Below are 60,948 nucleotides of genomic sequence, written 5' to 3'. Positions count from 1 at the left end.
AACTGCATATCTGCATTTTACATTAACCGGTACATTGACCAATCACATACTTCATCTTGACCAGTAACGCCACCTTTCGCGTCATATCCGGGGCCAAAAGAGTATTATACGGCTATGCCGAAAAAAACGTCTTTTGTACAATCTTTTCAGATCGCCAGATGTTAAGCTCTTGGTGGACTTACAGACGTAAATATGTCATTTTGATTTATTTTTGTTTAACATCCTCGATGTGAAGGGCTAGGGAGGAAGTCTCGGGACACTTTAGGTCTTTACCCACTCGGCCACCACGGCCCTTATATATGTCCTTTCAACATAACAAATATACACAACTTGAAAAGTAGATAAGGTGGTGTGTGACTTTCCTCATTTCACTAGGTTTCCACACTTTTTGCCCCTAACGTCACTGATGAGTCCTAGAGGGACACAACTACTGTATGCTGTCCCTATCATCACTGACGAGTTTTAGCCGGACAAAACAGCTGTATTATGCCCCTAGCATCCCTGACGAGTCGTAGAAGGACGAAACAGCGGTATGATGTCCCTAGAGCATCACTGATGAGAACAACTCTATGATGTCCCTACCATTACTGTTGAGTCCTTAAAGGACGAAACAGTGGTATTATGCCCCACGCATATGTAGCGGATCCTTAAAGATCACAAGTTTATCACTGACGAGTTTTAGCAGTGCACAACAGCTGTATGGTGTTACAAGCATCACTGATGAATCCTAAAAGAACAAAGCAGCTGCTTGTTGTATATGATGCCCTAGCATTCTTGACGAAAACTTGGAAAAAACAACTGTATGGTGTTCCTAGCACGTAACAGTTGTATGATGTCACTAGCACCACGGATTCCCGCAATGAAAAGCAACTACAGTATGGTGTCCCTAGCATCACTGAAAAGTCCTTAGAGTTGTATTATGTTCCAAACATCACTGGTGAGTCCTTAAAAGAACAAGTAGCTGTATAATGCCCCAAGTAACACAGATGCCACCTTAAAGGACAAAACAACTGAATGATGTCCCTAGCATTACCGACGAGAATTTGCAGAAGGACAAAACAACTTAATGATATCCCTTAGTATGAGTATCCTGATGAGTCCCTAAAGGACGAAGTAGCTGTAAGGTGTCCCTAGCAGGACGAAGCAGCTATATGCTGCCCCGAGTATCATTTAGTATCACAGTTCTTAAAAAAAAAAAACCAAAAAAAACTGTATGATGTCCTTGACATCCCGGATATGTCTTAGGAGGACAATACAGCAGTATGATGCCCCTCGCATCACTGATAAGTACATGCATAAGAACAAAACAGCTCTGTGGGGCCCCTAACATCACTAACGAGTCCTTAAAGACGAAGGAGCTGTAGGGCGCTCTTAGCATCACTGAGAAATTCTTAAAAGACAAAACAGCTGTATGCTACTGCTAGCATCCGTGATTAGCCTTAGGACACAAGCTGTATGATGCCCCTAGCAGCACTGACGAGAACGAACTTGTAGAAGGACAAACCAGCTGTATAGTGTAACTAGTATTACTGATGAAACCCGAAAGGACGAAGCTGTATGGCGTCCCTAGCATCACTGATGAGTCCTAGAAGGACAAAACAACAATTTGATCTCCCTAGCTTCATTGAAGAGTACACATAAAATGACTTAACATCGCTATGGTATCCCTAGCATCATTAAGAAGTCCTTAGATGATGACATCTTTATAATGCCCTTAGCATCATGGACGAGTCCTCAAAGGACAAAACAGCTGTATGAAGCCCATATCATCCCTGATTATCCATAGAAAGACAAAACAACTGTAAGATGTCCCTAGCATCACTGACAAGAACTTGTAGAAGGATAAAACAGTTGTATGATATGTCCCTTGCATCCCTGATGAGTCCTAGAAGGACAAAACAGCAGTATGATGTCCCTTGCATTATTGATGAGTACCTACAAAAGTACGAAACATCTATATGGTGCCCCTGGCATAAATAAGAAGTCCTTAGATGATGAAACAGCTTCATGATGCCCTTAGCACCACGGACGAGTTCTCTAAGGACAAAAACTGTATGGTACCTCTACTATCACGGACGAGTTCTCTAAGGACAAACAAGAGCTGTTGTAGATCACACAAATGTTTGTCAATAAATAATTAAAATATATGTAGCGTAAGATCTGTAAATTGATATTATTTTATACATGCTTGATGTTTGCGTCTGAGGAACAAATGCTTGTTTTCGATGTGAAAGGTTTACAATGTGTAAAAACTTGAAGTTGTTGTTCATATAAAAATTCGAAACTCCGGGATATGGTAGTCTACCCCCACAGGGAGATAAAGTCAGATATCAGTACCCTGGTACGATTATAAAGTGGTGTTAATGCCTTATAACATCATTGCATCAAAATGTAAATATACGGAAACCAACGCTAACGCCGACACCGACGTTCTTAAAGGACGAAGCAGCTGTATGGTGCAGTTTTATCTCTTACCGATGTCATATTTAAAGCTGTTTTTTCACTATTGTGTCTAATATACAATCCTCGACCTCCTACCCAGTAATATATGATCCCACAACAGCTCAAAAGCGTCAAAAGCATATCAAATGTCTTCCCAACCGACGTGATTTTTTTTAACTGGCACACTAATCGGAGTTATTTTAGTCGACATGGCTGTCGAAGTGAAATAATTCAACATGAAGCCATATTTCTGGAAATCAGATACAGAAGAATGGAATATCTAACTCTCATTGTGTATTGAAATGTCCCAATATCTAATGCGTCTTTGGTACTATCTATGGACGCTTAACGGAAAGAAATTGTATGATAATTTCAATATTCGTTATTCGGTATACTATACTGCATGCATCCATAACTAAACATGTTTAAAGGCGCTGTTTTATTTTCAACTGAACTGAACAATGCGACCACACCCGTTTTCAAAGACTTCCACTTATAAAGGAGTATGTGATACCAATTGTTCCACCAGTTAAAGTCGTTTTCAACCATCAGCATCATAGGAGAGTTCGTCTCCAAGCTCCAAGAGTGGGTGTAGGGCCGGTACTGTAAACAGTAATGAGCATTCTATAATGAATATCATTGAAAAGTATAAAGCTACCGATATTTGGCTTGTCCATTTTGGTCAACTTTGAGATTCAAGACACAAATATGGGAAGCAGACGAGATAACAGCGACTAAGCAACTTTCAGGGATAAAAATCTTCCTTATGAGAAAAGGCTAAAGGCACTGAATTTACCTACGCTCGAATTGATGATCAGCCTTTGTAGATTATAAATCGGTTAAAAGACGATGCATAATATGACCAACCGTAATACAAACCCATGTAGCCGGAGCTAATTCCAGGACATATTCCAATTAAGCATGATAAACAACCAATTATCTAAGAGAGTGAAACATCCATGGAACTTCTTACCGAAAGATTAAGACTGTTGTTGGCTAAAATGCCATTGTGTGCACAAGAAAAGATTGCTTCATGAAGACGATGTAGAGTAACTCTGGGCAAGAATGTCTCCAATTAAATGGAGGCAGTGTGACAATGACGGTCGGGATCACAACTAATGCTAGCACACTTCTGGTGATCAGTGATGGAAACTTCGACCGGTACATGCTAATGCGAGGATACCCTGCAAACCAACGTCATCCAGTTCGTGCAGCAAAATCACTTTACTTAACGCAAAAGTCGATTTCCATGCTTAACATAATTCAGAATTTGCTTAATGTCTTGAGCAACACTCCCATTCTCAATAACCTTGCTAAGTCCAATAGTCAATGTAATGAGCATGCTCGCTACGGACACCAACTGCTTCGAGAGGTATATATTGTGACTGGTGTACCCTTCCCTAAGATAGGATGCTATTTGGACAGGTTCAACGAACCGATCTTTAATTACTCCATTACGCCACCTGACTAATAGGAAGTATTTTGATAATATTGCGTGCTGGAAACACATTGTGTTGTTTTGCAACGGAGATTCAATCATTCTAACACACAAACAGGAGAATTGTACCTCACCTACAAATATTTAATAATTTTATGACAATATATACAACATGTATTATGACATTGTCAATTAAAATCGGTGTTTCCTAGATCGTATAGATCAACATTAATATACAACACAGTCCGTGTATAATTGCAACACAATTTATTCTATTGAGATATAACTATATATATTTATCATATTAGGTTCAATAAAAATGATAAAATCTCTCTCAAAACAATTTTCGTTACAGTAAAATGTTAGCCAAAATGAAGCTAAACGAAGGGTCAAATAAGTAAAGATCCCTTCTGTCATTGACGTACGGACGGACAAACAATCGATGTCTCTCCAGTATAATGGCAGTCATAATGAGGTCAGACTAACTGGCTAGTTAGATGCGATAGGATATCTACATTTATACAAACTTACTTTTCTCTTCGTTCACTTTACAACCACGCCTATATACATCTTAATATTTCAGACTCCGCATACATATTATTTAACCTGCAACACCCATTAAAATGACATACATGTACAATGTACTTAAGTTTTTACGTTTCGTCACGCGAAAAAAAAAAAAATTAACTTATGCCAAGTCAGACAAATAACGGCCAAGTACTGTAATGGCATATAGTTCGGAACTTCTATGTAACTTGATTCAATAATTTCGACGGACACAATCTTATTCAAAATCAAATATCAATATCGTTTCATGTTTAATTAAACACTTACAGTATGTTACTGGCTAAAATTGTATGCCGGATATGTTGATCATCTGTATGAAATACAAATAAAAAACACAGAAATCTAACAAAATGATTGCATACCAAAGGTTCATTTTTAATTTGCACAGCTTAAAAGGAGGAACATAAACGACAAAAAATGACAACATCCATACGACAAGAAATAACAACATTCATATCCTATGGCATTTTAATTAACAATCGTCAGTTTCAATATCTTGATTGCAGACGAAAATGTTTATCAATAGGTCACAAATAAAGAAAGCGAGAACGAGACAACACTGTCCTCCCTAGTGATGATGATAGCTATCAGCTTTTCTACTGCATCAGAAAGTATCTAAATTTCATGTATATAATGAACTAAAACGTATTTTAGTTACATGTATGTTTTAAAATGTCATTGAATGATAACATTGACTTGGACATATGTAATACCTTTACTTTTTGTTTTAATAAATGAGTTAGTTTTGAGGTTCATTGTTCATTTATTGGAATATACTGTTCCTCTTTCTGTCCATCGTGTGCATACATACACTGCATGTAATTAACACCAAAGGTTGTCAAGCGAACACGACAGAGGTGCTGGCTAGAATGGCTTATTCAAGACACTGACAAAAAGTAAGCCAGCACCATATCGATATGTCAGAACAAGTACATAATAATAAAAACAACATAAACAAAATACAGTATTGCGATAATGATATATCTTTACATACATTGCCGTAGTAACTTGTTTTTCGATGGACCAATATGTTATAGTGTTATTAAACGTTTAACAGACTTGTTATCTTAGAATGATTTTTATCAATAAGTTATCTATTTCGAGATTTGCGAACAAAAAACAACACAGAAAAAAAATCAATCTTTTTGACGTGTTTGCGTCTCCTTTTGTTGTACCGAACTTGAGAAGACATTGAAGTATAATAGATACACCAAATCTGATTACACCCAGTTATCATGTTTAACGTAAAAACTACAAAAACAAATAAAAGTAGGTTCGATACAGACATTCGTACTTACTTCTTACGACACTAAGATACCAAGAACTTTCTGTGATTTAAATACACATATAAATGGACATACCACGTGATCAATTAAAAAAATAATATAATATGACGTCACGTACCTAATGATTCCTTAGTAATCGGTATTGTCCTTGACAGAGGACTTCAAATTCAAAACTAGGCGAAGAACCATATAAAACGACAAACACTCAGTCTGTACTCGGGTTCAAATATTTGCCCAATTATCTTGACTTTCTTCCAGTCTACATACCAATAGCGTAAATTCACTCCGGTCCATACTACTGTGGGTCCAAAAGCTAGTTGGATCTAGAAATCAAGATCGACCGGTGTTGCTTCGGCAATACGTCGCTGTCTTATCTCTTCCAAATCTTTTTCTTGTTTCTTTAAGAGCTCTTTTAAAGAACTGATCCTCTCCTCTTTTGACAAAACCCTCGGAACCTTTGCTGGAACAGCAACTTCCTCAGCGGTGAGCTCTGGAATAGGGACTTCCCTTTTTAATTTCAATTCACACGATTTCCGTTTTGACTTATCAACATCCATTCGTTCTAGTTTGGGAGGTTCGTCGGAGTAGCCCCTGTCCATCCTTTCTTGTTTTACAACTACAGTGGGCTGAATACTTGCCTCGTCTCCGTAGCCATATGTCACGGGCTCTGGTTTGATATTGACCTTTGCAGATGTTGTAGTTGGCAGTTGTGCTGACGTGCTGATAATGGGAACTGCATTTGCACTGGTTGGCGCTGTGGTACATGCCTTCGACGTCACGTGAGAAAGAGCTATTTCATTTGGTCGTGTAGAGTCTTTGGGAGAACTTTTACTTACGACATGTGAAGCCAAATTTATTTTATTGTCATTTATGATAAACGCTTTTGGCTGACTGCCTCCATTCATGTATGGAACCAATACGGTTTTACCATCAACCCGTATCATATAAAATTGTTCTGTATTTGGAACCTTCTTAACTGGTATAGCAGAACATGCAGCTGTCTTTACTCCATCCGAAGTTTCGTATTTCAACCGCAAAACCGCATTGTTGGATGTTACCCGCTTTCCTTGGTTTTCGTCAATCCTTTGTAATAGTGTCACCTTTGGTACTAGCTGTAACATGTCCAGCTGTGTCTAATTTAGCTCGTAAAATGTCACGTGACTGTTTAATATTGACAGCGTTTGAACTGATACTGGCATCAGACAGCTTATTATCGCTAGTTACACACACATCTCCTTTTTGACCTTGTGGATTGTCTGCAGTCGAATCCTTTTGAGATTCTACTCGCTTGGAAACAGGTTTCTTTCTGTGTATAGCCAGACGAATATTGGATTTTTTGGACAGAAACTTTTGTCGACAGGTCCTAGAACATCGTGTATTAACGCCTTCCATTTTCCCCCCGTGCATGCGAAGTGTTTCCAAAACTACATAAGAAGGTGAAAATAGCTTTGATTCCGTTATCGCTTCATCTGGAAGAATAACTCCGTTAAAGTTAGACAAATGGTCGAATTCCCTGAATGTTTGACTCGAAGATTGTCCCGAATTTGTCGAACTTAGATGTTGATTCAAGCGGTTGGTATTGGACGCGTCACTATCGCGGTACAAATTTTCTGCTTCAAAGAAATCGATGTTTGGAGTTGCAGACTGTGTAGTTTGGTCTCCACTCGATAACGAGAATACCGAATCTATGAGGATTGGTAAATCGTCTGCACTTTTATCCTTAATGGCTTACATGATGCATTAAGCTGTTCAGTTAGCTTGGGGAAGGCGGTGATATTCGATTGTGTAGAGTCCGAGGGGAGTTTCGAGACCGGATGAAAGGTATTCCTCACATTTTTGTCATCGTTTATGGTCTTTACATTTACAACACGACTACCAGTATTAGAGGAAATGTTCCGTAAAGACCCAACTGGCGAAGTTGTCAGTCTCGCACACTTTGATGGGACGATGGACACGAGATTCCCCATGGTCTCATTTTCTTTTTTCAGTTTTGATGACAACATGGATACTATGATTTTGGGTTTTCGCCTTTCACTGGAGTCTGTTTCATGTATAACAGGTGTGACGATATAAGGCGATGACTCTGTGGGTCCGGAGCTTCTCACATACGTGAAGGTAGGTTTGGACGAAATCGGTGCATTTGAGTATGATGAAATACACGATGTTTTAGTTGGGCTTGACGTCTGTGTTACAATAACATGGACGGGTACGTTTTGGGAGTTTATTTTACTCGACGAAGTGGTGCTGGCCTCTACTGTAGCCTTTGATGTTGGTACAGGGAAAGACACATTGCCAGACGCGGATACACTTGATGACGTAACCGTTGACGAGGAAATAGTAGAACTTCCGGAACTTGTGGTTTCTAGTATTTGCTGATTCGACACAGGTACTTTAAAAACTGTAATTGTTTTCGGCTTCGTCATTGAATTTTGATGAATAAAAAACTGATACATGTTATCTTCCAGTTTTAAACTTGAAGGAAGGCTTTGGTGGAGACCTGATAGTGATCCTAACGGTTTATCAATGTTAGCCTGCGGAATGGTAATCTTGGGTAGTATTTTAGGAGTTGTGGTAATATGAGCTGTTTTACTGCCCTGTGGTCCAAGTGGATCTAATAGCCCCGTTGGCTTGAGATTGAGTGCTGCATTATGACTGAAAAGCACCATAGGTGTTGCGCTACATGAAGTTGTTTCGTCACTAAGCCGAGACACCTGAGCACTTATCGCGCTTGCAAAATCCCCAGAGCTTGTTGCTGTTTTGAACGTGGTTGTTGTATTTGTGCTACATGCCATTGTTTTGTCGCTGGGACATCCTTTGTTTTTGTTTGAAATTAAAACAGGAGTATCGTCAGCTGTCTTTGGAACAGGTACGGCCTGCAAATGATCTGAAGTGACTACACTTATGACCTTGGGTAACGACTTTGTAAAAGGTGCTGTAGTGGTCAGGTTCATACTTTGACTAGTAGTGGAAGGCACTGTACTTTTACGGGATATTGGAGTTACAGTGTTTTGTCGAGATTTCAAAACCTTGCTACTCAATGGGAAAGTCGGTTGCGGAATCATTTTCCTGTTCTTTAAGAAGAACGCTAATGTGTCTTGTAGCGTCTTGTTATTCGGCACAGGCGACTTGCCCAATAGAGCCGCCGCTTCTTGTGCGGTAACAAAGAGAGGGACTTTCTTTGGCTGGTGGCGAAACAAGAGCGACCTCGGGTGCTTGTTGAATATGTGTTCCGTTAGTAATGTTGGTTTTTTCTGAGCTGGTCGTCATAGGGACTGCCGATACGGTACTTTTAAGTTGGTGAGATGTACATGAAGAGGCAGTGGTCGTTCGTTTGAGTATGTTTGGAATTAATGTGGCTGGTTTTGGCACAACGGAGACATTTGTACATGGGGTTTGGAGAAAACTGGGAACAGACGTATTAGTTTGGTTTGTATTGATTAATACTGGAATTAATGGAATCTGTAGTGATGAGTTGGGAACTCCAGTCTTTTGTACTTGCTGAATGCTGGATGAAGTGACGAGAGTCGGTTGATTTGATGGCAACATGGCGGTTGATGATAAAGGATATGACAATGGATGTGATGACGTTGAACTAACCACCACGTAAGGCGTTTGAATATATGTTGTTATCGGCTGTGACAGAGATGTTCCGGCAGGCAATTGATGTAAAGGAGGAGCGTTCAAAGCTGTTGGCAAAGGCTCGTCACATGTTCTTGATGGTTTCGCTGGAACAGCAGCAGAGGTAAGAATCATCATCGGTTGAGAACTGGGCAAACTCGGTACACTTGGTAAGGGTGCAATGGGAATTGTACCTACGGACGGGACAGTTAAACTGTTGCCTGGGATACTGCTAGTACCCTGTATCACATAAGGTTTAGGTTCTATTACTGATAAATTTGTGCTGGACTTCACGTCATGTTCTTGGTTAACCTGAGATTCACAGTTAGCAGATGAATGATCTATTATGCTTGCGCCTGTCAGTACAAAAGAACTGACTGAAGCTGGAGATTCTACTTCGGTTGGCACATGATTTGATGATGGTATCGAATTACTTTTCAGTAGTTTTACGTCCTCACTTGCCTTGGACTCTGATGATATGTGATTCGCAATGTTCTTTAGGACTGTCGATAGGCACTGTGATCCCGGCGCCTCCCATTTAGGTTCCAAGGAATTGGGAAAAGTTGAATTTTCTGGAAGAGGTTTGGAAACTTTATTGGATGAGAGATCGTTGCTAGGAATGTCTTGTTTTCCTGTATTGTTCTCGGGCATCACAAGGAAGAATTTCCCTTTGTTAACTCCTTCCGACGGGACCATGTAAAGGTTTGATGAGCCATCAGGATTTGTCCGTGTTATCAGTTGGTGCGATTCATTTGGATTAGACGATGCAACCTTGTCATCACCTTGCACGAGGAGTTTTCCTTTTTTGTCGATCAATAATTTGCCTGACCCACTGAAAATATAAAACGTTTTACATTTTATATATGTTTTATGCATAAGAAAAATAAGCTTAATATAATTGATGGGACGTATCATAAGTGAACGTGCACATTTTTCAATTATTTAGAGTTTTCGAACCCAAATTTCACATTTACATACAGATGTTTCATATCCTCTAGAAACTATAATGTTCTTAATTAGAAGACACGGGTATGACTAAAAATAAACATACATGATCAAACGACAAACTTGATGCATGAGTAAGAGCAAGTTGTTGACTGTCTGAATACTATGACGTCATAATAAATGTCATCCGATTGTGAAAATCATTTTTGCACACGTGTTGATGTAGTTAATAATGAGTGTGTTGTATTGGACGGGCATTGCCATGTACTGGAAAGTTTCGTGGGTTATTATGCGTGTAACTGGTGATACACGATTTATTCTGACGTCAGGAAATAACATCATGACGTCACACGTTTTGATTACTACGGTATGAATGGATACAACAGAAATAAATCCAATATGATGTCTAGAGTTATAAAGTCTATTGATCGCATGTCTTCGTTTCATGCGAGATTTATTTTTATTTTATTTTTAGTTATCCGTAGACTACTAGAATGATAACTCGCTTCATAAACCTCTTACCTAAACGTAGATAGTCTACATACATGTGAGAAGGTGACAGAAGAAACTGTTGTGGTAATTGTGACGATTCTCTCATTAATGAATCTTTCGTATTAAAAATACAATTTATTTTTCTTAATCCGTTTATCATTCATATGCCAGTTGAAGCACGTTGTATTCTGTTACCTTTCGAATACATTTGGTACACAACGCTTTATATACATTATATATATGCCGTGGTATATATAAATCCTGTCGTTATATCTTTTTAAGATATGTTTGTTTCTCTTGTAAGTATAATGGTGCGTGAAAAACTATTTATATGTTATTTTATGCATACTAATAGTTAATTAACTGCCATACTGGTTTTTTTTGTCTGATATCGAGTACTTACATCGTTACCTTGTCCATATTAGATATCGGTCGGATCCATACGCTGGCCACTGTAAACTTGTCCTGAAAGGAATCAATTTACAAAATGTTAATTATTGTAATTATGCGACACATATATATTAATGGGATGTATAAAACTGGGGAGTACAAAAATATTACTGCTAGTCACGTAAAAACCCTCAAAACTACAAACATGTAGTTCCTATATATAGCTAGTAATTTTTATTACAAAACACTGATATATATTAATATTCAATTTACAATGTCTAAGTGCGTTTTCATTTTATCTATATATAGTTTCACAGGGACTAGGCACATATTTCACGGTTCATATAATACATGGACGCCACATATGATAGCTCTGGTGTTGAGAACTTGTGACGAGTCCCTGATTATATATCTGTCGAGAATCGACACCAAAACTATTTGGTATTGTATAAACTATGTCTAACAAGATGTGATCACCGATTTCGTATATGTATCTTGAATTGTTTTCTTTTTATTTTCGTCGGCCGAATAAATTTGGCCCGAATGCCGCCCATTTACATTTAATTCAAGAAGGTACACTATTCTCTAGCTTTGTGTTCTATCCAACTACCTAAAGCGGACAAGGACAATGAGTCTGGATATATAATCTAAAGTACAAATAACAACTCCTTCGCAATAAAAAAAACCCTCTGTTGCGACTGCTCTTTATTTTCAATTGGTTATATAAGGAGTATAGTTAAATATTAAAACAACAAGCATTAAATTATGGGTAGCATATAATATATCGGTATAAAATTATTAACTAAGTAATGGATTGTTAAATTGACGTTGAATCTGAAACTGAGTAAATCGCTAATTGATGTATATAATGTTCAGACTATAAGAAGTGCAGTGATGTCCAAATTCAAAACATAGTAGAACAAATAGGCGCCATGAAAAATTGTGACCGACGATATCTGTCCCGATGGTTACATGATTTTACTTACAGAGTCATGCATTCGCCATGATCATCAAAACAATTTCTTGAATTTCAGACACTTTCAAAACGAACCCATGAAAAGCGTTCCGTAAAAAAATATTTATAATATTAAACGTTTGCTAGGATTGTAATTAAACACTTGGTCAAATGACTTTTTGTTGGCACTCTGCCCTAAATCCAACTGCACAGGTCATGAAATAATGCTATTTCGAAATCGGTATTTTATATTTTTATAATTTATATAGAGCATAATATATAAGGACCGCAAATATCAATTGTACATGATTTTGTGAAGTGAACGAAGTCTGAACAAAGGTTCTGGATAACCATACAGTATATGGTTTCAAAATTGCATCAACGGAAATTATGTAATGTAGGTTTTTGCAATGCAGACTGATTATCTTATTTTTTTCAGTACCAGTTGAGTGTTTTTTTTAACTTTATTTCCTATTAAATATAAACAAAGCGTTTCAAAGAAACATAATGAATACATGGTTAGTATCTTACAATACAAGGTTTATTTTTAGCGAGGGTTAGGAAAGATGAGGTGGCGAGCCGTCTCGTCTTTCCCTTCCGAGCCAAAAATAAATCTTGTATTGTAAGATACTAACCATGTATTCTGTTTGTACTGCAACACTTTTCTACGAGTTGACGACATTAAAAACAAGCAAATTACCGTTTTGTTTATCTTTCTTGGGTACGACAAGTGACCCTAGTGACGTGAACAGCTACATCGCGCAGGAAAATATCCATTCATTGATACAACTTGTGTGTATTTACTACCACGAAACTATCAATGCGTCATTGAAAAATAGTTCCACGCTTTTTATGTAAATCAGAATTTAGTTTCAGTTAAACATGTATTGAAAAATCACACAAACGTACGATGGCCGACAGCGGCCGCCAAATAACAACTACAGAGTAATAGATTTGTGTACATGAACATTTTCTACACTTACAGTAAAACTACTCAATATTGCAAAATGCGTACATGTACATATTGCAACTTGTCATGTACAGTACAACTACTCAATATTGCAAAATGCGTACATGTACATTTTGCAACTTATCATGTACAGTACAACTACTCAATATCCATTAACATTCGAATCCAACATTCCACAATTTGATAGCATGAATTGAGGTTAGTTGGTGTAGGAGGCTACGTGTTATATTGGGTAGAGCACGTTGTGATACGCCTATATTCCGAATGCTCTTTATTCCGAAGGCCCAATAGTCCGAATCGAAGGACCGATAGTCGACGGCCCAATTGTCCGAAGGCCCGATAGTCCGAAATATGTAATATCGTTATGTGGATAAATATTTATATGAATGTATCAATGGTTTTTCCATTGAATCTGATATGTGTATATGAGTATGTGCATCACGAGTATGACAGAATATATATACGAATAAAGTCTAATTAAAGAAAAAAGACAAACAAACAAAAACGAACAAACTTTGAAAGGCCTGGTCAACGCAATTTCAGTGTTTTCTTATAAAAAAAATGTCTCAAGTGAGCATTGTATGAAAATATGAACATTGATATTCAGGCAAAATAACCACATTTCTATCATCTTTAAGATTTGAATCATTGAATGTTTACCCAAAGTTGTAGTTCCTTATATCCACATGTTGATGACGGTGGTCAGTTATACGGTCATTTGTTGTTGAGATGCGTTGAATTAAGGAGCGATTCTAATGTTGCGTTGTTTCTTCGTGGCGTTGTCGAGCTACATGATATTATTAAAATTGACATCCGATCCATTTTTGCTTCTGGTTCCCAGTTTTTGTGCTTACGCGCCAAGAACACTTTCTGCGCATGCCACGCATGTTTTTTTATTCTGTTTATTTCTGTTAATTTTTTTTTTTTTTTTTGATCCAAATGTTTATCTGTGAAAGTTTCTTTTGAGCCATTCGACATTGAATCCGTAATTACCTAATTTCTGAGTTTTAAATGTAAGGTTAAAAGAGATTCAGTAACAATTTCGAGTAATGCTAACAGAGAACTATATATTATAAACATTTACATATTTTCGGACTATCGAGCCTTCGGGCTATTTGGCATTCGGACTATTGAGCCTTCGGCCTATCATATATTCGGACTATTGGGCCTTCGGAGTTAGGTATTACCCCACTTGCAATATCAGTTAAAACAAGACTAATATCATATTGGTCACAGTTGACACATTCTAAAGATAGTAAATATAATATAACTTTATACAAACTCCTTTTTTACTGTCATCATATTGAAAATAGGCCTGTTACATATGTCAGTTTTGTTAAATCTATACTTAATGAATGTGAAATGAGCTATTTATGGAATAACCAGTTTACATCCGAATGTAATCCTGTATGGATTAGACATGTTATTAAGCTAATTAGACTAAATGACCAGTACTTACAGAACTGGGAGAGTGATGTTAATAACTCATCAAAATCTATATGTTATAGAATTTTTAAAAATAATTTTAATTTTGAAGATTATTTAGATATTTTAGATGATAAAGACAGGATCACTCTTTGTAAATTTCGAACAACTAATCATAAATTTATTGTTGAAACAGGCAGATGGCACCAGATTGAATATATTGATAGAAAATGTCCACATTGCATTAGTCAACAGATTGGTGATGAATTTCATTACTTACTTGAATGTACAAATTTAGCTACAGAAAGAAATTTGTATATACATGTAGACAAGTATTTTTGGTTACGACCGAATGTAATTAAATTTAATGAACTTATGAATGCTACTAATATAAAAACACTTAAAAAATTGTGTACATTTATAAGAATAATCAATAATATTATTTGTCCTCCTTAAAACAAGTTATGTATATTATGAAAGTGCTGTATATCTACAAACGAACACTACACGAATAATGATTGTATATAATATTGTAAATATGTTTTCTCTATGCATTATGTTATGAAAAGAGAAATAAACCAATTTGAATTTGATTTTTTGACTAAAGGGCATTCGGAATATAAGTGTGTCATCGCGTGCTCTATCCTATACAACACGTATCCTCCTATACCAACAGTAACCTCAATTTCATGCTGTCAAGTCGTGGAATGTTGGATTCGAATGTTAGGAATGTTAATGGATATTAAGTAGTTGTACTGTACATGACAAATTGCAAAATGTACATGTACGCATTTTGCAATATTGAGTAGTTGTACTGTAAGTGTAGAAAATGTACATGTACACAAATCTATTACTCTGTAGTTGTTATTTGGCGGCCGCTGTCGGCCATCTTACAAACGCCTGATTATTCCTGACAAAGACCCATTTAATTTACAATATGCTTAAAACAACAATCCCGTCAGATGTGGAACAAATTTACGTGAATCGTATTGACGTATAAAACAATTGTATTGGTTTATCTGTCAGTAGATACCGGTCAGTGTACATGTGTGTGACAGTTGCAGGATGAAATATTATACGGTGTTACGATAAATATATATATTTATTGCGAAACTCGGTAAAGTGACCGATGGTTTGCTTATTTAGTCAGTTAAATTAAGTGAAGAAAACAACATTGTCAGAATGAATTTATAATTTAACTACTTATTAAGAGTCGGATATCCCAGACCCTTGACCTATATGACCTTGACATTGGACTCATTTACCTTGATCTTTCGTCAGTTAATTACTTGATCGATTGATTCCACAATGCTTTGCTTCATTAAGTCATAACACAATATTAAGCAGTGAACATATACAAAAGGTGACCTTGACTTTAAACTGTGTGATTTTGACCTTTGGTCAGTTGACCCTTTATTTAATCTCCTTGTGCCATAATGTCGTAACAAAATACATTACAGTTAATATTGATATTCCCAGCGTGTATTCTCCATTTGGCCTTAACAACGGAACTTACGTTAACAATTCGTTAAACTAGGAATCTTAGTGTTTCCAACATGAGAAAATGGGCACACTGGGAGAAAAATGGGCACACTGGGAGAAAAAATGGGCACACTGGGAGAAAAATGGGCAACACATGACGCATGTGTCTTACGTCTGTGTTAGGAAAGGGAAGTTCATAAAGATACAAATACTTGGTAAATGACTTATTGTTTTGTATATTGTATTGTACATTATGTATAGGTTTTAACATATAATCATTCAGGAAAAAAAGGTGAATGCTATCGTATACAATATAAGACAACTGTTTTCAGTAATCTTAAATCTAATTCTATGAATCTATTTAAGGAATCTAATGCGCTTTATTTTGACAGCCCCCCCCCCCCCCCCCCCCCCTTTTTTTCACATATTGTGAATATATTTTGGATAAACTATCATGCAAATGAAATAGTATGTGTTTGTGTAAATGTTTTTGTGTAATTATATCGGTTTACTTTCTGTAATTGACAATCTTTACCGCAATCAGCTGTTTACTATTTTCTATCTGTTGACGGGATGCCCCATCAACGCGTATAATTTCCAATGAATGGCGGTTATTATAATTTCTTTTAAATAAGCATAAATAACATGTCAAAATGTAAGTATAATTAAGTAATTTTTATTAAATTGTTTACTGGTGAGTAAACTGAATTTCTTTACAGATTATTCAAAATGACGCGTGTCAGTGAACAAAAGATACTATTTGACTAACTTTGCTTCATAATGTCACATCAAAAGGTTTATCACTTGATTGATACAAACATTTGATCTTGACTATTGATCCAGTGTCCTTGACCTCTAGATCTTTGATCCAGTAATCGTAACCTTAAGTCAGTTTACTCCTGTTTAATTCCAAAGAAAAATGTGTCATCATGTAATAACATACAACAAAATGTTAATCAGGGGAATCAATGACCATGACCTTTTAGCCTAATAACATTGACCTTTGAATTTGAAATAATTATGCATTGCTGAGATCTGCACAAATATCATTGGCCTCTCCGTTATTGACAGCTCGAGTAAGTAATTGAACTATTTTTTTTTATCCCTGTGACCTTGAAAGTCAATGTCATTAATTTGAACAAACTTTATTTATTCATTTGAAATTTAACATTTAACAGCAGTCTAGTACACAAATCGAACCCTCCGACCATCAAAATATTATATCTAGCTATAACTAATAATTTGAAATAGCTACAATATATTGCCGCTTATCGACTATGCCACGAAAAGTTGAAAACCTTCCTAAAAAGACAGCTAAGGTTTCTAAACATTACGGTAAAATAATTCATTTTTCTTTGTTTTCATGGTAAATACTCAAATGTGATTGGTCGAAAAATTCTTTTCATTCTTCTATGAAAGAAATTCCGAGAAGGGCGCGAAAAATGTGACGTCACAATACGACAATTGACGTTGCGTATTGATTTGAGAAAAAGAATCCCATTTAAAACCAGTAAAATTTACATAAAACATGTTTTAAATTAGAAAATCATTTTCAAAAATGAATTATAAGCGTTGATGTCAATTATTTTATAGTTTCATCGGGGTATTACAGAAGTTTGCAAACAAAATTTGTTTCATACCCCGATGAAACTAAAAAAATGACATCAATGCTTAAATGAATTCGGCTTCTATGGTATACATGCAATGATAATAATTGACAGGTTTTATATACAGCGAAGCATCTATTTAAGAAAGTTTCGTGAACACATATTTTAAGTTTTCCCTTCATAAAATAAAATAGAGGCATATTTTGTAAAATATGAACCCATGTTGTTAATATATCAGTATATTAATAATATATATGAAGTGGAATCCTTCCGAAATTGAAAATAAATAGACTACAGGAGTTTTCACCCTTTTTAATGATGACCTCGTATTCAAGTCATTTTTTTTCCCAATACTGCATTAGTTCATTTTATATTGCATTAATGTAAAAGTTCTTTTTCAATAGCAACTTCAAAAAATCTTTCTGGTTCAAATAATTTTTGAGTGAATCAAGTATCTCACTTCCTTGCTGAATGAATGTTATTTACAGATTATATACAGTATACTACCGTTTGTATTTATCAGCTTAGCAAAGATCTAAACACCAAAAAACTTACCTATAATGGCAGAGTCCTATATATGTATACAGATACGAGGCATCGGGTGCTTTACAAGACAAAACGCCATTCACGCGGGACATATATAACCAAAATGGCGTCTCTTCCTTTAGAGAGAGTGCGCGCGTCGATAAGTTGTCACAGCTGTGGAAGTGTCGGTCTTGCGCATTTAATCGATATTGCGCAGAGTAAACATCACAAAGATTAGGACATCGTAATGTTATATACGCCTTTGATATCAATATTACATGGTTAATTGTTATATAATTAAAAAAGTACCATGAATATTTACAAAAATAACATTAGAAATAAGCAACTGCGTTTAATCATCAGTTACCAGCTGTACGAGAACTCGGTAAGGTCACCGGAAGTTCATACTGGGGAGTAATCATTGTATTATGTGCGGCAGCGGTTGAGTAGTGTGTGTACACATGTGGATTATAGAGAGGCGAAGCAACAGTACTGCGACGAGAGATCAGTGAGCTGTAAACAAATAATTATGTACACCTGCTGTGTTAACTGATTTATATCTAGATACTAAAGGAATCATTTCGGCTAACGTGGCGACTGAAAATGTGGTTTAGCATATCAATTTAAATATGGTGCGACGTCAATCTACTAGGCCAACAGAAATAGTAGCCGAGAGTTTCCAGAGATGGGCAATGTTCAGTCCTGCTGAATAGAGCAATACGTCTCTCTCTCTCTATATATATATACGAGATAAGACAAGTTTATATTATTTATTATCTTAAATACACCAGTAATTCTACACTGACAATGTAGGCGTCAACATATAGGCCTAACAGTAGCACTATTTAAGTTAAATGATCTTTTCATTAAAAGAAACAATTAATATCTTTCGGTCTCAAGACTCTATACTTCACCACAAAGGTATACATATCAATTCATACTCTAAGTCATAAACGTTGTTATCATAATTATATCCCCCGGCCACTAATTTAATTATGAATCTATCACATGCTGCTTGCATGGATACATTATTATATTTGGCTTGTGCAAGTCTAGAGTAACAGCTATAAGCTACACCATTTATAAGAGAACATCGAAAATTTCCTTCCTATTGTCAAAAAAATTTAGAATATGTTAAACACTTCAACATTGAAAAACAATACACACAGCATGGGCAGTCAGAGCTAGTATGGAAGTGCCACATTGACCAAATTTTAGCCAATGATTGAAAACAGCATTCAGAATACAGCAATTAATACTTCACATATAATTGTACTTCAAAATGAAGGTAACGTATGTGATTATTATACAAACGGAAATGTTTTAACATCAATATGTCGCGATTCTAAAATCCATAAGAGAGCAAAAAGTCAAGAAATTATTACTAATTAATGTTATTCCACGTTAATTTCAGTAATGAGATTTCTACCACAATAATTATTCATTCTCGATTGATTTACCTTAGTAATTACGTCTCTGAATTAAAGTTTTCTATTATAATATATCATATTAATATTTTTTAACTCCATTATTTTACGACAAATGCGAAAAGAATCATATAGATTAATGTTAATTACTCTGCTGTACCCGGATGGAATCGCGTAAATGGTGCTTACTGTGGGAAGAAACCGGAGTAACAAAAAAAACAACAAACAAACAAACAAACAAACACGTCGTTAGGCACGTGACTCCATACCTTTTCACGCCCAATGCCCAAAGTAATGGGGTACCGCCGTAGACCTGTGTATTTTGAAGTATTTAATAAAAACAAAATGTTAACTTTATTTATTTCACAACAGCTGTGAAAAATGTTATATGAAATATACAATATAATTTGTACTGTCATACTTTACCAGACAATAACCTGTCAATAAGACCGACTGGCCATACCATTTAAGGTGTTGAACTATAGAATGTCCTATTGTAAACTTTTACATAAACCCATGTATCGACCTCATCAAGAGGACATCACTGTACAAAATTTAGATACGAGGAAAATAACTTGAGGCCGAGGAAATGATCAATCAATATGTAAAAGTACATATCCAAGAAATCTGCCAGGTAAGAAAATTCAAAAGAAGTGCCGACGTGCAAAGTGTGTGAGATCAAATACTTTGTCGAAAGTGTATAGCAAAATGAGGGACTTTTCCCCAATTACTACAGTTAATTTTCAATTTACAAAAGTAAAAAATAGTAAATTGATCGTTCGTTGCTGCAGAAATAGCGTCAGAAAAAAATGCTTCTGTGTGTCGGTAATCTTCCAAAAAAACATCAGTTTGATATCCTGTACACCCGTCCAATTAAACTAGCAAGCTCTTCATCATCCCGACATGTACTTCATCCTAATATGAAAATGTACTGAAATAATAGGACAAATATAATGTCGACCAAATCCCGATAAAGACTCTTTTCTCCGCCATTGGAGCATAAAGTGTACTTCTCGGTAACGTAACAGAAATACCAACCTCTACTGACGCATGGAGTGTACTTCTCGGTGACATAACAGACATTCTCACCTCTACTGACGCATGGAGTATAATTATCGGTGACGTAACAGAAATACCAACCTCTACTGACGCATGGAGTGTACTTCTCGGTAACGTAACAGAACTGACGCATAAAGTGTACTTCTCGGTAACGTAACAGAAATACCCATCTCTACTGACGCATGGAGTGTACCTCTCGGTGACGTAACATAAATACCAACCTCTACTGACGCATGGAGTGTACTTCTCGGTAACGTAACAGAACTGACGCATGGGGTGTACTTGTCGGTACCGTAACAGAAATTCCCACCTCTACTGGCGCATAAAGTGTACTTCTCGGTGACGTAACAGAACTGACGCATGGAGTGTACTTCTCGGTGACGTAACAGAAATACCAACCTCTACTGACGCATGGATTGTACTTCTCGGTAACGTAACAGAAATTCACACCTCTACTGGCGCATAAAGTGTACTTCTCGGTGACGTAACAGAAACACCCACCTCTACTGACGCATGGGGTGTACTTATCGGTGACGTAACAGAAATACCCACCTTTACTGACGCATGGGGTGTAATTATCGGTGACGTAACAGAAATACCCACCTCTACTGACGCATGGAGTGTACTTCTCGGTAACGTAACAGAACTGACGCATGGGGTGTACTTGTCGGTACCGTAACAGAAATTCCCACCTCTACTGGCGCATAAAGTGTACTTCTCGGTGACGTAACAGAACTGACGCATGGAGTGTACTTCTCGGTGACGTAACAGAAATACCAACCTCTACTGACGCATGGGATGTACTTCTCGGTAACGTAACAGAAATACCCACCTCTACTGACGCATGGATTGTACTTCTCGGTAACGTAACAGAAATTCACACCTCTACTGGCGCATAAAGTGTACTTCTCGGTGACGTAACAGAAACACCCACCTCTACTGACGCATGGGGTGTACTTATCGGTGACGTAACAGAAATACCCACCTTTACTGACGCATGGAGTGTAATTATCGGTGACGTAACAGAAATACCCACCTCTACTGACGCATGGAGTGTACTTCTCGGTGACGTAACAGAAATACCCCACCTCTACTGACACATGGGGTGTACTTCTCGGTGACGTAACAGAAATACCCACCTTTACCGACGCATGGAGTGTAATTATCGGTGACGTAACAGAAATACTCGCCTCTACTGTCGCATGGAGTGTACTTCTCGGTAACGTAACAGAAATACCAACCTCTACTGACGCATGGAGTGTACTTCTCGGTCACGCAGCTACCATTTTTAATGCGTATACACATGCAGGAAATATATACCAACAGCATTGTTATAGTATGTTTAATTCTCCTGAAAATAATATCTTGTATTTTGTATATATGAGGGTTTGAGACTAACCATGTTCTACACTATAGGATGGTACAGTTGTAACATTTCATATATCAAGTGTGAAATTTAATTAATTATTAAGATGAGCAATTTGCTCATTAATATGCAGTACAATTATTTACTGATTAATTCAAGGCTCATGTGTAGCCTGATAATACCATAACTATTACAGACTAGTGTTAGTCTCTGAACTCCAAAAATAAGTATGTGACATTGATAAAAATCTATATATTTTAATCATTGTATAATTTAACAATAACGGATAGCATAATTGATAGCTTTTAATAGATTTTATTCGTAATTAGTGTCTCATAAGCCAATAATGGCTGGATGTCAATATGCATTTTATTGTTCTTATGTACATTTTTTTAAATCAAGTATTGTATTGACATGTGACACTCAAATAAAATAAAACTTGAACTTGAACTTGAACTTGAACGTAACAGAAATACCCACCTCTACTGACGCATGGAGTGTACTTCTCGGTGACGTAACAGAAATACCCTCCTCTACTGAGACATGGGGTGTAATTATCGCTGACGTAACAGAACTAACACATAGAGTGTACTTCTCGGTGAGGTAACAGCAATACCCACCTCTACTGGCGCATAAAGTGTACTTCTCGGTTACGTAGCAGAAAAACTCACCTCTACTGACGCATTGAGTGTACTTCTCGGTGACGTAACAGAAATACCAACCTCTACTGACGCATGGGGTGTAATTATCGGTGACAACAGAAATACCCACCTCTACTGACGCATGGGGTGTACTTTTCGGTGACAACAGAAATACCCACATCTTCTGTTGCATGAAGTGTAATTATCGGTGGCGTGCAGAATTTCTATCCTCTACTGACCCGTGAAATGTACTTCTTGGCGAGGCAAAACAGAATTAACCTCTTTTTTGGTTTTTGTTTTTGTTTTAAAAGAATTGTTTGTAATGTTACAAGAAATATGCTTACCATTTTATTAATCGTAAGTTACATATTGTAAACATTCCTTTCATTTTGTTAACAGTTGGATTTGCGTTATAATATCTTTGTTACATTTTCCCCTAATGTGACAAATATATTCTCTTAAATTTAAACAAATGATGGCATTCATCTCCTACTTCGTTTTCATTACATAGTTACATAATTCTCTCATCGCGAGGTATTTCTATCCAGCGGCCAGTCTCTCTGTTGGTAACTGGCATGGTATTGGACATTGTTGGACAATGCCAAGGGAAATTAACATAATAATCTATTTTTGGAAACACCCAATTAATTTGCTTTTTATTGATTTTTTGTTTTGTTTTTGTTTTTGTTTTTGTTTTATCAAGAGATGCTATTTTTATAAGGGGTCATGTGACCTTAATTCAGCTAATCAGAATTGGTGAACAATATTATTTTATTATACTCTTTTTTCATATGTATCTTGACTCAATGTCGGGTACACAGGGAATTCGCACCAAATTATCCGTGTATGTATATTACATAATATAACATATACAACATATATTGGTGTATATCAGTGCGGAACACGGAGTTACAAGTTTGTGCCAAACCCCTGTCGTTCACAGCGTAAGTTTCGGCAATAAGATTACATTGACATGTTTGTTCTTTAAAAAAGCAAACACTCAAACAAATTTACTGCATGGTTTCATCCAAACAAAAGGTCGATAGCAACAAATTATATAAGAAAGCATATTTTAACATGTACGATTGCAACTTTTTACAAAACATGTGGTATACAGATGTGCACTGTCAGTCTACAAGCCTGTCTTCATCTACAAGCCTGCCTTCCTCGGCCCATCTGTCATGCACAAGTTGGAGTCGTTAGAAGAAAACAAAATTATTAGATTATTGCAGTTACTGCAATGCTGTGTTTATCTTAAATAGATAGAAAACCTATCTTACAGTAGAATTTATTTTACATTCAAAGATTTAATGAACATCATCTTCCAGAGTATTACAAAATTTATTTAGACAGGGGTTGTCAAGGAATCGTCCTTCTTACTTCAACCTCCAAATTACGGTTGCTTAGTTTGAGTAAAACGTGCCAGTAATTTTCTATATCCAAAAGCCCACAAAACATTATTTTTGTTGTTAATATTGGAAACCTATAAAAGTCAGGTATACATGTATGTCGAATTTTCATAGATTTCCTATTTATCATTTAATGTTTTAGGTCTACGAGTAAAACCTACAAATAACTGTCGATACCTGCCGTTACCCTGTGTACCTTGTTTAAATTGAATAGGAACTGTTCATAATACACACATGTATTTTATGCTAAAATTATCCTAAATTTATGAAATTGATCAATAAAATAAGAGGTTAATTTTACCCTTTTGATTTTTTAGTTTCTTTTTAACGCATTAATGGCGCATAGCATTACTGTCGAAACTTGTCATGCAAAATCTATGTTAGAGTTACTGCCCCTTGACCAGTAATCTCTCATACAAGGTAACATATTACTCAACTTCCGGGTAATAATGTTGTGGCTTGTTGTGCAATGCATTGAATTTCACCACGGCTTTAAACTAGGAATCTACTGTGTATAAAAGGACCAGTGTTTTGGGGCACTGGTACCAGACCTATCAGGATAATCGAAACCTGAAACAAGGCGGGACTTGACCTGACAGTAAACATTTCGTCTTTAGGCCTCTCAAAACGAACCATGTCTGACTTGTCTGACAAAGAAGCTATCCGTCTGTGCAGAAGCACGACGACGATTGAAACTATTGTGGACTTGACAAGACACTCTAGCCCACAAGTTCGACAGTCCGCCCTGAAAGAAATGTGTCCTTGCAGGGTCAAAAAGGACCACGAAGATTTCTGGAAACGCGTACTTGAAATGGTCGACGACGAGGCATCAAACGTCCGCTTCCAGGTATTTTGTTTTATCTATCTATTATTTATTTGTTTATATTTATTTATTTTTGGTTGTTTATTTATGATACTGTTATTTTTGTCGATATCATTATTTCGCCAGAAATTTTCTCGCTAAGGCGATCCCCTTTTATTTGGACTAGATCATTTAACTTATATTTTAGTAATATTCACTCTTGGCAGGGGTACCTACAAATGTATATCATGCCACAAAATTTTAATGGAAACATTAAGAAATATGTTTTATTTATCTATTTTTTTCAATTATGCTAATATTGTCATCAGGAAAATACCTATCAAATACATAAATAAAACATAATATACCTGTAAACAAAAGTCTAGATCTAAGAATGCTCACACAAGCTTAATGTCTTGTTAACCAGGTACTACACACGCTGTGTGACGGGTCCCCAGCCCACCTGGAATTCGACGTTGCCGAGGCACTTGACAGGTTCAACAGGGATTCTGACCGCAAAATCCGCAGAACAGCTCACAGGGTCCTTACAACTTACTGGAAGACCGGCAAGTGGAACGTCCTATAAACACTTCTGGTACGAGTCTCCTACACTCCACTGTGCGCCGTTAAAAGTTACCCCATTTCTTCCCCGGTACAATGCCAGGGACAGGGTTACATGGTTTCGGGGCACTAGGACGAAGTACCCCCGGTACAGACGTGCCAGGTACCGGTTCAACAGAAAAAGGTACAAAGTAACATTGGACCGACACACGAGGACGAAGTACCCCCGGTACAGACGTGCCAGGTACCGGTTCAACAGAAAAAGGTACAAAGTAACCTTGGACCGACACACGAGGACGAAGTACCCCCGGTACAGACGTGCCAGGTACCGGTTCAACAGAAAAAGGTACAAAGTAACCTTGGACCGACACACGAGGACGAAGTACCCCCGGTACAGACGTGCCAGGTACCGGTTCAACAGAAAAATGGTACTAAGTAAGCGAGGACTGACACACGAGGTCAAAGTAACCCGGGTACAGAGCGTACCAGGTACCCAGATTAAAAGATCATGCACTAGGACCAAGTTAGCACACTATGTACCGTCCACGTATCGTACAACAGAATGGGTCCACATGGAACAGACATATAGTAAGAACAAAACCATACCACGGAAAATGTACTTCTCCGAAGAGTTTTAGTTCCAACTATACAGTGGACAACAATGCCTTGTCTGACTTTTAATTTCTAATATCGATCTTGGATTTGAATCGATGTTTGCCACCTTTAACTAGTCGTCCTATTCTCGTGTTGTTGTTTACAAACTTTAGTTGCATTATCATATTTATGCAAAATAAAGTATTAATGACATTAATTTTATGCGTGATCATTTAGTGTACTTATAAAATGTAATTATGGCCCTCTATAGACACGTCTGACAGCATATGCACACGGATGACCATGAGTTTCATAAATGCCGATAGGTGGAGCTTTGTTGCTATATATATATGAGTGCAATCTGTAGCACTGTCACACAACAATGATTTTATGAATTATTCAACAGTCTAATTCATAATATACCTGATACACAGAAAGGAAGTGAATTGAAATGTGTTTAAACATCATGGACTCCTGGTATAGTCTCTGTAGATTGAATAGCCGGAAGGCAGTCAGACGTAACGTTTCTTACCTTGTTATTATTGTTTTAATATGACAAAGATAGCGTCTTCTAAAGAGGGAATTAGGGCATGTTTTAATGTTACATGAACTAAACGAATTTCTACTCATTGCATCTAAATAACCTAGCAGTACCAACAAGTCTGATATACTCTTCTCTCTGTCTACGGGTACGTTAACTGAATGTATAGCAAGTAAACAAGCAAAAATACCAACATATTTTATAATGGTACTTCTCAATCAAAATCGATAAAACGAGTCCAGAGTATGATTAAATTTGTGGATGTGACTTCGGTTAACAAAATATGAATTAACCCTTCAAAACCTACAACGAAAACAAGACCATGGGGTTCGGGAGGGTAACCGTCTCATTACATTCTTTAAATGACCTATAGTATGGTATGTCACGTAAAACAATACTAAAGTAAACTCTATTTGTTAATCTATGTCAAATCCAGATAATTTGACGTCTTCAAAATTAGAACCATGCAGAGTGTTATCAAATTAGATGCCATGCATATGAAAGAACGACAACGTGCGTCTCTTGAAACCATTACACTGGTTATGGAACGAGAAACCACTACACTGGTTACGGATCGAGAAACTCTGACACTGGTCACGGAACGAGAAACCCTGACACTGGTCACGGAACGAGACACCCTGACACTGGTCACGAAACGAGAAACCCGGACACTGGTTTCGTAACGAGAAACCCTGACACTGGTATCGGAACGAGAAACCCTGACACTGGTCACGGACTGAGAAACCCGGACACTGGTCACGGAACGAGAAACTACTATACTGGTAACGGAACGAGAAACCCTGACAATGGTCATGGAACGAGAAACCCTGACACTGGTCACGGAACGAGAAACCCTGACAGTGGTACCTTAACACTGGCCACGAAACGAGAAACCATAACATTGGTAAATGAACGAGAAACCCTGACATTGGTCACGGAACGAGAAACCCGGACACTGGTCACGGAACGAGAAACCCTGAAACTGGTCACGGAACGAGAAACCCTGACACTGGTCACGGAACGAGAAACCCTGACACTGGTCACGGAACGAGAAACCCTGACACTGGTCACGGAACGAGAAACCCTGACACTTGTCACGGAACGAGAAACCTTGACACTGGTCACGGAACGAGAAACCTTGACACTGGTCACGGAACGAGAAATCCTGACACTGGTTACCGAACAAGGATACGCCTCTAGAAGGCTTTAGTGCTTAATACGGTTTATAGACACTAGGGTATCTGTGTTATATATATTTCCGTTACAGAAACGCGATGAGTGCTTTTCAATCAGGAAATGTTACCTGCAGCGTCGGACTGCTTTTGTAGAGTTGTAAATATGTTAACAAGTTTATTATATTTACACACCTGTTTACAATCGGTTGGTCACCAATGGTCTGATTGAGCCTGATGAATAGAATATGTCACCTGTATGGAATCGAGATTGATTTTTCTCAGTCGAGGACTGAAAACTCTGAAACATCTCCTTTTTGCCTCGAACAAAACGTTCGTCCTCGATTGAGATAAATCAATGTCTAAAACAATCAGGTAATGTTCCATCGTACATATATATCAAAAGTCAGGAAAAAAATATAATTATCTAATTCTTCCATTACCTCACACGTCGGTTATGCATGAATAGATGTTAGCCTGTTTCCTCCCTAAACATCATTGTTAAGTAAGTTTGCTCCCCAGACGTTTGTGATTAACATGTTTATCTCCATAGACACCACACCATAGCACGGTGTCTCTATCTATCTCTGATCAGCACGTTTTCTCTCTAGACACCACTGGTTAGAACGTAATATCCCTCTATAACACTAGACTATTGAGTTGTCTCCAAGGATGCCTCAGAGTAGCATGCAGTTGTCTCTCTAGAAACATCAAGATAATCTTTTGTCTCTTTAGACACGCAAAATAGTCTGTTGTCTCCAAGGATACCTCAGAGTAGTGTGTTGTCTTCCAGGATACCCCAGAGTAGTGTGTTGTCTCCCAGGATACCTCAGAGTAGTATGTTGTCTTCCAGGATACCTCAGAGTAGTATGTTGTCTCCAAGGATACCTCAGAGTAGTATGTTGTCTCCAAGGATACCTCAGAGTAGTGTGTTGTCTCCAAGGATACCTCAGAGTAGTGTGTTGTCTCCAAGGATACCTCATAGTAGTCTGTTGTCTCCAAGGATACATCTCTCATCTGTCTGTCGGGATACCTCAGAATAGTCTGTTCTGTCCCGTGATACATCAAAGTAGTCTATTTTCTCCCTGGATACCTCAGAGTAGATTGTTGCCTCTCGGGATACATCTGAGTATTTTGATGTCTCCCAGGATACATCAGAGTAGGCTGTTGTCTCCCTTGATACACCAGAGTAGGATGTTGTCTTTATTGATACGTAGACTGTTGTGTCCCTCGATACATCAGATCAGTCCTTTGTGTCCCTAGATACATCAGAGTAGTCTGTTGTCTCCCTTGACACGTAGTCTGTTGTCTCCCTTGACACATGAGTGTAGTCCGTTATCTCCCTTGATGCCTCAGAGGAATCTGTTGTGTCCCAGGATAAATCAGAGTAGTCTGTTGTCTCCCTGGATACTTCAGTGTAGTCTGTTGTCTCCCTGGATACATCAGTGTAGTCTGTTGTCTCCCTGGATACATCAGTGTAGTCTGTTGTCTCCCTGGATACTTCAGTGTAGTCTGTTGTCTCCCTGGATACTTCAGTGTAGTCTGTTGTCTCCCTGGATACATCAGTGTAGTTTGTTGTCTCCCTTGATACATCAGTGTAGTCTGTTGTCTCCCTGGATACATCAGTGTAGTCTGTTGTCTCCCTGGATACATCAGTGTAGTCTGTTATCTCCCTGGATACTTCAGTGTAGTCTGTTGTCTCCCTGGATACATCAGTGTAGTTTGTTGTCTCCCTTGATATACCAGAGTAGTCTGTTGTCTCTTTGAATAACTCAGATTCATTTGTTGTCTATTTAGTGTAGTTTGGTGTACCCCTAGACACAGCAGGTGAGTTTGTTTTCTTCTTAGATACCTCAGGGTCGTTTGTTGTCTTCTTAGACACCTCAGGGTCGTTTGTTGTCATTTAAGACATAATTAGGTAGGTTGATACTCCAAAATCACAGCAGATCACCTGTTATCTATCGAGATACGTCAGGGTGATCTGTTATCTCCGAGATAGGTCAGGGTGGTCTGTTATATCCCGAGATACGTCAGGATGGTCTGTTATCTCCCGAGATACGTCAGGGTGGTCTGTTATCTCCCGAGATACGTCAGAGTGGTCTGTTATCTCTCGAGATACGTCAGGGTGGTCTGTTATCTTCCGAGATACGTCAGGGTGGTCTGTTATCTCTCGAGATACGTCAGGGTGGTATGTTATATCCCAAGCTACGTCAGGGTGGTCTGTTATATCCCGAGATACGTCAGGGTGGTCTGTTATATCCCAAGATACGTCAGGGTGGTCTGTTATATCCCGAGATACGTCAGGGTGGTCTGTTATCCCCCGATATACGTCAGGTGGTCTGTTATCCCCCGATATACGTCAGATGGTCTGTTATCTCCCGAGACACGTCAGGGTGGTCTGTTATCTCCCGAGATACGTCAGGGTGGTCTGTTATTTCCCGAGATAAGGTAAGGGTGGTCTGTTATCTCCCGAGATACGTCAGGGTGGTCTGTTATATCCCGAGATACGTCAGGGTGGTATGTTATCTCCCGAGATACATCAGGGTGGTCTGTTATATCCCGAGATACGTCAGGGTGGACTGTTGTGTCAGGGTGGTCTGTTATCTCCCGAGATACGTCAGGGTGGTCTGTTATATCCCGAGATACGTCAGGGGGTCTGCTATCTCCCGAGATACGTCAGGGTGGTATGTTATCTCCCGAGATACGTCAGGGTGGTCTGTTATCTCCCGAGATACGTCAGGAGGTCTGCTATCTCCCGAGATACGTCCGGTGGGTCTGTTATCTCCGAGATAGGTCAGGGTGGTCTGTTACATCCCGAGATACGTCAGGATGGTCTGTTATCTCCCGAGATACGTCAGGGTGGTCTGTTATCTCCCGAGATACGTCAGAGTGGTCTGTTATCTCCCGAGATACGTCAGGGTGGTCTGTTATCTTCCGAGATACGTCAGGGTGGTCTGTTATATCCCGAGATACGTCAGGGTGGTCTGTTATCTCTCGAGATACGTCAGGGTGGTATGTTATATCCCAAGCTACGTCAGGGTGGTCTGTTATATCCCGAGATACGTCAGGGTGGTCTGTTATATCCCGAGATACGTCAGGGTGGTCTGTTATATCCCGAGATACGTCAGGGTGGTCTGTTATCCCCCGATATACGTCAGGTGGTCTGTTATCCCCCGATATACGTCAGATGGTCTGTTATCTCCCGAGACACGTCAGGGTGGTCTGTTATCTCCCGAGATACGTCAGGGTGGTCTGTTATTTCCCGAGATAAGGTAAGGGTGGTCTGTTATCTCCCGAGATACGTCAGGGTGGTCTGTTATATCCCGAGATACGTCAGGGTGGTATGTTATCTCCCGAGATACATCAGGGTGGTTTGTTATATCCCGAGATACGTCAGGGTGGACTGTTGTGTTAGGGTGGTCTGTTATCTCCCGAGATACGTCAGGGTGGTCTGTTATATCCCGAGATACGTCAGGGGGTCTGCTATCTCCCGAGATACGTCAGGGTGGTATGTTATCTCCCGAGATACGTCAGGGTGGTCTGTTATCTCCCGAGATACGTCAGGAGGTCTGCTATCTCCCGAGATACGTCAGGGGGATATGTTATCTCCTGAGATACGTCAGGGTGGTCTGCTATCTCCCGAGATACGTCAGGAGGTCTGCTATCTCCCGAGATACGTCAGGGGGATATGTTATCTCCTGAGATACGTCAGGGTGGTCTGTTATCTCCCGAGATACGTCCGGTGGGTCTGTTATCTCCGGAGATACGTCAGGGGGATATGTTATCTCCCGAGATACGTCAGGAGGTCTGCTATCTCCCGAGATACGTCCGGTGGGTCTGTTATCTCCGGAGATAGGTCAGGGTGGTCTGTTATATCCCGAGATATGTCAGGGTGATCTGTTATCTCCCGAGATACGTCAGGAGGTCTGTTATATCCCGAGATACGTCAGGGTGGTCTGTTATATCCCGAGATACGTCAGGGTGGTCTGTTATATCCCGAGATACGTCAGGGTGGTCTTTTACGTCAGGGTGGTCTGTTATTTCCCGAGATACGTCAGGGTGGTCTGTTATATCCCGAGATACGTCAGCACTGTCCGTTATCTCCCGAGATACGTCAGGGTGATATGTTATCTCCCGAGATACGTCAGGGTGATATGTTATCTCCCGAGATACGTTAGGGTGGTCTGTTATATCCCGAGATACGTCAGCACGGTCCTTTATCTCCCGAAATACGTCAAGAGGTCCGTTATCTCCCGAGATACGTCAGGGTGATATGTTATCTCCCGAGATACGTCAGGGTGGTATGTTATATCCGAGATACGCCAGGGTGGTCTGTTATCTCCCGAGATACGTCAGGGTGGTCTGTTATATCCCGAGATACCTCAGGATGGTCTGTTATCTCCCGAGATACGTCAGGGTGGTCTGTTATCTCTCGAGATACGTCAGGGTGATCTGTTATCTCCCGAGATACGTCAGGGAGGTCTGTTATCTCCCGAGATACGTCAGGGTGGTCTGTTATCTCCCAAGATACGTCAGGGTGGTCTGTTATCTCCCGAGATACGTCAGGGTGGTCTGTTATATCCCGAGATACGTCAGCACTGTCCGTTATCTCCCGAGATACGTCAGGGTGATATGTTATCTTCCGAGATACGTCAGGGTGGTCTGTTATCTCCCGAGATAGATCAGCACGGTCCTTTATCTCCCGAGATACGTCAGCACGGTCCGTTATCTCCCGAGATACGTCAGGGTGATATGTTATCTCCCGAGATACGTCAGGGTGGTATGTTATATCCGAGATACGTCAGGGTGGTATGTTATATCCGAGATACATCAGGGTGGTCTGTTATCTCCCGAGATACGTCAGAGTGGTCTGTTATCTCCCGAGATACGTCAGGGTGGTCTATTACCTCACTAGATACGTCAGGGTGGTCTGCTATCCCCCGAGATACGTCAGGGTGATCTGTTATCTCCCGAGATACGTCAGGGTGATCTGTTATCTCCGAGATAGGTCAGGGAGGTCTGTTATATCCCGAGATACGTCAGGGTGGTCTGTTATCTCCCGAGATACGTCAGGGTGGTCTGTTATCCCCCGATATACGTCAGGTGGTCTGTTATATCCCGAGATACGTCAGGGTGGTCTGTTATCTCCCGAGATACGTCAGGGTGGTCTGTTATCTCCCGAGATACGTCAGAGTGGTCTGTTATCTCCCGAGATACGTCAGGGTGATATGTTATCTCCCAAGATACATCAGGGTGGTCTGTTATCTCCCGAGATACGTCAAGGAGGTCTGTTATCTCCCGATATACGTCAGGGTGGTCTGTTATTTCCCGAGATACGTCAGGGTGGTCTGTTATATCCCGAGATACGTCAGCACTGTCCGTTATCTCCCGAGATACGTCAGGGTGATATGTTATCTCCCGAGATACGTCAGGGTGGTCTGTTATATCCCGAGATACGTCAGGGTGGTCTGTTATCTCCCGAGATACGTCAGGGTGATATGTTATATCCCGAGATACGTCAGGGTGGTCTGTTATCTCCCGAGATACGTCAGGGTGGTCTGTTATCTCCCTAGATACGTCAGGGTGGTCTGTTACCTCCCACGATACGTCAGGGTGGTCTGCTATCCCCCGAGATACGTCAGGGTGATCTGTTATCTCCCGAGATACGTCAGGGTGATCTGTTATCTCCGAGATAGGTCAGGGAGGTCTGTTATATCCCGAGATACGTTAGGGTGGTCTGTTATCTCCCGAGATACGTCAGGGTGGTCTGTTATCCCCCGATATACGTCAGGTGGTCTGTTATATCCCGAGATACGTCAGGGTGGTCTGTTATCTCCCGAGATACGTCAGGGTGGTCTGTTATCTCCCGAGATACGTCAGGGTGGTCTGTTATCTCCCGAGATACGTCAGGGTGGTCTGTTATCTCCCGAGATACGTCAGGGTGATATGTTATCTCCCGAGATACATCAGGGTGGTCTGTTATCTCCCGAGATACGTCAGGGTGGTCTGTTACCTCCCGAGATACGTCAAGGAGGTCTGTTATCTCCCGAGATACGTCAGGGTGGTCTGTTATGTCCCGAGATGCGTCAGGGAGGTCTGTTATCCCCCGATATACGTCAGGTGGTCTGTTATCTCCCGAGATACGTCAGGGTGGTCTGTTATATCCCGAGATACGTCAGGAGGTCTGCTATCTCCCGAGATACGTCCGGTGGGTCTGTTGTGTCAGGGTGGTCTGTTATCTCCCGAGATACGTCAGGGTGGTCTGTTATATCCCGAGATACGTCAGGGGGTCTGCTATCTCCCAAGATACGTCAGGGTGGTATGTTATCTCCCGAGATACGTCAGGGTGGTCTGTTATCCCCCGATATACGTCAGGTGGTCTGTTATATCCCGAGATACGTCAGGGTGGTCTGTTATCTCCCGAGATACGTCAGGGTGGTCTGTTATCTCCCGAGATACGTCAGGGTGGTCTGTTATCTCCCGAGATACGTCAGGGTGGTCTGTTATCTCCCGAGATACGTCAGGGTGATATGTTATCTCCCGAGATACATCAGGGTGGTCTGTTATCTCCCGAGATACGTCAGGGTGGTCTGTTACCTCCCGAGATACGTCAAGGAGGTCTGTTATCTCCCGAGATACGTCAGGGTGGTCTGTTATATCCCGAGATACGTCAGGAGGTCTGTTATCCCCCGATATACGTTAGGGTGGTCTGTTATCCCCCGATATACGTCAGGTGATCTGTTATATCCCGAGATACGTCAGGGTGGTCTGTTATATCCCGAGATACGTCAGGGTGGTCTGTTATATCCCGAGATACGTCAGGGTGGTCTGTTATATCCCGAGATACGTCAGCACTGTCCGTTATCTCCCGAGATACGTCAGGGTGATATGTTATCTCCCGAGATACGTCAGGGTGGTCTGTTATATCCCAAGATACGTCAGCACGGTCCTTTATCTCCCGAAATACGTCCGGTGGGTCTGTTATCTCCGGAGATAGGTCAGGGTGGTCTGTTATATCCCGAGATATGTCAGGGTGATCTGTTATCTCCCGAGATACGTCAGGAGGTCTGTTATATCCCGAGATACGTCAGGGTGGTCTGTTATATCCCGAGATACGTCAGGGTGGTCTGTTATATCCCGAGATACGTCAGGGTGGTCTTTTACGTCAGGGTGGTCTGTTATTTCCCGAGATACGTCAGGGTGGTCTGTTATATCCCGAGATACGTCAGCACTGTCCGTTATCTCCCGAGATACGTCAGGGTGATATGTTATCTCCCGAGATACGTCAGGGTGATATGTTATCTCCCGAGATACGTTAGGGTGGTCTGTTATATCCCGAGATACGTCAGCACGGTCCTTTATCTCCCGAAATACGTCATGAGGTCCGTTATCTCCCGAGATACGTCAGGGTGATATGTTATCTCCCGAGATACGTCAGGGTGGTATGTTATATCCGAGATACGCCAGGGTGGTCTGTTATCTCCCGAGATACGTCAGGGTGGTCTGTTATATCCCGAGATACCTCAGGATGGTCTGTTATCTCCCGAGATACGTCAGGGTGGTCTGTTATCTCTCGAGATACGTCAGGGTGATCTGTTATCCCCCGATATACGTCAGATGGTCTGTTATCTCCCGAGACACGTCAGGGTGGTCTGTTATCTCCCGAGATACGTCAGGGTGGTCTGTTATTTCCCGAGATAAGGTAAGGGTGGTCTGTTATCTCCCGAGATACGTCAGGGTGGTCTGTTATATCCCGAGATACGTCAGGGTGGTATGTTATCTCCCGAGATACATCAGGGTGGTTTGTTATATCCCGAGATACGTCAGGGTGGACTGTTGTGTTAGGGTGGTCTGTTATCTCCCGAGATACGTCAGGGTGGTCTGTTATATCCCGAGATACGTCAGGGGGTCTGCTATCTCCCGAGATACGTCAGGGTGGTATGTTATCTCCCGAGATACGTCAGGGTGGTCTGTTATCTCCCGAGATACGTCAGGAGGTCTGCTATCTCCCGAGATACGTCAGGGGGATATGTTATCTCCTGAGATACGTCAGGGTGGTCTGCTATCTCCCGAGATACGTCAGGAGGTCTGCTATCTCCCGAGATACGTCAGGGGGATATGTTATCTCCTGAGATACGTCAGGGTGGTCTGTTATCTCCCGAGATACGTCCGGTGGGTCTGTTATCTCCGGAGATACGTCAGGGGGATATGTTATCTCCCGAGATACGTCAGGAGGTCTGCTATCTCCCGAGATACGTCCGGTGGGTCTGTTATCTCCGGAGATAGGTCAGGGTGGTCTGTTATATCCCGAGATATGTCAGGGTGATCTGTTATCTCCCGAGATACGTCAGGAGGTCTGTTATATCCCGAGATACGTCAGGGTGGTCTGTTATATCCCGAGATACGTCAGGGTGGTCTGTTATATCCCGAGATACGTCAGGGTGGTCTTTTACGTCAGGGTGGTCTGTTATTTCCCGAGATACGTCAGGGTGGTCTGTTATATCCCGAGATACGTCAGCACTGTCCGTTATCTCCCGAGATACGTCAGGGTGATATGTTATCTCCCGAGATACGTCAGGGTGATATGTTATCTCCCGAGATACGTTAGGGTGGTCTGTTATATCCCGAGATACGTCAGCACGGTCCTTTATCTCCCGAAATACGTCAAGAGGTCCGTTATCTCCCGAGATACGTCAGGGTGATATGTTATCTCCCGAGATACGTCAGGGTGGTATGTTATATCCGAGATACGCCAGGGTGGTCTGTTATCTCCCGAGATACGTCAGGGTGGTCTGTTATATCCCGAGATACCTCAGGATGGTCTGTTATCTCCCGAGATACGTCAGGGTGGTCTGTTATCTCTCGAGATACGTCAGGGTGGTCTGTTATCTCCCGAGATACGTCAGGGAGGTCTGTTATCTCCCGAGATACGTCAGGGTGGTCTGTTATCTCCCAAGATACGTCAGGGTGGTCTGTTATCTCCCGAGATACGTCAGGGTGGTCTGTTATATCCCGAGATACGTCAGCACTGTCCGTTATCTCCCGAGATACGTCAGGGTGATATGTTATCTTCCGAGATACGTCAGGGTGGTCTGTTATCTCCCGAGATAGATCAGCACGGTCCTTTATCTCCCGAGATACGTCAGCACGGTCCGTTATCTCCCGAGATACGTCAGGGTGATATGTTATCTCCCGAGATACGTCAGGGTGGTATGTTATATCCGAGATACGTCAGGGTGGTATGTTATATCCGAGATACATCAGGGTGGTCTGTTATCTCCCGAGATACGTCAGAGTGGTCTGTTATCTCCCGAGATACGTCAGGGTGGTCTATTACCTCACTAGATACGTCAGGGTGGTCTGCTATCCCCCGAGATACGTCAGGGTGATCTGTTATCTCCCGAGATACGTCAGGGTGATCTGTTATCTCCGAGATAGGTCAGGGAGGTCTGTTATATCCCGAGATACGTCAGGGTGGTCTGTTATCTCCCGAGATACGTCAGGGTGGTCTGTTATCCCCCGATATACGTCAGGTGGTCTGTTATATCCCGAGATACGTCAGGGTGGTCTGTTATCTCCCGAGATACGTCAGGGTGGTCTGTTATCTCCCGAGATACGTCAGAGTGGTCTGTTATCTCCCGAGATACGTCAGGGTGATATGTTATCTCCCAAGATACATCAGGGTGGTCTGTTATCTCCCGAGATACGTCAAGGAGGTCTGTTATCTCCCGATATACGTCAGGGTGGTCTGTTATTTCCCGAGATACGTCAGGGTGGTCTGTTATATCCCGAGATACGTCAGCACTGTCCGTTATCTCCCGAGATACGTCAGGGTGATATGTTATCTCCCGAGATACGTCAGGGTGGTCTGTTATATCCCGAGATACGTCAGGGTGGTCTGTTATCTCCCGAGATACGTCAGGGTGATATGTTATATCCCGAGATACGTCAGGGTGGTCTGTTATCTCCCGAGATACGTCAGGGTGGTCTGTTATCTCCCTAGATACGTCAGGGTGGTCTGTTACCTCCCACGATACGTCAGGGTGGTCTGCTATCCCCCGAGATACGTCAGGGTGATCTGTTATCTCCCGAGATACGTCAGGGTGATCTGTTATCTCCGAGATAGGTCAGGGAGGTCTGTTATATCCCGAGATACGTTAGGGTGGTCTGTTATCTCCCGAGATACGTCAGGGTGGTCTGTTATCCCCCGATATACGTCAGGTGGTCTGTTATATCCCGAGATACGTCAGGGTGGTCTGTTATCTCCCGAGATACGTCAGGGTGGTCTGTTATCTCCCGAGATACGTCAGGGTGGTCTGTTATCTTCCGAGATACGTCAGGGTGGTCTGTTATCTCCCGAGATACGTCAGGGTGATATGTTATCTCCCGAGATACATCAGGGTGGTCTGTTATCTCCCGAGATACGTCAGGGTGGTCTGTTACCTCCCGAGATACGTCAGGGTGGTCTGTTATATCCCGAGATACGTCAGGAGGTCTGCTATCTCCCGAGATACGTCCGGTGGGTCTGTTGTGTCAGGGTGGTCTGTTATCTCCCGAGATACGTCAGGGTGGTCTGTTATATCCCGAGATACGTCAGGGGGTCTGCTATCTCCCAAGATACGTCAGGGTGGTATGTTATCTCCCGAGATACGTCAGGGTGGTCTGTTATCCCCCGATATACGTCAGGTGGTCTGTTATATCCCGAGATACGTCAGGGTGGTCTGTTATCTCCCGAGATACGTCAGGGTGGTCTGTTATCTCCCGAGATACGTCAGGGTGGTCTGTTATCTTCCGAGATACGTCAGGGTGGTCTGTTATCTCCCGAGATACGTCAGGGTGATATGTTATCTCCCGAGATACGTCAGGGTGGTCTGTTATCTCCCGAGATACGTCAGGGTGGTCTGTTACCTCCCGAGATACGTCAAGGAGGTCTGTTATCTCCCGAGATACGTCAGGGTGGTCTGTTATATCCCGAGATACGTCAGGAGGTCTGTTATCCCCCGATATACGTTAGGGTGGTCTGTTATCCCCCGATATACGTCAGGTGATCTGTTATATCCCGAGATACGTCAGGGTGGTCTGTTATATCCCGAGATACGTCAGGGTGGTCTGTTATATCCCGAGATACGTCAGGGTGGTCTGTTATATCCCGAGATACGTCAGCACTGTCCGTTATCTCCCGAGATACGTCAGGGTGATATGTTATCTCCCGAGATACGTCAGGGTGGTCTGTTATATCCCAAGATACGTCAGCACGGTCCTTTATCTCCCGAAATACGTCAGGAGGTCCGTTATCTCCCGAGATACGTCAGGGTGATATGTTATCTCCCGAGATACGTCAGGGTGGTATGTTATATCCGAGATACGTCAGGGTGGTCTGTTATCTCCCGAGATACGTCAGGGTGGTCTGTTATCTCCCGATATACGTTAGGGTGGTCTGTTATCCCCCGATATACGTCAGGTGGTCTGTTATATCCCGAGATACGTCAGGGTGGTCTGTTATATCCCGAGATACGTCAGGGTGGTCTGTTATATCCCGAGATACGTCAGGGTGGTCTGTTATATCCCGAGATACGTCAGCACTGTCCGTTATCTCCCGAGATACGTCAGGGTGATATGTTATCTCCCGAGATACGTCAGGGTGGTCTGTTATATCCCAAGATACGTCAGCACGGTCCTTTATCTCCCGAAATACGTCAGGAGGTCCGTTATCTCCCGAGATACGTCAGGGTGATATGTTATCTCCCGAGATACGTCAGGGTGGTATGTTATATCCGAGATACGTCAGGGTGGTCTGTTATCTCCCGAGATACGTCAGGGTGGTCTGTTATATCCCGAGATACGTCAGGATGGTCTGTTATCTCCCGAGATACGTCAGGGTGGTCTGTTATCTCCCGAGATACGTCAGGGTGGTCTGTTATCTCCCAAGATACGTCAGGGTGGTCTGTTATCTCCCGAGATATGTCAGGGTGGTCTGTTATATCCCGAGATACGTCAGCACTGTCCGTTATCTCCCGAGATACGTCAGGGTGATATGTTATCTTCCGAGATACGTCAGGGTGGTCTGTTATATCCCGAGATACGTCAGCACGGTCCTTTATCTCCCGAGATACGTCAGCACGGTCCGTTATCTCCCGAGATACGTCAGGGTGATATGTTATCTCCCGAGATACGTCAGGGTGGTATGTTATATCCGAGAAACGTCAGGGTGGTATGTTATATCCGAGATACATCAGGGTGGTCTGTTATCTCCCGAGATACGTCAGGGTGGTCTGTTATCTCCCGAGATACGTCAGGGTGGTCTGTTACCTCACTAGATACGTCAGGGTGGTCTGCTATCCCCCGAGATACGTCAGGTGATCTGTTATCTCCCGAGATACGTCAGGGTGATCTGTTATCTCCGAGATAGGTCAGGGAGGTCTGTTATATCCCGAGATACGTCAGGGTGGTCTGTTATCTCCCGAGATACATCAGGGTGGTCTGTTATCTCCCGAGATACGTCAGGGTGGTTTGTTACCTCCCGAGATACGTCAAGGAGGTCTGTTATCTCCCGAGATACGTCAGGGTGGTCTGTTATATCCCGAGATGCGTCAGGGAGGTCTATTATCTCCCGAGATACGTCAGGAGGTCTGTTATCCCCCGATATACGTTAGGGTGGTCTGTTATCCCCCGATATACGTCAGGTGGTCTGTTATCTCCCGAGATACGTCAGGGTGGTCTGTTATATCCCGAGATACGTCAGGAGGTCTGCTATCTCCCGAGATACGTCCGGTGGGTCTGTTATCTCCGGAGATACGTCAGGGTGGTCTGTTATATCCCAAGCTACTTCAGGGTGGTCTGTTATATCCCGAGATACGTCAGGGTGGTCTGTTATCTCCCGAGATACGTCAGGGTGATCTGTTATACCCCGAGATACGTCAGGAGGTCTGTTATCTCCGAGATACGTCAGGGTGGTCTGTTATATCCCGAGATACGTCAGGGTGGTCTGTTATATCCCGAGATACGTCAGGATGGTCTGTTATCTTCCGAGATACGTCAGGGTGGTCTGTTATGTTCCGAGATACGTCAGGGTGGTCTGTTATATCCCGAGATACGTCAGGGTGGTCTGTTATCTCCCGAGATACGCCAGGGTGGTCTGTTATCTCCCGAGATACGTCAGGGTGATCTGTTATCTCCCGAGATACGTCAGGGTGGTCTGTTATATCCCGAGATACGTCAGGGTGGTCTGTTATCTCCCGAGATATGTCAGGGTGGTCTGTTATATCCCGAGATACGTCAGGGTGGTCTGTTATATCCCGAGATACGTCAGGGTGGTCTGTTATATCCCGAGATACGTCGGGATGTCTGTTATCTCCCGAGATACGTCAGGAGGTCTGTTATATCCCGAGATACGTCAGGGTGGTCTGTTATCTATCGGGATACGTCAGGGTGGTCTGTTATATCTCGAGATACGTCAGAGTGGTCTGTTATCTCCCGAGATACGTCAGGGTGGTCTGTTATATCCCGAGATACGTAAGGGATGTCTGTTATATCCCGAGATACGTCGGGAGGTCTGTTATCTCCCGAGATACGTCAGGAGGTCTGTTATCTCTCGAGATACGTCAGGGTTATCCCCTGTTCCCTTCGGTATGTCTGGCTTGATGGGAAATATAATGTGACATCAGGCATCATGTCCAAGCTGCATTTCAGTGATAGATGGGACATTTTTATAATTATTCTATTTTCATTGTATTGAATAAGAATGAATGTATACGTGAGGAATGGTGAAAGTTATATTGCAATAATCCTGTTTGACTCTGTGTCTGCCAGCTGTTACGAAACATCGGAAATCAAAATCTACTTAAGGGGCATCTAAACAGCAAATCAAAAATGATATTTTACAAGACTATACATCCCTACTAGTGTGTTATTTAATAGAAATAACTTGATAAAATTTTGATAGGTATCATGTCAAACTGTGGGCCTTGCTGTTGACATTCAATTTGTTCAGTAGTTCGTAAATTTCAACAAAACATGAGAAAAATGCATGTTTCAGGGGGACATAATTAACTCATTTGTATCTCATTTATTGTGCAAAACAGTCATGTCCTTTTTGCTCACAAGGGTCTAAGGCACAAAATAGGAGCATTGGTTCGACTAGATTGGACTTTATGATATGTATTAACACTGTTTTATTTAGACCTTGAAATGCAAATGGCGGTTGTGAATAAGAGCAGGCAATTATGGCATATAAGAAGGTATTTCAAGCGTCAAAAATGCTCATATTAGATACTATAGAGAACTCTAGACATGGCAGGAAGACTGTTTTTAGGAAAAAATGTTCATCCGTTGAGTTTGGGGTAAAAGATATATATTTCTGAAAAAGGCCCAAAACTCACCAGTTTGACAATTTGTCTTAAAATGGTAATTCTTACTATAATCAGATGTCTTAAATGTATTATATAGGAGCATTTTTAATGGCTGAAATGCCTCCCTTTATGCCATATTTGTGTAATATCATCCACAGCCGCCATTTGCATTTCAAGGTCAAAACTAAATATGTGTTTATACCTTCATAAAGTCAAATCCGGTCAAACAAATACTCCCTATCATTTAAAGCATTCATATTTATTTTTGGTATGTACATTATGTTGTATATATATATATCATAAGGAGAGGGCTTTTATAGGCTTGTCCTGTTGCCCAATTCCCTTTGTCTGTACCATCTTGACAATAAAATATTCTGAAATCGAAAACTCATTTCTTTCATAAATCAAATGAGCTGCCTTGGATGGAATAGAAAGAAGAAGCTGTATAGTCGAGATTAGATGGATGGGGACATCTTTACAATGTCTTTTATAAATAGGCACAGCTTTACAAGGTCTTTTACAGATTGACACTGCTTAACTTCAATGTCTTTCAGGGAGAGACACAGCTTCACAATGTCTTCCATAAATAGGCACAGCTTTATAATGTCTTTCATACATAGACACATCTTTATAATGCCTTCCATAAATAGGCACAGCTTTATAATGTCTTCCATAGATAGACACAGCTTTATAATGTCTTCCATAAATAGGCACAGCTTTATAATGTCTTTCATACATAGACACATCTTTATAATGTATTTCATACATAGACACATCTTTACAATGTCTTCCATAGATAGACACATCTTTATAATGTCTTTCATAAATAGGCACATCTTTATAATGTCTTTCATACATAGGCACAGCTTTATAATGTCTTCCATAAATATGCACATCTTTACAATGTCTTCCATAAATAGGCACAGCTTTATAATGTTTTCCATAGATAGGCACAGCTTTATAATGTCTTTTATAGATAGGCACAGCTTTATAATGTCTTCCATAGATAGGCACAGCTTTATAATGTCTTTAATACATAGGCACAGCTTCATAATGTCTTCCATAGATAGGCACAGCTTTATAATGTCTTTCATACATAGACACATCTTTATAATGCCTTCCATAAATAGGCACAGCTTTATAATGTCTTCCATAGATAGACACAGCTTTATAATGTCTTCCATAAATAGACACATCTTTATAATGTCTTTCATACATAGACACATCTTTATAATGTCTTTCATACATAGACACATCTTTACAATGTCTTCCATAGATAGACACATCTTTATAATGTCTTTCATAAATAGGCACATCTTTATAATGTCTTTCATAAATAGGCACATCTTTATAATGTCTTTCATACATAGGCACAGCTTTATAATGTCTTCCATAAATAGGCACATCTTTACAATGTCTTCCATAAATAGGCACAGCTTCATAATGTCTTCCATCAATAGGCACATCTTTACAATGTCTTCCATAGATAGGCACATCTTTACAATGTCTTCCATAGATAGGCACATCTTTACAATGTCTTTTATAAATAGGCACAGCTTTATAATGTATTTTATAGATTGAGACAGCTTAACTTCGATGTCTTTCATGGCAAGGCATATCTTTACAATGTCTTCCATAGATAGGCACATCTTTACAATGTCTTTAATACATAGGCACAGCTTTATAATGTCTTTTATAGATAGGCACAGCTTTATAATGTCTTTTATAGATAGGCACAGCTTTATAATGTCTTCCATAGATAGGCACAGCTTTATAATGTCTTCCATAGATAGGCACAGCTTTATAATGTCTTTAATACATAGGCACAGCTTCATAATGTCTTCCATAGATAGGCACAGCTTTATAATGTCTTGAATACATAGGCACATCTTTACAATGTCTTCCATAGATAGGCACAGCTTTATAATGTATTTTATAGATTGACACAGCTTAACTTCGATGTCTTTCATGGCAAGGCATATCTTTATAATGTCTTCCATAAATAGGCATATCTTTATAATGTTTTCCATAAATAGGCACATCTTTATAATGTCTTCCATAAATAGGCACAGCTTTATAATGTTTTCCATAGATAGGCACAGCTTTATAATGTCTTCCATAGATAGGCACATCTTTATAATGCTTTCCATAGATAGGCACAGCTTATAGATAGACACATCTTTATAATGTCTTTCGTGGTTAGTAATTTTCACTCAGTAGTGGTACCAATAATTAGTGTGATATGTAGCTTGATTCTACACATGGAAATAGTGTTTGAACTTTGAGGAAAGAGATCAAATCGAATGTTAATCCACAGATACTAATATATAATATAAAATGGGTCAAGCTGTTTGGAATCTCCATAAGACAACAAATCATATATACTTTTTAATAACGAACTGGATTAAATTGGTGTTAACTCGTGACTAGGCTGAGAAGTGTCTCATTATAAATGATTAAGAACATAGAAAATTCTTTACATACACTGGCAAACTTTGGAAATTATTAGATGTCTAATGAAGGTATTTATTGATTATAAAAATGGATTTTAACCTTACCAATAATATAATTGTTATCAAGCTACTATTTCATGGTAACATAGTTGATACCGTTTTCGCCCTATCATCATTAAACAGTTCTAGAAATTCAAAACAGGCTGATGCATCTATAAAATGTGTGCTTAATTCATAGCAAAAGTTAATATTACCTTTTGTGTGTAAGCTGTAAAATTTAAATCTGTACATTTGGGATTTTATCGATGATTTTTATAATCCACTATGATAAATAAAGTTATGAGGGATGTATCATACCGTTACATCTCTCAAGTGGTAAAATTTGCCCCTAAAATGAACATTTTCCAAATCTAACATAAAAGAAGGGGAGATTTAATAAACTTTTTTTTCACATCTTTTAACCTGGTCTATCGGTAATGAGAACCGAGTTAAACTGTTATTGATCTAAACATATCAGTAAACAGTGTACGATTACACCATTCTGGTTTTAATTCATTTAATACTTCATGATCAGGCAAAATACGAGTTATAGAGCGATTGATCCTGAGTGTCTATAACACGTTGGTCCGATACAGAGCAATATACGTAATATAGGGCCGTACTGGTAATGCCTAGGGTGTCCTCATTTGCTCATTTTTCTATGACACACCATACTAAAAGGAACAGGATAAGATCATTACTCCGTGGTAAGTCCTTCAGACAGTTTTGGTATACGTCTCGTTAGATAGATTAATCATTCTGATTTGATTTTTAACCCGTCATAAAAAATTGTCCGAGAAAATAATATTTTGACGTCGAAAAATAAAATGATCAATTTACTAAATGCAACAGGAGTGAAATAGTACACGTAACATATGGTTAACACGTATAATTCAATACACAGTAATGACTTGGTAAAGATCACATATATTCAGATTTTAATAGAATTTAAAATGAGTCGTTTTATTAACAATGACATGCTTTCAATCCACCCGATACAGGTAAAACCTTATCTTTCCGACAATGATAAACCTTTGTCCCTCTGGCTGTTGTTATGTCTTAGACGATAATATTATAAAAGTATATACATTAAAATCAATGTTGCGTTTTTAAAAATGACAGCTGTGTTAAATGAGCTGCCACGCCAAAGTAACTGTAGAATATCCAGACCAGATGGCCATTTGAACAAGTCCGTAAATTTGCCGGAGCTGCTTTGGAAATTTGATCGTAATTGTTTGTGTTTAAGTTAACCTTCCTTTTCAATCTCAGCACATTACCAGAGTGATGATTCCTAACAGACGGCGATGTCGCTACATCTTCTGTATCAGCTGTATAATTGGACTGACCGTTATACTAAAGGATGTTAATATATGTCTTGACGGCGCGCCTGGTCATAAAGGCCAAACACCACGTACGTATATTCTTATTAAAATAGCTTTATCGTAAATAATTTCTTGTTTTAGTTTATAGTTATCTAAATAGTTCATCCACCATATCACACCGGTCAGGAATGCTTGCGTTAAATCCCACTTCATAATCCGAGTTAAGAAAATTGGCTAAAATAAAAAACAAAAATGTCGATGCTATTCTTAAACAAAAAAGTAAGGTACATTGTACTTTGCAAACGACATACGAGATAATTAACATACAAATTGACATTGTCGTGGATGTACAGGACATTGCTGTTGATGTACAGAATATTGTTGTTGAAGTACAGGACATTGTTGTTGATGTACAGGACATCGTTGTGGATGTACAGGACATTGTTGTTTATGTACAGGACATTGTTGTTTATGTCTACAGGACATTGTTGTTGATGTACAGGACATTGTTGTTGATGTACCGGACATTGTTGTTGATGTACAGGACATTGTTGTTTATGTCTATAGGACATTGTTGTTTATGTCTACAGGACATTGTTGTTTATGTCTACAGGACATTGTTGTTGATGTACAGGACATTGTTGTTTATGTACAGGACATTGTTGTTGATGTACAGGACATCGTTGTGGATGTACAGGACATTGTTGTTGATGTACAGGACATTGTTGTTTATGTCTACAGGACATTGTTGTTGATGTCTACAGGACATTGTTGTTTATGTCTACAGGACATTGTTGTTGATGTCTACAGGACATTGTTGTTTATGTACAGGACATTGTTGTTGATGTACAGGACATTGTTGTTGATGTACAGGACATTGTTGTTGATGTACAGGACATTGTTGTTTATGTACAGGACATTGTTGTTGATGTACAGGACATTGTTGTGGATGTACAGGACATTGTTGTTGATGTACAGGACATTGTTGTTGATGTACAGGACATTGTTGTTGATGTACAGGACATTGTTGTTGATGTACAGGACATTGTTGTTGATGTACAGGACATTGTTGTTGATGTACAGGACATTGTTGTTGATGTACAGGACATTGTTGTTGATGTACAGGACATTGTTGTTGATGTACAGGACATTGTTGTTTATGTACAGGACATTGTTGTTGATGTACAGGACATTGTTGTTGATGTCTACAGGACATTGTTGTTGATGTACAGGACATTGTTGTTGATGTACAGGACATTGTTGTTGATGTACAGGACATTGTTGTTGATGTATAGGACATTGTTGTTGATGTACAGGACATTGTTGTTGATGTACAGGACATTGTTATTGATATACAGGACATTGTTGTTGATGTCTACAGGACATTGTTGTGGATGTACAGGACATTGTTGTTGATATACAGGACATTGTTGTTGATGTACAGGACATTGTTGTTGATGTACATGACATTGTTGTTTATGTACAGGACATTGTTGTTTATGTACAGGACATTGTTGTTGATTTACAGGACATTGTTGTTGATGTACAGGACATTGTTGTTTATGTACAGGACATTGTTGTTGATGTACAGGACATTGTTGTTTATGTACAGGACATTGTTGTTTATGTCTACAGGACATTGTTGTTGATGTCTACAGGACATTGTTGTTGATGTCTACAGGACATTGTTGTTTATGTCTACAGGACATTGTTGTTTATGTCTACAGGACATTGTTGTTTATGTCTACAGGACATTGTTGTTGATGTACAGGACATTGTTGTGGATGTACAGGACATTGTTGTTTATGTCTACAGGACATTGTTGTTTATGTACAGGACATTGTTGTTGATGTCTACAGGACATTGTTGTGGATGTACAGGACATTGTTGTTTATGTATAGGACATTGTTGTTGATGGCTACAGGACATTGTTGTTGATGTACAGGACATTGTTGTTGATGTACAGGACATTGTTGTTGATGTACAGGACATTGTTGTTGATGTACAGGACATTGTTGTTGATGTCTACAGGACATTGTTGTGGATGTACAGGACATTGTTGTTTATGTACAGGACATTGTTGTTGATGTACAGGACATTGTTGTTGATGTCTACAGGACATTGTTGTGGATGTACAGGACATTGTTGTTGATGTACAGGACATTGTTGTTGATGTCTACAGGACATTGTTGTTGATGTACAGGACATTGTTGTTGATGTACAGGACATTGTTGTTGATGTCTACAGGACATTGTTGTGGATGTACAGGACATTGTTGTTTATGTACAGGACATTGTTGTTGATGTACAGGACATTGTTGTTGATGTCTACAGGACATTGTTGTGGATGTACAGGACATTGTTGTTGATGTACAGGACATTGTTGTTGATGTCTACAGGACATTGTTGTGGATGTACAGGACATTGTTGTTGATGTACATGACATTGTTGTTGATGGCTACAGGACATTGTTTTTTATGTAGAGGACATTGTTGTTGATGTACAGGACATTGTTGTTGATGTACAGGACATTGTTGTTGATATACAGGACATTGTTGTTGATGTCTACAGGACATTGTTGTGGATGTACAGGACATTGTTGTTGATATACAGGACATTGTTGTTGATGTACAGGACATTGTTGTTGATGTACAGGACATTGTTGTTGATGTACATGACATTGTTGTTTATGTACAGGACATTGTTGTTTATGTACAGGACATTGTTGTTGATTTACAGGACATTGTTGTTGATGTACAGGACATTGTTGTTTATGTACAGGACATTGTTGTTGATGTACAGGACATTGTTGTTTATGTACAGGACATTGTTGTTTATGTCTACAGGACATTGTTGTTGATGTCTACAGGACATTGTTGTTGATGTACAGGACATTGTTGTTTATGTCTACAGGACATTGTTGTTGATGTCTACAGGACATTGTTGTTGATGTACAGGACATTGTTGTTGATGTACAGGACATTGTTGTTTATTTACAGGACATTGTTGTTTATGTCTACAGGACATTGTTGTTGATGTCTACAGGACATTGTTGTGGATGTACAGGACATTGTTGTTTATTTACAGGACATTGTTGTTTATGTCTACAGGACATTGTTGTTGATGGCTACAGGACATTGTTGTTTATTTACAGGACATTGTTGTTTATGTCTACAGGACATTGTTGTTGATGTCTACAGGACATTGTTGTTTATGTACAGGACATTGTTGTTTATGTACAGGACATTGTTGTTGATGTCTACAGGACATTGTTGTTGATTTACAGGACATTGTTGTTGATGTACAGGACATTGTTGTTGATGTACAGGACATTGTTGTTGATGGACTATACTTGTATTTATCAAGTCGTATAAGCAGATCAGGCATACACACCTAAAACCCATTGTCGATACTGATACACGTGTCCATAGATTCCTATTCATGTCACGTCAAATCCAGTATATATCTGATTTGTAGGCTAAGCATGATATCCTAAATCTCACGATATTACATACAATCATAAATGCAATTTAATACAGCTCTTTACACATTTATTGTTGATAATTCGAGAATTAGATTATTACAAAATGAGTGTTCATATAATGTATTTATAATTATCTCTTGTTTTAACGTTATTCGGATACATATGTATTATCTTGTTACACCTTTTGGGCTTTGTTAAGTCTGTTCTTTTCTACCAAGGTGAACTGGTCAGACCGGATGGTAGACAGTTAGAAGTACCGGAACCAATCTATGAACAAACTGTTCCGGTATGTACATTGCTATCTATTAATATCATCGATCCGTGGGTCTGGATTATTCCACCATACCACCGATTTAACCAAATGATCATTGATACTTTCCATCATCCTCCTAAGTATAAAGCGATAGGTACTTCTTCGACAAAATGTCAGACTTCATCCATTCATGAACACTTCAGTTCTGTAAAGATCTGGTTACCCTGTGTTTTATTCTTTACTCAATGCCATAACATGCGCCTATATGATAAATAGTTAAATATTATATATATCATATGTGTTTGTTTATACTATGTTATATGCTATTTGCAGCTCGATCAAAACATTTCTTAATTGAAAAAACAAAACAAAAACAAAAACAAAAAACAAAAACAAAAAACAAATAAAAAAAACCCCATATATATGCAATATAATGAAGCTCATTGAGTCTGGTCTCTGTTTTGCACGCTCAATGTGCCTCTACACCACGCAGATAAATAAAAAAATTAGATGCGGTCGTTGATTAGTATTCTGGGGTATGGATACTTAAGGTTATTAAACGTATTTATATATTATCAAAATGTATTTAGTTTATTTTAGAAAGTACAGTTTTTATTATCGAACATGTTATTTTTCAGATCCTTGCTTCACACATGCAGCTGAATAAGGTATATGCCACGCGACGAAAGACGATGTTGGAGGTCTGTGCTGGACGCGACTTTGATCATGGAGTTAGAGGAAATAATTCACAAGATTCCGTCAAAGACCACTTTGTTGTAGACCGAAAACATCGCGTTTTATACTGCGCCATAGAGAAGGTTGGGTCGACGTTCTGGAGACGACTATGGCAGGTAAACGACATCATCACACGATGATATAAAACTGTCTTTATCTCTTAATGATTTACCACCTGTAGGACTCCACAACCAAACAAATCACTTATCATGTCAGGGATACTGCCATTTAAATACGCTATTACTATTTCAGATTCTGGCTGGTTTAAGTCCCGCCAAAAGTCCGTATGACATACCAGCAGGAAACGCATTGGGAGGTGGTCAGGAAACGTTCAGAAATGTTTTTTTCGATGAAATCCACACAATGATTTCGACTTACCGCAGTTTCATCATCACCAGGCATCCATTTCATCGCATTTTCTCGGGATATGTCGATAAATTATTTTCACCGAACCCAGCTTTCTGGCAGTGGTTGGGCACTTACATCGTGAAAAATTTTAGAGAAGGAAAAAAGAAAGAGAAGAACATTTGCGGAAATGACGTCACCTTTAGAGAGTTCGTTAAATATTTAATTCACTCTGAAACACACAACGCACATCGAGACGGACATTTTTTACCAATGTTTGATCACTGTCGTCCATGTCAGGTGAAATATGACGTCATAGGTAAGATGGAATCGTTTGTTGACGACACTGTGTACATCGTTAAGTCATTAGGGTTTGATGGTATGGCCAACACTTTAAATAAAACCATGAGAGCTGGTACTTTGAGCGATACTATTAAGGACCAGGTAAACATATTGTTTGCGTTTAAACAGAATATTTGTATAAGTTTTTACAATGCACAGAAAACAATGTGGCGAAAATTTCAAATACGAGGTGTAATAAGTAAGCATTCAAAATTTCCGTTTACCAGGAATCAGGCTGAAAATATAACGCAACATGACTACGTCACGGCAGTCACCAATGCCGTAGGGGACGCACGCGACCACGAACGTTCTGAACAATACCGCCAGGAAGCATTCGCGGAGGCTTTTAGATCAGTCGACAGGAAGGATATGTCAAAACTTGCTGATATATTACGAGTGGATTGTGAGGTATTCGGATACGATTGTTCATTAACCTTGTTATATGAAAAAATTGAAAGATTCCGAAGTGACGTGAAATATTTTGATGTAAATGAATAGAAATATTAACGGAATATCGTCAATTTTGTTTCAGAGGGATTTTGGATATACTTGGTATATCTACAGCAATCATTTGCTTTTTATAATTCTGGAACTGCGGGCTACCGTTCGACAGTGTCATTAAAAGAACCATCTTATCCCAGTGAGGCGCGAAGCTACATGGCTATCGCATAGGACACAATCTTATCAGGAAAATAGTGCCTTAGTTTACACTCAGTGCCTTTGACAGACATAACAACAACCCAGTATATAAAAACATACATACTCATCATTATATCTTATATTACATATCTCTCCCTGTATCTGTCAAATGTAAACACCACCCCGTATCTCTCATTGTCCCTGTAAGATGTAAATATCACCCCATATCTCTCATTGTCTCTGTAAGATGTAAATATCACCCCATATCTCTCATTGTCTCTGTAAGATGTAAATATCACCCCATATCTCTCATTGTCTCTGTAAGATGTAAATATCACTCCATATCTCTCATTGTCTCTGTAAAATGTAAACATCACTCCATATCTCTCATTGTCTCTGTAAAATGTAAAAACCAACCCATATCTCTTATTGTATCTGTAAGATGTAAATATCACCCCATATCTCTCATTGTATCTGTAAGATGTAAATACCACCCCGTATCATTAATTGTATATGTTAAACATAAACCTCGCCCCGTATCTCTCATTATATTATTGGATGTAAACCTCGCCCCGTAACTCTCATTATATTATTGGATGTAAACCTCGCCCCGTAACTTTCATTATATTTTTGGATGAAAACCTCGCCCCGTAACTCTCATTATATTATTGGATGTAAACCTCGCCCCGTATCTCTCATTATATTATTGGATGTAAACCTCGCCCCGTATCGCTCATTATATTATTGGATGTAAACCTCGCCCCGTTACTCTCATTATATTATTGGATGTAAACCTCGCCCCGTAACTTTCATTATATTTTTGGATGAAAACCTCGCCCCGTAACTCTCATTATATTATTGGATGTAAACCTCGCCCCGTTACTCTCATTATATTATTGGATGTAAACCTCGCCCCGTATCTCTCATTATTTTATTGGATGTAAACCTCGCCCCGTTACTCTTATTTTATTATGTGTTAACCTCGTCCCGTATTTCTCATTATATTATTGGATGTAAACCTCGCCCCGTAACTCTCATTATATTATTGGATGTAAACATCGCCCCGTTACTCTCATTATATTATTGGATGTAAACCTCGCCCCGTAACTCTCATTATATTATTGGATGTAAACCTCGTCCCGTATCTCTCATTATATTATTGGATGTAAACCTCGCCCCGTATCTCTCATTATATTATTATATGTAAATCTCGCCCCGTAACTCTCATTATATTATTATGTGTTAACCTCGCCCCGTATCTCTCATTATATTATTGGATGTAAACCTCGCCCCGTATCTCTCATTATATTATTGGATGTAAACCTCGCCCCGTATCTCTCATTATATTATTATATGTAAATCTCGCCCCGTAACTCTCATTATATTATTATATGTAAACTCCTCCCCATATCTCTCATTATATGTATTAGATGCAGACTTCGCCCCGCATTTCCCATTATTTGTAGATTAAAGCTCGCCCCGTATCTCTTATCATGTGTATTACCTGGTAGATGTAAACTCTGTCCCGTATCTCTTATCATATGTATTATCTGGTAGGTGTAAACTCTGTCCCGTATCTCTTATCATGTGTATTACCCGGTAGATGTAAACTCTGTCCCGTATTTCTTATCATATGTATTACCTGGTAGATGTAAAGCTCGCCCCGTATCTCTTATCATATGTATTACCTTGTAGATGTAAACTCTGTCCCGTATCTCTTATCATGTGTATTACCCGGTAGATGTAAACTCTGTCCCGTATCTCTTATCATATGTATTACCTGGTAGATGTAAAGCTCGCCCCGTATCTCTTATCATATGTATTACCTTGTAGATGTAAACTCTGTCCCGTATCTCTTATCATGTGTATTACCCGGTAGATGTAAGCTCTGTCCCGTATCTCTTATCATGTGTATTACCCGGTAGATGTAAACTCTGTCCCGTATCTCTTATCATATGTATTACCTTGTAGATGTAAACTCTGTCCCGTATCTCTTATCATGTGTATTACCCGGTAGATGTAAGCTCTGTCCCGTATCTCTTATCATATGTATTATCTGGTAGATGTAAAGCTCACCCCGTATCTCTTATTATATGTATTACCCGGTAGATGTAAACTCTGCCCCGTATCTCTTATCATATGTATTACCCGGTAGATGTAAACTCTGTCCCGTATCTCTTATCATATGTATTACCCGGTAGATGTAAACTCTGTCCCGTATCTCTTATCATGTGTATTACCCGGTAGATGTAAACTCTGTCCCGTATCTCTTATCATATGTATTACCCGGTAGATGTAAAGCTCACCCCGTATCTCTTATTATATGTATTACCCGGTAGATGTAAACTCTGTCCCGTATCTCTTATCATGTGTATTACCCGGTAGATGTAAACTCTGTCCCGTATCTCTTATCATGTGTATTACCCGGTAGATGTAAACTCTGTCCCGTTTCTCTTATCATATGTATTACCCGGTAGATGTAAAGCTCACCCCGTATCTCTTATCATATGTATTACCTTGTAGATGTAAACTCTGTCCCGTATCTCTTATCATATGTATTACCCGGTAGATGTAAACTCTGTCCCGTATCTCTTATCATATGTATTACCTTGTAGATGTAAACTCTGTCCCGTATCTCTTATCATATGTATTACCCGGTAGATGTAAACTCTGTCCCGTATCTCTTATCATGTGTATTACCCGGTAGATGTAAACTCTGTCCCGTATCTCTTATCATGTGTATTACCCGGTAGATGTAAAGCTCACCCCGTATCTCTTATCATATGTATTACCTTGTAGGTGTAAACTCTGTCCCGTATCTCTTATCATGTGTATTACCTGGTAGATGTAAACTCTGTCCCGTATCTCTTATCATATGTATTACCCGGTAGATGTAAACTCTGTCCCGTATCTCTTATCATGTGTATTACCCGGTAGATGTAAAGCTCACCTCGTATCTCTTATCATATGTATTACCCGGTAGATGTAAACTCTGTCCCGTATCTCTTATCATGTGTATTACCCGGTAGATGTAAACTCTGTCCCGTATCTCTTATCATGTGTATTACCCGGTAGATGTAAACTCTGTCCCGTATCTCTTATCATATGTATTACCCGGTAGATGTAAACTCTGTCCCGTATCTCTTATCATATGTATTACCTTGTAGATGTAAACTCTGTCCCGTATCTCTTATCATATGTATTACCTTGTAGATGTAAACTCTGTCCCGTATCTCTTATCATATGTATAACCCGGTAGATGTAAACTCTGTCCCGTATCTCTTATCATGTGTATTACCCGGTAGATGTAAACTCTGTCTAGTATCTCTTATCATGTGTATTACCCGGTAGATGTAAACTCTGTCCAGTATCTCTTATCATGTGTATTACCCGGTAGATGTAAACTCTGTCCCGTATCTCCTATCATATGTATTACCCGGTAGATGTAAACTCTGTTCCGTATCTCTTATCATATGAATTACCCGGTAGATGTAAACTCTGTCCCGTATCTCTTATCATGTGTATTACCCGGTAGATGTAAACTCTGTCCCGTATCTCTTATCATGTGTATTACCCGGTAGATGTAAACTCTGTCCCGTATCTCTTATCATATGTATTACCCGGTAAATGTAAACTGTGTCCCGTATCTCTTATCATGTGTATTACCCGGTAGATGTAAACTCTGTCCCGTATCTCTTATCATGTGTATTACCCGGTAGATGTAAACTCTGTCCCGTATCTCTTAGCATGTGTATTACCCGGTAGATGTAAAGCTCGCCCCGTATCTCTTATCATATGTATTATCTGGTAGATGTAAACTCTGTCCCGTATCTCTTATCATATGTATTACCCGGTAGATGTAAACTCTGTCCCGTATCTCTTATCATGTGTATTACCCGGTAGATGTAAACTCTGTCCCGTATCTCTTATCATATGTATTACCCGGTAGATGTAAACTCTGTCCCGTATCTCTTATCATATGTATTACCCGGTAGATGTAAACTCTGTTCCGTATCTCTTATCATATGTATTACCCGGTAGATGTAAACTCTGTCCCGTATCTCTTAGCATGTGTATTACCCGGTAGATGTAAAGCTCGCCCCGTATCTCTTATCATATGTATTATCTGGTAGATGTAAACTCTGTCCCGTATCTCTTATCATATGTATTACCCGGTAGATGTAAACTCTGTCCCGTATCTCTTATCATATGTATTACCTTGTAGATGTAAACTCTGTCCCGTATCTCTTATCATATGTATAACCCGGTAGATGTAAACTCTGTCCCGTATCTCTTATCATGTGTATTACCCGGTAGATGTAAACTCTGTCTAGTATCTCTTATCATGTGTATTACCCGGTAGATGTAAACTCTGTCCCGTATCTCCTATCATATGTATTACCCGGTAGATGTAAACTCTGTTCCGTATCTCTTATCATATGAATTACCCGGTAGATGTAAACTCTGTCCCGTATCTCTTATCATGTGTATTACCCGGTAGATGTAAACTCTGTCCCGTATCTCTTATCATGTGTATTACCCGGTAGATGTAAACTCTGTCCCGTATCTCTTATCATATGTATTACCCGGTAAATGTAAACTGTGTCCCGTATCTCTTATCATGTGTATTACCCGGTAGATGTAAACTCTGTCCCGTATCTCTTATCATGTGTATTACCCGGTAGATGTAAACTCTGTCCCGTATCTCTTAGCATGTGTATTACCCGGTAGATGTAAAGCTCGCCCCGTATCTCTTATCATATGTATTATCTGGTAGATGTAAACTCTGTCCCGTATCTCTTATCATATGTATTACCCGGTAGATGTAAACTCTGTCCCGTATCTCTTATCATGTGTATTACCCGGTAGATGTAAACTCTGTCCCGTATCTCTTATCATATGTATTACCCGGTAGATGTAAACTCTGTCCCGTATCTCTTATCATATGTATTACCCGGTAGATGTAAACTCTGTTCCGTATCTCTTATCATATGTATTACCCGGTAGATGTAAACTCTGTCCCGTATATCTAAGCATGTGTATTACCCGGTAGATGTAAAGCTCGCCCCGTATCTCTTATCATATGTATTATCTGGTAGATGTAAACTCTGTCCCGTATCTCTTATCATATGTATTACCCGGTAGATGTAAACTCTGTCCCGTATCTCTTATCATATGTATTTCCCGTTAGATGTAAACTCTGTCCCGTATCTCTTATCATATGTATTTCCCGGTAGATGTAAACTCTGTCCCGTATCTCTTATCATATATGTATTACCCGGTAGATGTAAACTCTGTCCCGTATCTCTTATCATGTGTATTACCTGGTAGATGTAAACTCTGTCCCGTATCTCTTATCATGTGTATTACCCGGTAGATGTAAACTCTGTCCCGTATCTCTTATCATGTGTATTACCCGGTAGATGTAAACTCTGTCCAGTATCTCTTATCATGTGTATTATCTGGTAGATGTAAACTCTGTCCCGTATCTCTTATCATGTGTATTACCCGGTAGATGTAAAGCTCACCCCGTATCTCTTATCATGTGTATTACCCGGTAGATGTAAACTCTGTCCCGTATCTCTTATCATGTGTATTACCCGGTAGATGTAAACTCTGTCCCGTATCTCTTATCATGTGTATTACCCGGTAGATGTAAACTGTGTCCCGTATCTCTTATCATGTGTATACCTGGTAGATGTAAATCTGTCCCCCGTATCTCTTATAATATGTATTACCCGGTAGATGTAAACTCTGTCCCAGTATCTCTTATCATGATGTATTACCGGTAGATGTAAACTCCTGTCCCGTATCTCTTATCATGTGTATTACCCGGTAGATGTAAACTCTGTCCCGTATCTCTTATCATATGTATTACCCGGTAGATGTAACTCTGTCCCGTATCTCTTATCATGTGTATTACCCGGTAGATGTAAACTCTGTCCCGTATCTCTTATCATGTGTATTACCCGGTAGATGTAAACTCTGTCCCGTATCTCTTATCATATGTATTACCCGGTAGATGTAAACTCTGTCCCGTATCTCTTATCATGTGTATTACCCGGTAGATGTAAACTCTGTCCCGTATCTCTTATCATGTGTATTACCCGGTAGATGTAAACTCTGTCCCGTATCTCTTATCATATGTATTACCCGGTAGATGTAAACTCTGTCCCGTATCTCTTATCATATGTATTACCCGGTAGATGTAAACTCTGTCCCGTATCTCTTATCATATGTATTACCCGGTAGATGTAAACTCTGTCCCGTATCTCTTATCATGCTGTATTACCCGGTAGATGTAAACTCTGTCCCGTATCTCTTATCATGTGTATTACCCGGTAGATGTAAACTCTGTCCCGTATCTCTTATCATGTGTATTACCCGGTAGATGTAAACTCTGTCCCGTATCTCTTATCATGTGTATTACCCGGTAGATGTAAACTCTGTCCCGTATCTCTTATCATGTGTATTACCCGGTAGATGTAAACTCTGTCCCGTATCTCTTATCATATGCATTAGATGTAAACTCTGTCCCGTATCTCTTATCATATGCATTAGATGTAAACTCTGTTCCGTATATCTCATTAGATGTAAACCTCGCTCCGTATCTCTCGTATACTTTAGATGGTGTTTATTGTAATCTATTTGATTGACTAAATTGTTCCTCGGAAAGAAGGCTAAGATTGTAAAGCGTAAACATTCGGTAAATACCTAATACAATATAGTGTTCCTTCAAACGTAATACAATGTATATAGTTTAAAAGTAAGTAGATACAAACAATGACAATTACTTAGACACTCGATCAATGATGTCTCATCTTCATCCAGTTTCATCATGTATTGTGACGAGATGGTATTTATAAAAAAAATGATATTTATAAAAAGAAGACATGCATTTACAAGCCTATAAATCACTGCTCTGGTGAAATTAGGTCGTGTGGATGACGTATATATTACACACAATAAACATGCGACTATGCTTCCAAGTGTATATAGGTAGTGAGGACTTTTGTTAAACCAGGTTTGATTTTATAAAAGCATAAACATTGTTTCTGTATTGACCTTGAAATGCAAATGGCGACTGTGTATTATAGTGCTCAAATATGACATATAGGCAGGCATTTCAACTAATAAAAAAGGCCCTTATTAGATAATATTAAGACATTTGAGCATAGCAGGAAAAATGTTTTCAAGACAAATAGTTAAACTGTTGATTTTGGAGCTATTTCAAAAATCGTCATAATTTACCTCAAGCTCTAACAGTATTTTTCCTGAAATCAGTCTTCTTGCTACATTTGTCTGTTCATAGCTCTTCATGCTGTCTGCTAAGAGCATTTGTGATGATTGAAATGCATATATGCCATACATTCACAGCCGCAATTTGCATTTCGAGGTCAGAAGAGAATCGATGTTTATGCTTTCATAAAGTGAAATCCGGTCAAACAAACGCTCGAACCACAATAGACACTTGTGAGCATGACGACATGTTTATTGTGTGCAGTAGATCCACACGAGCCTATTGTGTTCTCCTCAAACATACCTTTTATTCGACATGTTTTGCCGAAATTAAAAACCAGTTTTAACAAATTACATGTCAACAATAGACCCATGGTTAACCATGATACATACTACCAATTTATTAAATTACTTGTGTTCCATTTCACCAGAGTGATGATTTATAGACTTGTAAAATACCACCGGATTTGTTACGTGAATGTTAAGTGGTTGTGAAGATAAGCTGGAGGCTATGTTTGAGGGACCAAATGTTTATGTACCACATGTGACATATTGGTATTGTAATAAACGATATTAGAATTTGATGGATCACTTCCCCTATCGCTAGTCCCCGAGGGACGATGGCGACACTGGGGAGCCTCTCTCAATCATAGAAATCCGATTTTCATAATGTTTTGCTTAATTTTGGTTTACATTTGCTTTGTCGGTGTTCCTGTACTATTACTTAAAATGTCCATTGCTTTATTCCTTGTTTTACCGGAAGTAAAATTTGCATTTCTTGTTAACCGTTTTGTGTACATCTTGACGCCGTGGGGAAGAGCAAATTAATCCAACCGCCTTTCTCTGTCTTTTTACGTAATGCTATTGTTTCCTGTTTAGTATCTTGAGTGTTAGATTGGTCGAACCTTCCGAAATATTCTACACTATCGGTATTACATGTAATCTATTATTAATAAATGATGGTAACGTTCGTATGGGTCAATATGGGATCTAATTCCGAACGCATAGCTCATTTGATGTTAAATTAACATTTAAAGGCGTGTAAGATTGTATCAATTCTCAATATAAATGCAATCTGGGTGACAGAGAAATATTCATGGCGCCTCAGATTGCATTTTATATTGACAATCCAAACATTCTAACAAGCGTTTAATTGCTATATTTACATTTACCTATGTTTAACCCTATCTTTCTTTAATAATTACGTGCTTTATTTTCACTGTATTTTCATACGAAAGGAAAATGTCTTTAAAAATAGAAATTCATTTCTGCGATTGATTTGCAGGAAATCTCACATACAGTACAAAACCTTGCCGTGACGATGATCAACTTAGCGCTAAAATGACGTCATATTAACGCAATTGCCCTCAATTAAAATCCTCGCTGCGCCTGATTAGGTAGCATTACGAAGCATTTCGTGATATTGATCAAAATGACGTAACAATCACGTCATGTGAGTAAGACAGCATCTAGGAGTCCATAGATGCAGCCCAGGGTACCATTTCACAAAACTTCGTAACTTACGAAAACAATTTAACATCGTACGCAATTAAGCAGAAAAATACGTCGTACTCAATCAAGAGGTTAATCAGCTTAATCACTTGATCAGTGAAAATCTCATTTCCCCTTCACTTACAAAAAATCCGCGTGTTCCTTAAAATAGGCAGGTAGCATGAGAATGAATGTAAGTGTTCTAGGGTTTTGTAAAATTGTGTCCAGTTAGATTTGCGAGAAGTGATAGATCAGGAATCTAAAGATTATTTAAACTGTGATTATCCTAATTCCCCCTTAAACAACTGGGCCACGATGTTATAACTCAAAATTACATAACACTGCAATGTTATCTATATTATAAACATAGTTACAGACATATCTTTTGAAAATCAGACAACTTGTAGGTTTACAGTTAAGACCGAGTTGTCTTTCTTTGTTCTGTATTACTACGTAAACTTCAAAACGATAAAGAGCAGCGTGAACAACATTGATCCTGTTTTTATATTATAAATGATCTTTATACGAACCATTGAATCTAGATT

General features: G+C 39.6%; 2 protein-coding genes across 4 annotated transcripts; one reads left to right on the top strand and one right to left on the bottom strand.

Annotated features, from left to right (window-relative positions):
* Positions 1 to 4,132: 4,132 nt before the first annotated feature.
* LOC117327942 (mucin-5AC-like) lies at positions 4,133 to 18,296 on the bottom strand. 2 transcript variants are annotated; one of them, XM_033885194.1, is made up of 3 exons: positions 18,173 to 18,296; positions 11,192 to 11,253; positions 4,133 to 10,183 (listed from the first exon to the last, which is right to left on the bottom strand). In XM_033885194.1, exons 2-3 carry the CDS (start codon positions 11,206 to 11,208, stop codon positions 8,842 to 8,844), a joined length of 1,359 nt encoding a protein of 452 aa, XP_033741085.1. In that variant the 5' UTR covers positions 11,209 to 11,253; positions 18,173 to 18,296; the 3' UTR covers positions 4,133 to 8,841. The 2 variants fall into 2 exon arrangements, with proteins under 2 accessions (XP_033741085.1, XP_033741084.1); XM_033885193.1 differs by having other exon boundaries at positions 18,173 to 18,295.
* Positions 18,297 to 24,496: 6,200 nt separating this feature from the next.
* Positions 24,497 to 26,216, top strand: LOC117327941. Of its 2 annotated transcripts, XR_004532756.1 has the most exons (3): positions 24,497 to 24,891; positions 25,274 to 25,806; positions 25,889 to 26,216. XR_004532756.1 is itself a non-coding variant. In XM_033885192.1 (2 exons), the coding sequence occupies exons 1-2, from the start codon at positions 24,679 to 24,681 to the stop codon at positions 25,430 to 25,432; spliced, it is 372 nt and encodes a 123-aa protein (XP_033741083.1). In that variant the 5' UTR covers positions 24,497 to 24,678; the 3' UTR covers positions 25,433 to 26,216. The 2 variants fall into 2 exon arrangements, 1 of the variants encoding a protein (XP_033741083.1); XM_033885192.1 differs by having other exon boundaries at positions 25,274 to 26,216.
* The last annotated feature ends 34,732 nt before the right edge of the window (positions 26,217 to 60,948 follow it).

The sequence above is a fragment of the Pecten maximus genome, chromosome 5, assembly GCF_902652985.1.
Source record: "Pecten maximus chromosome 5, xPecMax1.1, whole genome shotgun sequence".
Classification (NCBI taxonomy): domain Eukaryota; kingdom Metazoa; phylum Mollusca; class Bivalvia; order Pectinida; family Pectinidae; genus Pecten; species Pecten maximus.
The sequence above is the reverse complement of the archived record's forward strand: the minus strand, read 5'-3'. Positions and strand labels throughout refer to the sequence as shown.

Excerpts from the sequence above, each read along its gene's own strand:
- LOC117327942 (XM_033885193.1), bottom strand. The coding sequence starts at position 8,795 with ATGATTCCGCAACCGACTTTCCCATTGAGTAGCAAGGTTTTGAAATCT.
- LOC117327941 (XM_033885192.1), top strand. The coding sequence starts at position 24,679 with ATGTCTGACTTGTCTGACAAAGAAGCTATCCGTCTGTGCAGAAGCACG. Across the intron at positions 24,892-25,273 it reads CATCAAACGTCCGCTTCCAG|GTACTACACACGCTGTGTGA; the intron begins GTATTTTGTTTT and ends CTTGTTAACCAG.